This window comes from Hordeum vulgare, chromosome 1H, assembly GCF_904849725.1.
Source record: "Hordeum vulgare subsp. vulgare chromosome 1H, MorexV3_pseudomolecules_assembly, whole genome shotgun sequence".
Classification (NCBI taxonomy): domain Eukaryota; kingdom Viridiplantae; phylum Streptophyta; class Magnoliopsida; order Poales; family Poaceae; genus Hordeum; species Hordeum vulgare.
Genome location: NC_058518.1, coordinates 144,038,785 through 144,110,873, shown reverse-complemented (window position 1 = coordinate 144,110,873; position 72,089 = coordinate 144,038,785).

Genomic DNA, 72,089 nt, shown 5'->3' with positions numbered 1-72,089 from the left:
CCTTTATAAGGAAGGAGTAGATGGTGTTATTAGACGTTGTGTGCCTGAACATGAACAAGGACAGATCTTGCAGAAGTGTCATTCCGAAGCCTACGGAGGACACCACGCTGGAGATAGAACTGCCCATAAGGTACTGCAATCAAGTTTCTATTGGCCCACACTCTTCAAGGATGCCCGTAAGTTTGTCTTGTCCTATAACGAATGCCAAAGAATAGGGAATATCTGTAAGCGTTATGAAACGCCTATGAACTATTCACTTGTCATTGAACCATTCGATGTCTGGGGCTTTGATTATATGGGACCTTTCCCGAGTTCCAATGGGTATACTCACATGTTAGTTGCTCTGGATTATGTCACCAAGTGGGTAGAGGCTATTCCCACTAAAAATCTTGATCACCACACCTCCATTAAGATGCTTAAAGAAGTCATTTTCCCAAGATTTGGAGTCCCTAGATATTTGATGACTGATGGCGGTTCACACTTCATTCATGGTGTTTTCCGCAAGATGCTTGCTAAGTATGATGTCAACCATAGAGTTGCATCTCCTTATCATCCTCAGTCTAGTTGTCAAGTGGAGTTGAGAATAGGGAGATCAAATTGATCCTACAGAAGACCGTCAATAGAACTCGAAAGAATTGGTCTAGTAAACTTGACGATGCACTATGGGCTTATAGGACTGCTTATAAGCATCCCATGGGCATGTCGTCGTATAAAATGGTTTATGGTAAGGCCTATCATTTACCTCTTGAGCTGGAACACAAAGCTTATTGGGCAATCAAAGAGCTCAACTTTGATTTCAAAATTGTCGGTGAGAAGCGGTTGTTCGATATCAGCTCGTTAGATGAATGGAGGGACCAGGCATATGAGAATGCCAAGTTGTTCAAGGAAAAGGTTAAGAGATGGCACGATAAACGAATACAGAAACGAGAGTTAATTGTAGGTGATTATGTCCTGCTATACAATTCTCGTTTGAGATTCTTCGCACGCAAGCTTCTCTCTAAATGGGAAGGTCCTCACATTATCAAGGAAGTATATCATTCCGGTGCCATCAAAATCAATACCACGGAAGGAAATTTTCCTAGAGTGGTAAATGGGCAAAGAATCAAGCATTACATCTCTGATACTCCCATAAATGTTGAGACCAATATCATCAATGTCGTAACTCTAGAGGAGTACATAAGGGATGTTTATCATCCTGTTTCAGACCCTAAAAACAAAGAGGTATCTGTTTCGGTAAGAAATTGGACTCCCACGCTTTTCCAACAGGAAATTTCCTCCATTTTTGAATTTTTGGAAAATTAGAAAAATAAAAAGCAGTCCGGAGAGCGCACGAGGCGGCCACAAGCTTGGAAGCCGCCACCTACCCCCCTGGTGGTGGATGGAGGACTTGTGGTCACCTTGTGTGCCTCCCGGACTCCATTTTCTTGCGGAGCACTCCTTCTGGTCCAGAAAAAAATCTATATATATTCGCCCGAAGGTTTTGACCTCCGTATCACGCAGTTTTCCTCTGCTTTCGTTTCGAGCCTGTTTCTGTCGCAGATTTAGGTCAAGATGTCTTCTCAGGAATCAGAGGGGGAGAGCTATGTGGCTGAGTACCTTGCTAACCCCAAGGTCTATGGGGACTTGGAACCATATGGTTGGACCACTGATGAGGAAGAGGACTATGAGGCCAAGGGGAAGGAACAAACGAGTTCCGATGAAGAGGAGGCTCCTCTACCTCAACCTACAAACACCCATGTGGAGTTCAAGAAGTCAAGCCTCCCCAACTCCACGAAGAAGCCTAAGACCATATTTATCCCCTCTCGTTTCTTGCAGGAGAGTAAGGAGGAGCTTTGCCATAGAGTGTTGAAACTTGAGGAGGAAAATGACGATCTAAGGGAGCAGAACTTTTTGCTCAAGTGGAAATTAGACAAGCTCAAGACTACTTCAACAACTCCAGCACCATCACCCCCAAAGGAAGAAAACTAAGCATTGGTATGGGCAATCCCCTTGGCTTTTGCCAAGCTTGGGGGAGTTTCCCTGGTATCGTATCACCTTTATATCTTTTGCCTTTACCTTTGTTTTAGTTCTTTCATTTTCAGTTTTTATTTCTTCTCTTAGAGGAATATGTCTTTAGTGTTTAGTTTGAGTCTTTTGCTTTTGTCTCTCCCCTGATGTATTCGACCTCATGAGCTATATAATAAAGAATATCTTAGTCAAGGGCTTCGCTTTGTGTCGTGATCAAAAGTATGAAAAGAACGATAGCATGAAAGATCATGAGACAATCTTATGGAAAGTGATAACTTCACATATGACACGTATGATGATTGAAACTTGTTGAGAATAAATCAACATAGACCTCAACCATTGTTGCAATTAATAAGAAGTAATAAGGAAAGAGAGGTTTACATATAAATATATCATCTTAGACACTTTTTACAATTGTGAGCACTAACCAAACTATTACATGCTTAGGAGTAGAGGTTGGACAAGGAAGACAACATAATGAATTGTGTTTGCTTGGTTCCAAACAATGTTATATGATTAGAGATCCCTTAGCTTGTGACGATTGCTTCCACCTCATATTAGCCAAAACTCCCGCACCAAGTAGAGATACTACTTGTGCATCCATAAACCTTCAACCCAGTTTTGCCATGAGAGTCCACCATACCTGCCTATGGATTGAATAAGATCCTTCAAGTAAGTTGTCATCGGTGCAAGCAATAAAAATTGCTCTCTAATATGTATGATCTATTAGTGTGTGGAAAATAAGCTTTGTACGAACCTGTGATGAGGAAGACATAAAAGCGACATACTGCATAATAAAGTTCTTTATCACAGGAGGCAATATAAAGTGACGTTCCTCCGCACTAAGAGGACACACATTCAAACCTCAAAAGCGCATGACAACCTCTTCTTCCCTCTGCGAAGGGCCTATCTTGTACCTTTACTTTTTGCCCTTCTAAGAGTCATGGTGATCTTCACCAATTCCCTATTTTTGCCTTTGTCTTGGCTACCGTCACATGCTTGGGAAAGATCTATATTCATATATCAACTTGGAGTTGAGTACTTATGCTTTATTGTTGTTGACTTTACCCTTGAGGTAAATAGTGAGGAGGCAAAACTATAAGCCCCTATCTTCCTCTATGTCCAGCTGAAACTTTGATACCATGAGTACCACGTGAGTTGTAACCATTGTGGAAACCAAAGAGATGATTGAGTATGTGGGTTTGCCTTACAAGCTCTTATTTGACTCTTTGTGATGTTGTGATAAATTGCAATTGCTTCAATGACTTTGGACTGTCGTTGGTTACTTCTCGGTAAGGTTTTTGCTTCATTCTTTGCTCTGTGAAGGAATTGTTACTTTCCCATAAGAATCTTTATGATGTATTGCTATTATATGTGTGATCATGATGCCCTCATGTTCGTATTATGTTTTATCGACACCTTCATCCCTAAGCATGTGAACATGTTTATGGATCTTGGTTTTCGCTTGAGGACAAGCGAGGTCTAAGCTTGTGGGAGTTGATACGTCCATTTTGCACCATGCTTTCATGTTGATATGTATTGCTTTATGGGCTGTTATATTACTTTGTGGTACCATATTTATGCCTTTTCTCTCTTATTTTGCAAGGTTTATTTGAAGAGGGAGAATTCAGGAAGCTGGAATTCTGGACTGCAAAAGGAGCAAATCTTAGTCCCCTATTCTGCACATCTCCAAATGCCCTAAAAAGTTAAGTGGAATTTTTTGGGATTATATAAAAATTACTGGGCTAAAGAAGTACCAGAGGGGGGCTACCAGGGCGCCACAAGCCGTGCCACCGCCACCCCCTAGTGGCGGTTGGCAAGCTTGTGGGCTTCCCGATGGCCCACTGGCCCCCTCTTTTGCTATATGAAGGCTTTCGTTCCAGAAAAATCAATCGGTAGCTTTTTCGTGGTTTCGTCGCTGCCACGAGGCGGAACTTGAGCAGATCCAATCTAGAGCTCCTGCCGGGGAAACTTCCCTCCCGGAAGGGGAAATCATCATCATCATCATCACCAACACTTCTCTCGTCGGAGGCGAGGCACCTTCATCAACATCTTCATCAGCACCATCTCCTCTCTAATCCCTAGTTCATCTCTTGTAACCAATCTCCGTCTCACGACTCCGATTGGTACTTAGTAAGGTTACTAGTAGTGTTGATTACTCTTTGTAGTTGATGCTAGTTGGATTACTTGGTGGAAGAGTTTATGTTCAGATCCTTGATGCTATTCATTACACCTCTGATCATGATTATGATTATGCTTTGTAAGTAGTTACTTTTGTTCCTGGAGCCATGGGATAAGTCATGCTGATAATAGTCATGTGAATTTGATACTTGTTCGGTATTCTGATATGATGTATGTTGTCTTTTCCTCTAGTGGTGTTATGTGAACGTCGACTACATAACACTTCACCATACTTGGGCCTACAGGATGGCATTGGGGAGTAGTTAGTAGATGATGGGTTGCTGGAGTGACAGAAGCTTAAACCCCAGTCTATGCGTTGCTTCGTAAGGGGCTGATTTGGATCCACTAGTTTAATGCTATGGTTAGACCTCTCTTAATTCTTATTTCGTAGTTGCGGATGCTTGGGAGAGGGGTTAATCATAAGTGGGATGCTTGTCCAAGTAAGGGCAGTACCCAAGCGCCAGTCCACCCACATATCAAACTATCAAACTAACAAACGCGAATCATATGAACATGATGAAACTAGCATGACAGAAATTCTAGTGTGTCCTCGGGAGCGTTTTTCCTCCTATAAGACTTTGTTCAGGCTTGTCCCTTGCTATAAAAGGGATTGGGCCACTTGCTGCACCATTTCTACTACTTGTTACTTGTTACTTTTTGCTTGCTACGTTTCACCTCACTACACCATCACTTGTTACCGCTACTTTCAGTGCTTGCAGTTATTACCTTGCTGAAAACCGTTTATCAGAGCCTTCTGCTCCTCGTTGGGTTTGACACTCTTACTTCTCGAAAGGACTACGATTGATCCCCTATACTTCTGGGTCATCAGCTCCATGTGCCAAGACGCATGCGTGGAGCATATCTTCGAGTATCTGATTCACTCTTTCCGTTTGTCCGCCCGTTTGCGGGTGGAAAACAATGTTGAAAGAGAGCTTGGTTCCGAGGGCTTCTTGGAACTTTCTCCAAAACCTTGAGGAGAACTGCGTGCCTCGGTCAGATACAATCTCCTTGGGAACTCCATGAAGGCTTACAATACGCTCAATGTAGAGACTAGCCAACTTGTTCCCATCATAAGTGGTGTTGAGAGGAATGAAATGGGCCACTTTGGTCAAATGGTCGACAATAACCCTTATAGAGTCATGGCCTCTGCTGGACCTTGGTAAGCCGGTAACAAAGTCCATGCCTATCCTGTCCCACTTCCATTCTGATACCTTGAGAGGTTGTAGCATTCCTGCAGGTCGCTGATGCTCAGCCTTCACTTATTTTCACACGTCGCACTTGGCAACATAAGATGCTATTTCTCTCTTCATGCCATGCCACCAGAATCTTTCTTGGAGGTCTTGATACATCTTGGTACCACCGGGGTGAATAGAGTACGGTGTATCATGTGCTTCCTGTAGGATCATGTCCTTGAGTTTAGCCTTGTTGGGTATGCATAAACGTTTCCCAAACCACACCACTCCTTGTTCATCCACCGAGAATCTTGGGGCCTTGCCTTCTTGAATCTTCTTCCTGATGCCTTCAATGCTCTTATGACCCTTCTGGGCCTCCTTGATGTCGTCCAGCAGCGTTGGTTTGACTTCGAGGTTATCTAGGAATCCTGATTCCACTAGTTCCAACCCGAAGTTCTCCAATTCTTCATATAAGGCGGGTTGCCTTTCCTTGAGCATGACGTTCAAGGTGATGGTCTTCTGGATTAAGGCATCAGCCACTACATTGGCCTTACCCGGGTGATATTGAATGTTCAGGTCATAGTCTTGGATGAACTCCAACCATCTTCGTTGCCTCATATTCAACTCCCTTTGGGTAAAGATATAATTCAGACTTTTGTGGTCAGTGTATATTTCACATCGCTTCCCCACAAGGTAATGTCGCCATGTTTTCAGAGCATGCACTATGGCTGCCAACTCGAGATCATGGGTGGCATAGTTCTCCTCATGCGGGCGCAGTTGCCGTGATAGATACACCATGACTCTTCCATCCTACATTAGAACCCCACCGAGTCCGGTCCTCGAGGCATCACAATATATCACAAACTCCTTGCTGATATCTGGAGTGGCCAATACTGGGGTGGTGGTTAGTCTCTTCTTCAACTCTTGGAAACTTGCTTCACACTCCGGCGTGGATTCGAACTTCTTGCCTTTCTTCAAGAGCTGAGTCATGGGTCGAGCGATGCGGGAGAATCCTTCTACGAACTTGCGGTAATATCTCGCGAGTCCGACGAAGCTCCTGACTTCCTTCACATCAATTGGCGATTCCCAGTTGGTTACCGTAGTAATCTTGGAGGGATGAACTGTTGATCCACTTGTTGTCATGGTATGACCCAAGAATCCAACTTCGTTCAGCAAAAATTGGCATTTGTTGAACTTAGCACAAAGTTGGTGCTCTCGAAGCTTCACCAATACTAACCTCAAGTGTTGCTCATGCTCTTCTTCGAACTTGGAAAATATTAATATGTCATCAATGAATACGACCAAAACTTGTCCAGGTATTCCATGAAGACCTAATTCATGAGGTACATGAAGTAAGCTGGGCATTAGTGAACCCAAAAGACATGACAGTGCATTCATACAGACCGCACCGGGTCACGAACGCAGTCTTGGGTATGTCCTCGGGTCGGATCTTCAGTTAGCAATATCCAAGTCAGAGGTCAATCTTGGAGAATACCTTAGCTCCATTTAGCTGATCGAACAAGTCTTCAATCTTGGGGAGTGGGTACTTGTTCTTGACCGTGACCTCATTGAGAGAACAGTAATCGACGCAGAGTCTGATGGTCCCATCCAATTTGGACAGGAAGAGAACAATTGGTCGCCAAGGTGATGCACTCGAACGAATAAACCCTTTCCTAAGTTGCTCATCCAGTTGCTTGTTCAATTCTGCTAGCTCTTCAGACCCCATCTTATAAGGCTTCTTATAGATAACCCTTGATCCAGGCATGAGCTCAATGATGAACTCGATGTCTCGGTCACGAGGCATCCCTGGTAGCTCATCAGGAAAGACGCTCGGGTATTCACAGACTATTGGCACTCGATCGAGTTCTTCTTCTGACAGGCTGTTAACCCGTGGTACTCGAGCGGATACTGGCTCAGAGACATACTTGACTTTGACCCCTTGGTCACTTGTCATGGTAATGGCCCTGTTGGCACAGTCCAAGATACTTTGTTGCTTAGCCAACCAATCCATGCTGAGAATTACTTCTAGGCCTTGCGACTCAAGCACTATGAGATCCGCTGAGAAGCTCGTCCCATTGATAACTATCCCAACCTTCCTACACCCTAGGTTGGTCCTCAAAACTGCTCCCGCGGTCTGAATTGCCATATGCCCACTAAGCAAGGTAGGTTCTAAACCACATTTTTCCGCAAACTTTTGTGTAACAAAAGAATGCGAAGCACCACAATCAAACAATACTGTTGCTGGGGTAGAGTTGACGAGGAACTTACCCAGAATGCAATCCGGGTCTTCCTGTGCCTCTTCTACGGAAATATGATTAATCCGCCCCTTGTTGTGATACTGCTGATTGCGGGCAGCCTGATTCCTGCCTGGTGCTCCTTGGCCTGGATTTGGCGCATTGGGGCGCGGAGCATCGGGTTTCTTGTTGGGGCACTGCCTAGAATAGTGCCCTGTTTTTTCACATCCGAAACAGGTAACTTGCGCTGGAAGATTGGTCTTGATTCCACCGTTGTTCGGCGGATTGCTTGCGGACTTGGTGTTGATTAGCTGCTGAGGGTGATAGTTCTGGCAAAATGTTGGATACTTGTACTGTTGTTGCTGATTGTTGGGTCTTGCTGGAGCTGTCTGCCATGGTCGTGGCTTCGTGTTACTCGGTCCCCCACTACCCTTTAGCGTGCGGTTACGGGTGTCGTCCATGGCACAACGCTTGTCTTCCAACATAAGGGCCTGATTAACCAGATCGCTGAAGGTCCTACATTCACAAACAACCAGCTGATACTGGAGTGACTGGTGTTGTCCTTCCATAAAGCGTTCCACTTTGGCGGCCTCAGTATTGACGTCTTCAGGCGCGTACCTTGACAGGAGGTTGAACTTCTGCAAATATTCCTTGACGGACCCACTTCCTTGCCTTAAGGCTCGGAATTCCCGCTTCTTAATGATCATCATTCCAGGAGGAATGTGAGCAGCGCGGAATCCATCTTTGAACACAGCCCAAGTGATGACTTGCGCTGCTCGCATGATCTGAAATCCATCCCACCAAGCTCTGGTTGTGCCTCCGAGACAGTAAGAAGCATAGAGAACTTTCTCACGGTCATTAGTGCACTGGACCAGGTCGAGGAGGTCTTTGATAGTAGGGATCCAGTCATCGGCATCCAATGGTTCAGTCGTCTCCGTGAATATGGGTGGCGTAGTTCGCATGAACTCAGGGAGAGTTGAGCGACCATTGCCATTCCCGTTCTGCGGTGGGTTGTTCACCAAGGTTTGAGCCAGCTGCTGAATAGCGGCATTGTTGGCTTGACACTCCTCTCGAAGAGCTTGAAGGAACTGAGCCATGGTCAAGCTTTCAGGAGGAGGCGGTGGCGGTGGAACATCGTCTTGCTGCTCATGGTGATCTCCAGCTTGAGCTTCTCCTCCGGTTCCCTGCTGCTGTCCTGAAGAGGCAGAGCCGGGGTTGTCGAAGGTGCTATTGCGAGTTGCATTCACCATCCTGTCGAGGTAGTAGACATGTCAATTTGCCGAACTGGCTGAAATCATAAGGGATGATGCTCTTAGTAAAGAGGGGGTCTGGTATTGTCCTAGTGTGAAAATTTTAAGCCAATGGTTTTGATAAGAGCTACTGCATTAGATTAAAACAAGCGATGTAGTCGCTCACAAGCTACCTAAGGCAGAATGCGACTTGCATCCAACAGGCTTAAACAACACTCGTGGTTCATACAAACCGATACAAGAACTCCTACAGTCGGGGGTACATCCTAATTGCCTATGCTGCTAAAGCTAAGCGGCCGACTGCACGGTCCCATAAGCGGGTACTGCAGGATCTTCGTCTCCGTCTTCATCTTCATTAGTTCTTCCCTTCTTTGAAGGGGTAGGAGAAGGAAGCGGACCATCACGGCGTCTCTTGGTTGGCGAGGTAGCGAAGAGTTCGGTGTACTCTTCCGCGGTCAAGCGACGACTCTGAAGAGGACTGGCCTGAAGCGGTGGTATTCCTCCTCGGAAAGCAAAACCAGGTGGTCCTACGGGTGCTCCTTCCTTCTTCACCTTGTAGTTCTTCATCTTCTCCTTGCGAAGCAGTTCCTTGACTTGGTGCAGCTCTTGGCAGATCCTAGTTGACTCCTTGATCAAAAGGTGCGTCAAAGTGTCGGAGGAGAGACTGAAGTAGGTCTGAAACCTCAGTGGTGTCCCGTCCTCAGAAGATGGGTTGAGTGTCCAACTCCCGTCTACCCCATCCTTAACAAAAGGTAGGTCACGAGTAGTTGGCTCGTCGGCCATCTTGGGAAGGATGTCGCGGAGTCGCACGAGCGCCTCTCGTGCTGCAGTCCCCAGGGGCAACATCAGATCCTCCATATGTGGTCCTTCAAAGAACCAGCTAGTCGGGGAGTCGTTAGCCTTCACTATCACGTCCACATGATATTCCTTAGTGTCGGTGTTGACCCAGTGCTCGTGGTAGAGGAAGATGGGCGTGCGACGTACTTGACACTTCTTGAGGCTATCACTCAAAAGCAGAGGAAAGCCCGTCTCCAGAAGCATCGCAGGTACGGCGGCCATCTACAAGATGTAGAGGAGAGAGTTAGAAAGTTTTTTTAGTGGGTGCAGAATCTCAGATTAAGGTCTATGCGCACTAGTCGTCTCGGCTATCGTCCATGCAACTTCAGGCTTACTATAGTCAGGATGGATCTGATAACAGCTCTGTGGGGACCCCGACTTATGGGTCAACATCGTCGTGCTGAGTGATCCCAGAGATCAATGCTCACCGAACACAGATACCGAATAAAAGAGTCTTACATCCAAGTACCGATTATTACAACACATGACCAAATGGTCAAGTTCACAAGGCAGGGCCTAAGGCCAAATCACTCTGATACAACTAGTAGCAGAAATCATAGGGGCTAAGCGGGTGCCCATGCCACCTAGCCTACACCGACAGGCATTCTGACTCGGAACCGTCCTAGGTCGAAGGGACGTCTCGGAAGACGTACTCATCTCCAAACTCCGGTCCTTCCATGTCTGGTCAATAACATAACAAGTGGTAAGCCAATGAGTACTTTGAATGTACTTGCAAACAGCCCATGATATGAATAATGAAAGTGAAGGATAACAATATCATGCATCTTTGGTGGAATTCATCGGGGTGGAATGATCATGAATATGCATCAAGTTAAAGAATTACTTTTGAAGAACAGTTTACAGATATCAACATATCTGTCAAGTGCTGAGCCATCTGGCTCACCCTATGTGCCAAGTCACCAAACTTGGTCATATTATTACTTCCATAACAACACCTTTTCATCACCACACACACACTTGGTTTATGCGGAAATAACTGGACGTAGTTTGAGCACGATTACCCAACTGTCCTTGACCGTGGACATGGCTATTCGAATAGTTTTACACTCTGTAGAGGTAGTACGCTGGACCCACGAGATCCGGGAAACTTCCGTGTCATCCACGACTTGCGGTATATAACATACCCGAGGTAAGTACCCAACCAATGCATTTCCTCTGACAATACTAGACAAAGAGGTCCACTCGATTGGTACCCAGCCGACATGTTGTACGTCTTACGAGCACCAACTCTGGACAATATCAACCATAAGGGGACCAACTGTGTGCCTGGAACTCATAATAATGGCATAGTTGTCCTACCTGGCACGACCCCATCACGAGAGTGACCACACATCACTCCCGCCACTAGTAATGTGGCTCTTTGCTAGCACCGACAAGAGTAATTAACATAGCCCCGTCCCATAAGGGGTAACGTGGTCATACTGGTAAGGTTGGGACGGTCGACACATCATAAATCTAATCCCATTTCCAAAAACATACTCACACAAATACCGAGTGCACCAGTTCACCAAAAGTGGCCACCTATCTCATCCTCACCCTCAGGATTAGTGGCACCCGGCGGGGTTTTCATGAACACTTTTTATTTATGTCATCAACATGCTCATGATAATACTACTTCTAACTTTACTTGTCAACATTATATTAGCATGACCCTCAAGGGTTAGGATCAGGCTTAATGCATGTGCTCCGGGGGAGCCATCGGTAAAGTCATATCAAATGATTACTGGCACTTATGATCATATGCAACGGAAATAGTTACTATCTTAACATGCAAAGTAACATATGCTCAGTTATGGTCAAGAGGCTGCTTGCCTTGGTCAGCTGGTATCCACGACCTTCGAGGTCTTCCGCTCTGATTCCCTCGTCACACGGATTTTCTGTCGTCGTTAAAACAATAAATAATAAATAGCTCACATAGAAACAGATCATAAAGTCATTTTAAAAATGTTCTTTATTACTCAAAAATCTAAGTTGTTATTTGACAAAAATTTCCTCAATTTCTCTTGAAGGAACATTTTTAAAATTAACCAAACAGAAGCAAAACTATTCCAATTTAGTCCTTTTTATTATTGTAAAACAGAATAGTTGTAGAAAAATTCATCCAATCATATTATTAAATACTACATATTTTTAGAAGAATAATAGTGGAAAAATTATATTTTTACACTGGTTAAATGTTTTTATAAAAATCTTAAAAATCAGGTTTTAAAAATAAAAGAAAACGGGCTAAAACTCCTTGCCTGGCTCGTCTTGGAACTGGGCTGACTCATGGCCAGCCGACAGCGTGCCCATGCGCGCGCGCCGTCAGGTTTGAACCTGAGGTGTGGGGCCCTACGGTCAGTGGCTGTGGACAGCGCGGGGGAGGAGGTTGGGCCACCGACAGGTGGGGCACATGTGTCGGGGTCGTCTCCTACCTGTGGCCAGAGAGGTGGAGGAGCACGCCGGCGAGGCTGCCGACGCTCTCAAGCCCCAACAAGGACTGGAATGGGTTCGCCATGATGTCGCCTACCTGCTGGTGGTTGGAATAACGGCGGAGAATCAGGGGTTCACCGGCGACGAGGAGGACGTGGCGGAGGAGTTTTGGGAGGTGGCCGAGGAGGTGGCTAGAGACACGGAAATGCTCGGGCGAGTTGGGGGAAAGCTTCCTCGGGTTGAGGGGATCAGTTTGGTGGGTCGAGGGGCGTAGGAGCCGTTGTGTAGCCGGAGATCGACAGGAGCTCCGAGGCGGAGGGGCCTTGGTCGATCTCGAGCACCGGGGCTCTGGTGGTTTGCTGGGGTGCCTAGGGAGGTACTAGTGGTCGTGGTGAAGCTATCTGAGGGGTGTAGGAGTGAGGGGGAGGGCTATTTGTAGGCCCGCGACGGTGAGCCGTTTCGGTAGCGCCGGTGACTCACCATGGCGGACATGGGGGTATAGAGAGGGGTTGGGGTCGAAACCACGGTCTGAGGACATGGCTTTGGACTACAAGAACCATCTGCTGCAAAGGGAGAGAGGGAGAAGTCGAGAATCCATGGCAGCACAACCTTGGACGGTTCTGGTGCGCGCGGGCACGCGACGCACGAGCTCTGGCGCGGGGGAGGAGGGTCCCTGTGGGTTGCTCGACGTAGAGGGGTTGTCGGGGAAGAGGTTGGACACCTCGGGGGAGGCTGGAACTCGCTGAGAGCGTCGCCCCCACCTTGGTGGCTTCCTGTAGCGCACCCAGAGCCCAGTTTTGACATGCCACGCCATGCTGGTGCGCTTTGAGTCACTTTGGACATGTCTAGCATGTCCTGTCACTTGGTGGGAGTACAAGAAATACTGGTGCTGTCATCCTTGAACTGAACCCCAAATTGGAGTTTTTGGCCTATCCACTTTTAACTAGTGAGGGGCGAGTTGACTGGGGTTAGATACAGATATTGGCCACCTAATCTATGAGTTTGGAGCAAAGGGGTTGGGCTTAGCTGTGGCTAAGGTGGCTTTTCGCTATCTGTCAGAAGGTGCTCGACAACGGTTTGAGGGTGTTGCACCCCACCACTGGTGCTGCAACTTAAGAGGTTTGGGTTTGGTGCTAAAACATGGGGTTTCACCAAGTTTGAGATCCGTTGGACAACTTTAGCTTTGTAAACTTGAAAACACTTCAATTTGACCAGATTTGTCCCTTCCAAACAGAGTGTGGGCAAACTAAGTCGCAGAAATCCCATTTTTGGTGTGGAACCCTCATTTCAGGTATTAGGCACTCCTGCAAAGTTTCAGCATCATTGGATAATCTTTGCTATGTAGAATTGCTCTAACTTCAATCTGGACAGAAGGGGGTTTAGGGTTATTTGGGGTCCTTAATCACCTTGGATCAAGGTAAAACTTTATGTGGACACCAAATATGGCTTAGGGATGCTACTGGAATTTTCTAGGATTTTATTGAGAATATTTCCTTTGGAAATATTTCAAAATGTCAAAACAGACAGAAATGGTTTCAGGGTTTTATTCAAATAATTACAATATAAAATAGGTTTAAAATCTTATGTATGGAAAATATATGTCCTTGTGATCATCTCCAAATTTAATCAAATTTTTCTAAAGAAGAAAAGTATTTTTTCCAAGTAGGAATACCAATTCTAGCCTCACAAATGGACATGCAATTTAATTAGGAAAATAATTACAAAAATAATTATCTTTGTTGTTTTGGAATATAAAGATAAGTTAAAATTAGATCACCAACTTTGAGTAGAAACACTGCTTGCTATCAAGGGCATGTAGTGCAACTCAACGTAGGGTTTTACCTTGATCAGAAACAAGTAAAGGTTTTTAGAAATCAATATTGTGAAATAGGGTTTTTTATCATCACATGATCAAGCACACAAGAATACGAAGACAATCATGTCACTCACATCATTAGTTTTGAAAAAGTTTTAACAAGCTCAGATACAGAGAAGTGGTAGTAAAAACAGGGTGTGACATGTAAACGATGATGGTGATATGGACCGGAGTCACATGATGTTCACTACTGATGTCTCACTCCCAAAAGACGATAAAAACTATGCTTGGGGTAAACAAATCACAGTTGGGCAATTGACGGAATTATGAACGCACCGCAATGCTAATTATGCTACTCCATAGTTAGAGGTTCAATAGTAATGGGGAGTACGCCAAGACAAGTAGACCGTTTCTTCATCAGCATGTACTTACTAATAATCCACCTTGAGATACCTATCCAGAACATCTCGCCGGTATTAAGTTGCAAGCCCCACCCAAAGTGTAAACTCAAAGCAACGGACAACTGCATTAACGAACTATGCGTAAGGTAAACAATCCTTGCAACCATGGTCACAAGCGCCATTGTTTTATCCCTGGTGGCAACAACTCATCCCCTAGTCTCATGTTTCTGTCACTCAAGCTAGACATCGAGGGGCATGAACCCACAATCATGCATAACGCTCCCTCTTGGAGTTACAATATACTACTCGGCCGAAGCAATAAATAGCAATGGAGAACATGCATGAATCACTAAGGAACATAATATAAAACGATTATCAAATATATAACTCATAACAATTTTAACATAATCTCATAATCCATCGGATCCCAACAAACCGAGTATAGCTATAACAAGAGAATTACATAGATGCCTTGATCATGTACGGCAGCTCACAAGGACTAACCATTGAAGCACAAGATTGGAGAGAAGACATCACATAGCTACCTGTCATGGACCCATGGTCCAAGGAGGACTACTCACGGCAGGTCCTGGAAGCGTTCATGGCGGTGGAGAAGCTCCCGGAGGTCAATCCTACCTGCGGCAGGGAGCCGGGAAGAGGTCTCCTAACGATCCCGATCTCGGAAGCGCTGCGGCGGCGAAACGATGAAGAAATTCGCAATTGGGAAAGTTGTGGAAGGATTTCCTCTCGGGACTCTAAATATTGGCCAAAGGAGGGCACCAAAGGAGGTGGGCCCCAACCAGGCGGACTCCTCGCGCGGCCTAGGGCCTGGCCGTGCCAGCAAGTCGCCTGGGCAGCCCGTGGCCCCCTCTGGCCCATCTTCGGTGATCTGGAAGTTTTCGTTTCGCTGATTTATATATATTTTTCCTGGAATTTTTGGAGCTTCAGAAAATTGGGTAAAAGCCCCTGCAAATAGACATCAGCAGACAGAAACTGGCACTGGGTGCACTGAGTTAGTAGGTTAGTCCAAATATGTGTAAAATGATATAAAAGTGTAGCAAAATATATAACCATGTCACCCAAAAGATCATGGAACAAGCACAAATTATAGATACGTTTGGGACGTATCACCATCTCATGTGTTGAGATCAAGAGATTACAATCCAGCCATTCGAAGTTTGATCTGTTGCCTCAGAAAATCAATCTCTCCTACCCATGCAAAATTTGTGAGAGAGTGGTTAACTGTTGAGGAGACTATCTTTTGAAGCAGAAGAGCAAAGAGTTCATCGTTCTATCGCATCTATTACCTTTTGGAGGGTCCTGCCTCCTAGATTGATTAGGTGTCGCTTGGGAGCCTCCTACATCATGTTGTGGAGTTGAACCAAGAAGTTTGTACGGGCAAGGATCTCTCCTACATCGTGAAGATCTATTGTGAGTGAGGCTTGTCCTGTGTGGACGTAAGGCATGGTGGAATTCACAAGGCCGCTTCTTCGTGGACCCCTTGTATGTGGATCCCTTCATCAAATCTCGCAGCTGTTACCCTCCGTTGACTCTTGCAGCCATTACCCTTTGTGGGTTGATGTCAACACTAACATGTCAGAACTATGCCAAAAATCGTCGTGTCAACCTTTTACGTCTGAACTTCCTACCTTACCCTCTAAATTACAATTGCATGTCTTTACTTTCCGCTACTATACTCTTAGCTATGCATGTGTAGTGTGAACTTGACTAGTCATATTTGCTAAAACTCGCCCATAACTAATTTGGGAAAAGGCTAAGTTTTTATCTTTTCAAGTGGTCAAATCACCCCCCTCTAGACGTACTTCGGATCCTACACTTCCACATAGGAGGATCCAAGGCATGTACATCCCCAATCTCATTATTACGTGAGAGTGTAACGGTTGGCTATTACAGAGGTGTCGGATACTCCATGCACAAGGCTAAAGAGTTCCTAGTCTCAATCTTCACGTGGGTTGCGCCTCATTATTTGCGCATCAGCGCGCATATGGAACCTATGACATGGCGGCGATATGCGCTAGGTGATCGTCGCGGGGCCGCTTCATGAAGATGTTTGACACCAAGGATCCTAGGAGGTGGCGTATACGGGGGTACGCCCTTGAGACATGTTTGACACCAAGTGAACAATATAAGCTTCGAAGGGAAATAATAGGGTTTACCACACAACCAAAAAGAGGGAATCCCATGAGGGCGCACCCTCACACATGAGGGTAACGCAGCCCGAAGGGTGCCCTCGATCTTGAACGAAACAAAACTTTACCTGGTGATCACGTTGTCATAGGAGTTCGTGGTTGCTTGATGAAGCACTTCGGGAACGTCGGTCCCTCAGGGGTCAGCTGCCTCCCGCAGCCATGGGAGCTCGCGAGGTCTTGGTGCCACGCGAGGTGCAAGTGTGAGCCGTGCCAATCTTTGCAAGGTAGCACCAGTGTTCTCAATGCCGAAGGGTGTGTGAACACGGCCGAGACGGCTCCTTGGCCTAGCCCCATGCGCGAAGGCCAGAAAGACCTTCGGAAGGTGACCCCATTGAGATCGATGATGTTGACGGACATGCGCACCTCACCGGTCCTACCGGGAACGATAATCCTCCTGATGAAGCGCTCACGGTGATGCTCACCGTACATGCCACGCGCCTCCCGCATCTTGTTGATCTCCTGGGCGATGAACTCTTGTGCCCTCGGTGCCCTGCATCATACCCCTTGCTCGGCAAGGGCGTGCGTTGAGGCACGCCTCCACGTGGTTCCCGAGCACCTCTCTCGGTGTAGCGGCCAGGTCAGATGCCTTCCAGGTGAAATCCCCCGAGCCCGACCCTAGGGAGGTATCGGGTGCGCTTTCCTATGTCAGAAGGGGGAAACCACCCGTAGCACGCACGGGGCTTGCGGCCTTGGCCTCAACCGCAGAGCCAGAGGCGGGAAACGACCGCTTCTTCCTCAGGGGTGCGACCTCGCGAGGCACCTCGCCCCCGGCATCGTTGGAGTGCTCTCATGAGGCGGCCGTGTAGGCGCACTCGAGGGAGGAGACTGCATTTTTCCATCACAGGTGACAGTGATGATGCCACTGCAACCCGACATCTTGAGGATGTTGTAGCTGTGGTGGGTTGCCGCCATGAACTTGGCCAGTGTCGGTAGCCCAAGATGGAATTGTACAAGAGGCCAATGTGCGCCACGTCAAAGTCGATGAGCTCGGTTGATAGTTGTGCGCGTGCCGAAGGTGACCGGAAGGCGGACCAGCCCTAGTAGAGTGGTGGAGCCGTCAGTCACCCCGGAGAACGGCCTGGTCGGCATCAGTTGGTCGTACAGCACCTAGAGGATGTAGAAGGTTTTGACAGAGAGCACATTGAGACCGGCGCATCCGTAGATGAGGGTCTTGGTGACTGCAATCTTGCTGATGGTGCGAGTGCACATCATGGGGATTGTGCCCGCAACGGCCGCATACTTGAGGCCATACCTGGTGTCAAAGTTGATGGCGTACTAGGACAACTTGAGGGGCTTTGTAGCTGTTAGTCTCGGGAGGGCGGCGTTCACCTTACAAGAGAGGTGCTTGAACTGGCTGTTCGACGAGGGGGTATGAGCTCGGCCAAGAATGCAAGACACCGCGCGAGGCTCCTGATAGGCCTCGGCCTCCTCGTCGCGTTGCTTGTCATCTTTCCTCTTCAGTGACGACGGCAGCGGAGGAAGCGACACGTTATCCCGAGGGCGCACTTAACGAGGTTGGTCACACCAGCTCTCACCGCGACGCTTCTCGTACCAGCCCCGGTGAGGGTTACCGTTGCGGCTGTCCCACCTGCCGCCACCGCGACCAGCACCGCGGTCGTTGTGTTCCGGGCGCCGGCCAACCGGCTCATCTCGGAGAACCTTCAGATCTTCGGAGTCTTCAGCGTTGTGGGTGTACACGTCGTGGTAGATGTAGAATGGGTGGTATTCCTTCTTGGGCATGCCCTGCTCATGGCCGCGACTCTGCTCGGGTTGAGCCGCAAGCACGGCGGGTCCTTTGCGCTTGACCTCCTTGGCCTTGGCCTTGGCGTCATCAGGTGCGTTGTGAGGGTTGTCATGGGCAAACAAGCGGCCCTCCTCAGCCTTGGTGCACTTGTTGGCAAGGTATAACAACTTCGTGGTCATGCTCAGGTTGTCTTTGATGGCGAGCTTTTCACACATCTTGATGTCCTTGACACCATTGGTGAATGCCATGATGACTTCCTCGTCTGTGGCACACGAGGTCTTGTTGCGCACCTGGCCGAACTGCTGGATGTACTTGCGGAGGGTCTCCCCAGGGCGTTGCTTCACGCAGCGCGGGGTGTTGATCGAGAGGGGATGGTCGTGCGTTCCCTTGAAGTTGGCGATGAATAGCTCGTAGAGACCGCTCCAAGAAGAGACCAAATCCTCGGGCAGGTTCAGGAGCCAGGACCGTGCGTCGTTCTTGAGGGCCATCTGAAGCCAGTTCACCATGACCTTGTCATCACCACTTCCGCTTCGACACCCAGGGCGTAGAGTAGGAGGAACTCTGCAGGGTCGAGGGAGCCATGTAGCGCAGGGGCAGCTCAGGCTTGAACTTGGGCGACCAAACCACCCTGCGTAGCTCATAAGTGAAAGCCCGAAAACCCATGGTGCTTGAGTGGCCGCCACGCGCGAGGACGACTTGGTTCTAACGTGTGGCCGCCACGATATCTTGGACGACTCGGTCCACGTGTTGGCGCTACTGCTCGAGGACCGCGTGCACGTTAAGTGGAGCCTCATGATAGATGATCTGGCAGCTATCTCCTTCTTCTTGGGCATGTGGTGGTGGTTCATGAGGTGGATTACCTCAGTGCACGTCGCGTCGGAGCTCGGCCTGGTCATCACGCGCGGGAGGAGGCGACGGTGCTCCCTAAGCCTCCTCTCCATCGCGGGACGGAGCGGGCGGAGCAAGCGAGAGGGCGTCTGGGCCTCAGTGGCAGTGGTAACGAGCTCGGTGACGCGGCCCAGTCACGTGTCGTAGCCGACATACGCAGGGTGATAGCGAAGCAGCTCACACCCCTGAGGAGCGCCGCATGCGTGTTCAACCGTTCAAGACGGGCGTGGGAGGAGGAAGCCATGGTGGTGCAGCCTTCCCGGTGCACGGAGGAAGCTTGTTGCTCATGGGCGGCGGAGTCAGTGGCCGTGTCCTCGCCTCGGCAAAGTGACGGCAGGCGCCATGGCCCGTATGTGTGGTCACGATGACCCGCGTTGCTCTGCGCTCTGTGCACGCACGGCGAGTGTCGGCCATGGGGTCGGTGAAGCTAGGGCTAAAACTAGAGCAGAAGAACGGTTGTGCTCCCCTACCTAGCGCGCCAAATGTCGAAATCGGGGCTCCGCAGACCCAGAAAGGTTTGAACTTTGGGGTGACTCGCTCTCCTCGCATGTTCTACATCTCAAATTCACGATGACTCTCCGATGGCTTGAGCTAAGGAAGACGAACAAGAACACACGCGTAGTTTACCCAGGTTTAGGCCACCTTGCAGTGTAAAGCCCTACTCCTACTTGTCTGGATTGCTTGAAGTGGAAGACGAGTACAAGGGGCGGGGGGTTCTTGCCCTAGTGGAGTTGGCAGATCCTAGTTGAGTTGATGGATCCCTTGATACGGAGGACGGGCCTCCCTTTTATAGTGGCCTTGGTCCTCTTCCCCCGAAAAACACACTTGGCACGAAGGGTTGCCACAACAGCCATTTTAAAAGGGGACAACACTTCAGCCTCCCATGAAAAAGGTATTCTTTGTGTGCTAAATCTCTTCGCCATGACGCGTTGGTTGGCTCGGGGTGAGTTTCGTCTTACCGAGCCCTAAGCCTTGGATCTCTTGCACATAATAGGACACCTTTGGGGATTGATTTGGGAACCCACGGGCTCGCTCGGCTCCCTCAACATCAAAGGGGAAGCTTCTCTCCAAGCCCGCTGGCACCGACTCTAGCGCCGTCGTGCATGGCTCACATCACCCACGTGAGGAGATATGTCACATCCCTAACCCTTAAGCAAGTTAGTCTTGTGCTCATGTCTTCTTTGCATTTGCATCTAAGAAGTTTCAACAAAAACAACAAAGTGGCAAAGGAAAAACTCAAAACCCTAGCCACTATTTCAATTAAAGGAAACCTCAAACTAGTTCAAATCAATGAACCCAAAATGGCCTCAAGAAATGTTCAAACTTTCTGATAAATCATGATAGTAAATGAGCATTGGAGAAAACTATTTTCTTCACACCTTAAGCATTTTTAAACTAATACAAAAGCCGCTGGTTTCAAACTTTAAATTTGAAATCAGAATCTATAAATTTCCAAAAATGTTGAAAACTTTGGAAATGGTTGGGAATGTTATAACAATATTTCAGGAGGTCTAAAATAGTTTTTACTTTTTGTTTTGGAGCTGAAATAATTAGCAAAACAATAGTTAGCAAAACAAAAAAAACAAAAATAGAAGAAAAAGGGAAAAGAGTTACCTGTCGCCTAGCCTGGCCCGGCCCATCTCCCTCGTTCGTCCCCTCCCTCACGCCAGTAGGCAGCAGGAGGTGGCCGCCGCCTCCTCCGGCGCGGCCACGCAACTGTGCGCCTTCCTGGCCGCCGCCTCGCGCTAGCAAGGCCAGGGATAAGCCCCCTGAGGCCTTCCCTATCCATTCCCCGCTTCGGCTCTCTCCCTCCTCCCGGATCTCTTGCTCCTCCTTGCTGTCGCCATTGGAGCCGAGCTCGAGCTCGAGCAGCAGCACCTCTAGCCATGGGATCCCGCCTCCGAGTAGTCTGTTAGCTCCGCCTCGTTGCCCTGGTCATCTCTGCAGAAGCCGAAGCTTCCCCAAGCTCTGCATCGCCCCCAACGCCGTCGTCTTCCACCTCCGGCCGCAGGACCTCTCCCGTCGATTCGCTCCCTCCGGCGCATCCCCGAGCCCCTCTTCAGCACCATTGGAACCGCCGTGAGCTCGTTGTCGTTTCCCCTCTCGCCCCACACTCTCCCGTGCATCGTAGCCTAGTTCCCCACCAAGGCCGAGAGCTCCTCGCTGCCGGCCATGTCGTCGTCGTCGCTGTGGTGTCCGATCCACACGCTCGAGCTAGGATTCGAGCTCCTGGAGCCTCCAGGAGCGTGTCGAACCCTCCAGCTGCCCTCCCCGTGCCCTAGAGCCGTCTCTCATAGAAGGCCGAGCTTCGGCCGCTGCTCCGGCTCGTCGCCGGCGCCTTTTTCGGCGACCCTAGCCTCCCCTGATGCTCCTGCGAGATCGGCCACTTCGCCAGCGTGCCGTAGCTGCAAACCGCGTGCGTTTTGGTGCTGTGCAGCGCCGTTTAGGTCGCCTCCGACGAGCCCTCCGCCGCGGGCCTGGTCGCCGGCGACCACCCTCCGGTGGGGGTCGACGTGGCAAAGCTAACCCAGCAGCTCAGGACTTAATCACTCGATGACAAGTGGGCCCAAGGCCAAGTCAAACCTCAATTAGGGCTGGTCAGCGCGGGATTAGTCCCAGAGAGGCTGACCAGTGGGCCCCCCCTGTCAGGTTTGACCTGAACAGGTCGGCTGACCTGCTGACGTCAGTCTGCTGCAATAAATAGAATTTCCAGTATAAAACTAATTCAGGAAATTGCAAAAACTTGTAAAAATCATAGAAATTAATCTGTAACTCCAATGAAAATAATTTATATATGAAAAAGTATCAGAAAAATTCAAGGATTCTGATTATGCTATTTTCAACTATGTTTGAAAAAGTTACAGAACCATAAATTGTGGAATAAGGAATAATTCAATTCTTATAATTACTTTTTAAATGGAATTTGGAAAATTATTCAAACTTCATTATGAACACAATGATCACCACTGTCCCAATTACAAATCAGTGCCATAACATGACATTTCATGCATGTTAACATCAAGTTGATCTGAGCATCAGGTCGAATCAATTAAAACGGTATCCGAATACCCCGTTTGGAATTGATATTCGAATGCGATTCAAATCAACTCTAAATCTAATACATGTTGAAAATAATAACTTATCACCTTGCATTCTCATGCCATGCTCATGCATCATTTTGAGTGCATATGATTGTTATTGAATGTTGCCATTTATTTCGGTAGGCTACGCACCCCCGGATTCCACCGAATATCCGTCTGACGGATATCGTTCCTCCTCTGAGCAACAAGGCAAGCAACCCCTTTGATCATCCCGATAACTCCCATGTTCTTGCTCCTGCACCTAATTATTGCATTTAAGATCAAATGCTTCAACTGCTTTTTCCACGATAGTTGAACCCACTTCCTTTGCATGACTTAACATTGTCACAGTAAATAGCCGAACCTTGCAACCTAGCATACCTGGTAGTTGCTTGAGCTATGATGTGCCTTATCCTGCGATGCATGCTATGCTTAGAGTTGTGTATGGTCTGTCATCTGGGAGATGAACAGAATTCTGGAATGTGTTTGGTCAGCAAAGGTTGTGTGTTGAACTTGTTTTGGTAAAGGTACCGGTGAAAGGCTGTGTAGGAGTACATGGCGGGTTGTTTCATTGGAACCGTCCTTAGGAACTGAGTTCCGTGTATGTAATCCAAGACTAGATACTACCACATGTCGGGCCCTGAAATATGACCCCGCTCGGCCTATTAATCGCATAGTACTCGGTCCAGGAGTTGCAAGTAGTTTCTGGTGTTTATAGTAATGCTGGAGGTCGTGCATGGTGCTGACCTGAGAGGTGGGCCGTGAGGCGGTAGGCAGTGGCACGGTGTACCAAGTGGCACCCGGATGGTGGGCTTGGGAACCCTGCACACATCGTTTGAGGCCGTGGCGGAAACCTCGGCCGGACTTCCGTACGGGTTACTCTCAGATAGGCGATAAACCTGGACTAGGTACTAGTGTGGTTAACGGTCGTGGCCGACTCCCTCGCTGGGCTTCCGCTTGAAGGTTGCCGAGGTGCATGACGTGCACATGGCGATAAGTGGCGAGAGCGTGTGTGACGAAGTACACCCCTGCAGGGTTATGATCTATTCGAATAGCCGCGTCCGCGAATATGGACTACTTGGAGACATATGTTGTTCATAGCTAACTTCAATGGCTACTCATAAAATTGCCAAGATAAGCGTGAGTGTCGTGGACGGCATTTCCGTACGGATACGGAATGATTCCACGATAGTGTATTTTTGTGGTGTTAGTGGACTCGTGTGTGAGAAATCAAGTTGCCAAAATTATCTAAAAATGTAAGTGTCTAGCCACGAGTCATATGCTGGCTTCCCGCATGAAACCCCACAATACCTTTTGATACCTTGCATGAGTAGTTAGTTCTCCTAAAGTCTTGCTGAGTACCTTCGTACTCATGTTTACTTAATAAATGTTGCAGAGGTTGCTAATGACCCTAATGGAGGGTTCTTCGTAGACATCGACGACGACGAGTAGCTGGTGTCCCAGCTACGATCTGGCCCTACGTCGGCTCTGTAGTATAGTCAGGCCATGTGCCTGCTAGTTGCCCTGTCTGTACCCAGACAGTTTATAACTCTTCTGCTGGCATGTATTTGTATGACTGCTATTATGGGTCGTGAGATCCTTAATGTGTAATATTATGTGTGTGGCTCTTCCGAGCCTCTTAAATAAAGCTTGTATGTTTATGGTTATGTTGTGATTCCATCGATGTATCTATACATATCGGTATGCCATGCGTACGTGTGTCTTACTTGATATGTATGGGGTTCGAATACCTAGTCGTAAACTTTAGTAGCACTCCTTACAAGGAAATGCCCCTTTGTGATCCAACGAGCCTTGGTAGTTCGCTACTGCTCCAGACTCATTGGTTGACCGGCATGTGTCCTTCTTAGCTGCTGTGTCTGTCCCCTTTGGGGAAATGTCACGCGACGTAATGGAGTCCTTGTAGCTTGCTACGACTCGTCTACGTTCGCTGATGACCGACACCTGCTTTGTTGGGTCATGTATGCCTGTCCTTGTGCGGTACTGCCACTTTGATTTATGACTAGACATGTCGATCCGGGTTCTTTGACATTGGGTTGCTAGCGACACTATCGCATACGTGAGTCAAAAGACGCAAACGGTCCCGGCTAAGGTAAGGATGCAGCCGTGGAGTTAACCGTGCGTGAGACCACAAAGGGATGCGATGTGTTACAAGCTGGATTCCTATGGCTTAGGATCGGGGTCCCGACAAGATAGGACCGTGAGACCCTGGCAGGCCTCCCTTGCTAAGCCCGCCTTCTAGGGGGCGGTGCTAGGAGGCATATTCTTGACGCGGGCCTCAGGGGGGAATAGTCTTGAGGGGGACTTTGTCGGTTCCCGGGAACCTTACATGATAAGCACCTCGCAAGGGTCGGATTCCTGGGCCTTGGCAGGGGCCACTCCCGGGCCCACGACATGCACCTGTGTCGTGGGATGCATGTAGGCGAGCCTCGTTACCCCTAGTTCGAGAGCCCCAACACAGTTCTCGAGAAAATTCTTCACACATTTCATATTGTCTCGACACTTGAGCCTACATAAGAGGTTAGTTCATTTTCTTCACAACACACATCTGGAGGGGCAGGAAAGAGTTCATCATTCTGTGAGATCCAAATAAGAAAGGGGGCATGCAAGCTAGTGCACTTTGTTTCACACGAAGGGGGTTAGAGTACTGATATGAATAAGTAGAGAAATTCTTCGAGTACTTATGAACATAACGATTTGATGAATAATTCACATATTCATGACCCGTACATTTTCCCTACGAAATATAAGCATTAGCGTGAGAATTAGTAGAATTTTGATTATATGAGGAATCTGGTACATGTGAAGACTTTGGTCCATATGAGGAATCTGGTACATGTGAAGACTTTGGTCCATATCTTCATTGGTGACGTCAAAAGGACATTCACCTGAAGGCTTTCGAGCCAACTCTTCGGAACCTAGATTTTTCTCATAGAGGGACCATTCCTGGAGTTAGTTCCAACATAGCTAGTGAATACTTCACCATTCTTATTTTTGGACAATTTGTAGTTGTAGTCAATTGACTCATCAGAGGATAATGAAGTTTCATAGTTAAAGACATGGACCTACAGGAGTACCTTTTGCGGCAATCATGAGGTTTTGGGATACTTCTCACGTTTCCAGTGGGATCCATCAGCATTCAGTTTCCTCTCAAATACAATATCCTCTTTCTCGGGGTTCCTGTTAAGAATCTTCTTTTTCACCACATCGCAAAGGGTTTGATGCCCTTTGAGACTTTTGTACATGCCTGCCACATACAATTCCTTCAACCCTGCATTTTTGTCATGGACACTTTGTGAGGACCCCTATCCTAAGCCATAGGAATCCAGCGTGTAACATATCACATCACTTTGCGGTCTCACGCACGGTTATCCCCACGGCTACCACCTTACCTTGGCCGGGACCATTTGAATCTTTTGACTCACGTATGCAAATGTGTTGCTAGCATTCCAATGTCAAAGAACCCGGTTCAACATAACTACTTATAAACCCAAGTGGCACATCCGTACAGAGACATGCATACATAACCCAACAATGCATGTGTCGGTCATGAGCGTGTGTAGACGAGTCATAGCAAGCTACAAGGAGTCCATTATGTAGTGGGACATTAATGTCATCACTACACATAGACGAGTGGTACGTCTCCAACGTATCTATAATTTTTGTTGGTTCCATGCTATTATCTTGTCAACTTTGGATGTTTTGTATGCATGAATATGCTATTTTATATCTTTTTTGGGACTAACCTATTAACTCAGTGCCAGGTGCCAGTTTTTGTTTTTTCCGTGTTTTTGATCTTTTTCTGAGAAGAATATTAAACGGAGTCCAAACGGAATAAAACCTGCCGGATGATTTTTTTCCATAACAGAAGATACGCAAGGGACTTGAGAACCAAGGAAAAGGACCTCGGGGGAGGTCACAAGCCCCCTAGCCGCGACCTAGGGAGCGTGCCTAGCGGGCTTGTGGGCCTCCCGTGGCTCCTTTACCCTACCTCTTATGGCTATAAATTCTCTAAAAATCCAAAACCACCAGAGAGAGCCACGAAAATACTTTTCCGTCGCCGCAAGCTTCTGTCTCCGCAAGATCCCATCTAGGGACCGTTCTGGTGCCCTGTTGGAGGGGGATTCGGACACGGAGGGCTTCTTCATCAACACCATTGCCTCTTCGATGATGCATGAGTAGTTCACCACAGACCTTCGGGTCCATAGCTAGTAGCTAGATGGCTTCTTCTCTTTCTTGGATCTTCAATACAAAGTTCTCCATGATCTTCATGGAGATCTATCCGATGTAACCTTCTTTTGCGGTGTGTTTGTCGAGATCCGATGAATTGTGGATTTATGATCACAATATCTATGAATATTGAGTCTCTTCTGATCTCTTAGATGCATGATTTCGTATCCTTGTAATTCTATTCGAATTGTGGGTTTCGTTTGGCCAACTTGATATATAATTCTTGCAATGGGAGAAGTGCATGGTTTTGTGTTCATATTGTGCGGTGTCCTCACCTAGTGACAGAAAGGGTAGCGAGGCACGCATCGTGTTGTTGCCATCAAGGGTATGATAGGCATCCAAACACGATATGTTAAAAACTTCCATATTCAAGTGCATTGATTAGTAAGAGAAGTCTGATTCCTCACAATTAGTTTTGAGATATGGATATGGTAACAGTAGAGTTATGTTAGTAGGGTGTTGTGAATCTAGAAATACTTGTGTTGAAGTTAGTGATTCCCGTAGCATGCACGTATGGTGAACCGCTATGTTAGGAAGTCGGAGCATAATTGATTTATTGATTGTCATCCTTTGGGTGGCGGTCGGGATCGCGCGATGGTTAAGACCTACCAACCCTTCCCCTAGGAGTATGCGTTTAGCACTTTGTTTTGATTACTAATAAAACTTTCACAATTAGTGTATGAGTTCTTCATGACTAATGTGAGTCCATGGTATAGATGCACTTTCACCTTCCACTATTGCTAGCCTCTCTAGTGCCGCGCAACTTTCGCCGGTGCACAAACCCACCATATACCTTCCTCAAAACAGCCACCATACCTACCTATTATGGCATTTTCAAAGCCATTCCGAGATATATTGTCATGCAACCCCCCATCGTTCCATCTCATGACATGTGCCGTCATTTTCATATTGCCATTGCATGATCGTAAGATAGCTAGCGAGATGTTTCAACGTTATACGCTAAGCTAGATCGTTGCACATCCCGATACACTGCCGGAGGCATTTCCTATAGAGTCATCATTGTTCTAAGTATTGAGTTGTGAGTAAATAAAAGTGTGATGATCATCATTATTAGAGCATTGTCCCATGTGAGGAAATAAAAAAATAGGCCAAAGATGCCCACCAAAAAAATGAGAAAAAAGAGGTCGAAGAGCCCAAACAAAAAAAATATGAGAGAAAAACAGAGAAGGGACAATGCTACTATCTTTTTCCACACTTGTGCTTCAAAATAGCACCATGTTCTTCATAATAGAGAGTCTCTTGTTTTGTCAGTTTCATATACTAGTGGGAATTTTCATTATATAACTTGGCTTGTATATTCCAATGATGGGCTTCCTCAAAATTTCCCTAGGTCTTCGTGAGCAAGCAAGTTGGGTGCACACCCACTAGTCTTCCTTTTGAACTTTCACACACTTGTAGCTCTAGTGCATCTGTTGCATGACAATCACTACTCATTCACATTGATATCTAATGATGGGCATCTCCATGGCCCGTTGATACGCCGAGTCGATGTGACCATCTCCTCCTTTTTGCCTCACAACCTCCACCACACTCTATTCCACCTATAGTGTTATATCCATGGCTCACACTCATGTATTGCGTGAGAGTTGAAAAAGTTTGAGAAAGTAAGAGTGCAAAAAGAATTACTTGGCCAATACCGGGGTTGTGCTTGATTTAAATTCGTTTAGTGGGGATGATGGAGCATAGCCAGACTATATGATTTTGTAGGTATAACTTTCTTTGGCCTTGTTATTTCAAAACTTCATGATCACTTTTGCTAGTATGCTTGAAGTATTATTGTTTTCATGTCAATAGTAAACTATTGTTTTGATTCTTACGGATCTGAACATTCATGGCACAAGAAATAAGTTACAAAGGACAAATATGTTAGATAGCATTCCACATCAAAAATTCAGTCTTTATCACTTCCCTACTCGAGGACGAGCAGGAGTTAAGCTTGGGGATCCTTGATACGTCTCCAACGTATCTATAATTTTTGTTGGTTCCATGCTATTATCTTGTCAACTTTGGATGTTTTGTATGCATGAATATGTTAGTTTATATCTTTTTGGGACTAACCTATTAACTCAGTGCCAAGTCTCAGTTTCTGTTTTTTCCGTGTTTTTGACCTTTTTCAGAGAAGAATATTAAATGGAGTCCAAACGGAATAAAACCCGCGGGATTATTTTTTCCATAACAGAAGATATGCACGGGACTTGAGAACCAAGGCAAAGGACCTCGGGGGAGGTCACAAGCCCCCTATCCGTGGTCTGGGGGCGCGCCTAGCAGGCTTGTGGGCCCCTCGTGGCTCCTTTTCCCTACCTCTTTCGCCTATAAATTCTATAAAAATCCGGAACCACCAGAGGGAGCCACGAAAATACTTTTCTGCCGCCGCAAGCTTCTCTCTCCGTAAGATCCCATCTGGGGACCGTTCTGGTGCCCTGACGGAGGGGGATTCAGACACAGAGGGCCTCTTCATCAACACCATTGCCTCTCCGATGATGCATGAGTAGTTCACCACAGACCTTCGGGTCCATAGCTAGTAGCTAGATGGCTTATTCTCTCTCTTGGATCTTCAATACAAAGTTCTCCATGATCTTCATGCAGATCTATCCGATGTAACCTTCTTTTGCGGTGTGTTTTTCGAGGTCCGATGAATTGTGGATTTATGATCAGATTATCTAATAATATTATTTGAGTCTCCTCTGATCTCTTATATGCATGATTTCGTATCCATGTAATTCTCTTTGAGTTGTGGTTTTTGTTTGGCCAACTTGATGTATAATTCTTGCAATGGGAGAAGTGCTTGGTTTGGGTTCATACCGTGTGGTATCCTCACCTAGTGACAGAAGGGGTAGCGAGGCACGCATCGTGTTTTTGCCATCAAGGGTAAAAAGATGGGTTTTATATCATATTGCATGAATCTATCCCTCTACATCATGTCATCTTGCTTAAGTCGTTACTCTGTTTGTTATGAACTCAATACACTAGATGCATGCTGGATAGCGGTCAACGTGTGGAGTAATAGTAGTAGATGCAGAAAGTATCGGTCTACTTGTCTCGGACGTGATGCCTATATGTATGATCATTGCCTTAGATATCGTCTTGACTTTGCGCGATTCTATCAATTGCTCGGCAGTAATTCGTTCACCCATCGTAATACTTGCTATCATGAGAGAAGCCTCTAGTGAACACTATGGCCCCCGGGTCTACTTCACATAATATTTTCAGATCTACACAATTACTTTGTTGCACTTTTCACCTTGAGATCTCACCTTGCAAATAATCGTGAAGGGATTGACAACCCCTTTATAGCGTTGGGTGCAAAGCTGTTTGTTTTGCGCAGGAACATTGGTGCCTCATCTTGATACTCCTACTGGATTGATACCTTGGTTCTCAAACTGAGGGATATACTTACTGCTACTGTGCTACATCACCCTTTCCTCTTCAAGGGAAAAACCAACGCAATCTCAAGAGGTAGCAACGAGCCGTAGCAGGCTATAGGGACTCCATTACACTTCAAGACATTTCCCCAAATGAACAGATGCAATAGCAAAGAAGGATACATGCCCGTCAACCAATGTGTCCAAAGCAGTAGCAAGCTACCAAGGCTCGGTGGAACCACAAAGGGGCATTTCCCTATAAAGAGTACTACTAAAGGCACACAACTACGTGTCGAACCCCATACATATTGCAACATATCACACGTACAGATGACATACTCAATATGCATAGATACAACAATGGCATCACAACATAAAAATACAAGATCACAACATTTATTTAGAAGGCTCAGAAGAGCCCTGCATAATATGTTCATACAGGTAGGGATCACATGACCCGACACTCAAGTCATACACACAAAGTCATACAAGCCATGCAGAAGCATTAGAGTTGTGTGGGTACAGACAGATGAAGGATAAAAGGCATAATGCGTGACTATCAAGAGTGCCCTTCCGAAGGGGCGAGGACCTAGCTGGGACACCAGCTACTCGACGTCATGAACGTCGAGGTAGAACCCACCTGATGGTTCGTGGGTGTCTTCTGCAACAGATATTAAGCAAACATGAGTACGAAAGTACTCATCAAGACTTTAAGTCAGATCTATCTACTCATCCACATGTTCAACAAGGGGGTTCTGGGGTTTCATGCAGCAAGCCATCTTTGACTCTTGGCTAAACTCTAACACAACTACGAGTCCTTTTGAACAAGTTTGGGAATTCGTACATGAGTCCACTATCTCCACAACATTGTACCACCATGGATCCTTTCTCGTCTCCCCATGAGAATGTCATCCATGGTACTCACGCTTGTCTCGATACTTTTATGAGTAGCCACTAAAGATATCTTTGAACAACATATGTTTCCAACTAGTCCATATCCAAGGACGCGGCTATTCGAATAGATCATAACCATGCATGCATGTACTTCTTCACACATGCTCTTGCCATATACCACCATGTGCACTTCACGCACCTCGGCAACCTTCAAGCGGAATCACAGCGAGGGAGTCGGCCACGACCATTAACCACACTAACACCTAGTCCAGGTTTATCGCCTATTTGAGACTCAACCCGCACGGAAGTCCGGCCGAAGTATCCTCTACAGCCTCAAACGATGTGTGCAGGGTTCCCAAGACCACCATCCGGATGCCACTTGGTACACCGTGCCACTTCCTACCGCATCATAGCCTACCTCTAAGGTCAGCGCTATGCACGGCCCCCAGCATATGCTACAAACACCGGAAACTACTTGCAACTCTTGGACCGAGTACTAAGTAATTAATAAGCGAGCCGGGTCAAATTTCAGGGCCCAGCACGTGGTAGTATCTAGTCTTGGATCACATATACGGAACTCAGTTCCTTAGAACGGTTCCAATGAGATAACCCGCCATGTACTCCTACACAGCCTATCATTGGTACCTTTACCAAATCAGGTTCAACACTTAAGTTTTGTCACAAGAGCACATTCATTCACTCCAGTTCATCCTTGAGATGAAACAGTCCTAACCCAAGTCTAAGCATAACAAGGTAAGGCACATCATGGCTCCAGCAACCACAAGGTAAGATAGGTTGGAGGGTTTAGCTATTTACTGTGACAATGACAGATCATGCAGAGGAATCGGTTCAACGACCAAAGCAAGTAGCATTTGAATCGTTGTGTCCTAATGCAATAAATGAGAGAACGAGCTAGAACATGGGATTTTATCGGGATGCTCAAAAGGGGTGCTTTCCTTGTGGATCAACAGTGGGATACACTCCTTTAGTTGGATACTCCTGAGTATCCTGCGGAGCGAAGCCTACCTCAATGCAAACACGTAACAATCAATACACGACAAGTGCAATAATACGATGCATGATCATGACATGACAAGAATATGTTGGATGAGCTAATGCACCTATTAAAAATTGGTTGAAGCTGGTTTGAATCAAAGATTCAAATTCCACTTCAAATAAGGTATTTTCAAATACCCTTTAATTGATTTAACCTCATGAGTAGGCATAATTTGTTCTATAATGCATGGTAATAGCACCAATGTATCCCTTGAATTTTTTTGATAATTTTCATATATAAATTATTTCAATCTGAGTTACAAATTATTTTTTATGATTTTTAGAAGTTTTAAACTATTCCTAGAATTAAATTAAACTCGAAAGGTATTTACTACATCAGCAGTGCTTCAGCATGACACGAGCTGGTCAACTCACCGTTGCAGGTCAAACCCGACCAGTCGGGCCCACTAGTAAGTGAAACATGTTTTAAGTGAGATTAAGATTAATCATTAAACCTAATTAGTGAAACTGGGCCACTATTAGTGAGTGATTAAGTTAGTTAATTTAGTTAGTTGAATTTGTAATAATATGAAATTATTCAGGGGCTAGGCCCCACCTGTGAGGGAGCCATGGGGTCAAGCCTGGTGGTCAAAGGGGTTGGACTCACCGGCGTTTAGCCGCCGGTGGAACTAAATACGGCGCAGGGGTCGTGTTTCACCCTCCGGCGACCAAAACAACGATGGAGAGGCTCTTTCCAACGGCCACTCATTGGCGATTCGAACGGGGCAAAACCCAGGGCCTTAGATGGCCTAAAGAGTCGTCGGCAACGAGCTTGGCAGTTGCCGGAGCTCGGGCAAGCTCGCGGCCAATGCCACAAGGGGTGGAATCCCCACGTGGGGCCAGCTACCTGCTCTACGTGAGAACCCGATCCTAACGGCGACACTGTCTCGACCTAAGGGGCACCGGAGTGTCGCCGACGTGGCGGAGCTCTTCAGGCTCCAGTGCAATCGAGGGCTATAGCGCTCAATCGATTAGGGGGAGAGGGGGAATGGGTTCTTTACCTCATAGTGGATCTGCAGCCCTCGAAAGCGGGCTTGGGGATGGCGTGACGACGAAGAATCGACGGGGGAGGCTTTGGTGGCCGGAGATTGAATACAACAGCGGCCTTGGCGTTCTGTGATGTTTGGCAAGGTGTGGCTCGATGAGGAGTAGCAGCAAGTCACGGCGGAGCTGATGAGCTGCTCGTGGGCGAGAGAGAGTGGCAGGGCTGCGCTAGCGATGACGGCGAGCTTCGGCTGAGACAACCAGAAGACACAGAGGAGAGGTGAGATTGGAGGTGGCGAATGGGGAGTGGGCTAGGTCCACGCGGCTATCCTCCTCGCTAGCGTGATGGAGGAGGCAGCCAGACAGCCAGCTGCGTGTCAATGACACAGCGAGCGGCGGCCAGCTCCTCCTATGCCTAGTCGCACACGTAGAAGACATGTTGGTGGTGGGCTGGGCCACCACTTCGAGGTAAGTGGCCGAGGTAAATTCCCTTGTTTATTTATTTCTGTTTTGTTATAATATTTCTGACATTTGTTTTTATTTTATTTCGCCAAAGATAATTAGCCCAAAATGTGTAAAACATTTTATAATATATAGTTTGAATATTTTCAAACTTCCACAAAAGTTTCAGCAATTTTGGAGTAACTAAATAATTATAGTGCATTAATTGCTATTTTCAGAGGCTTTGTTACATTAATTTAAATGCCAAAAGCGATATGTAAAATAAAACACACCTCTAAAATATTGTTGCCCATATTTATCATAGAAGATGAACATTTTTAAGGCCATTTTGGTTTCATTGAAATTCACACCTTTTTGAATTGTTTTAATTCGATGAGGTGCTAGGGTTTATTATTCCCCATTTCAAAATTTGCAAGTATTAAACATGATGCACACTCTAGCTAGCACGATGCAAGTGAAAACTAGGGATGTGACAACTCACCCCTACTCAAAAGAATCTCGTCCCGAGATTTAGGAGTCATCGGGAAGAGTGCAGGGTACTATAGTCGGAGACGGTCCTCCCTTTCCCATGTTGCTTCTTTTTCAGAATGATTTGACCACTGAATCTTCAGAAACTTGATGTTTCGACATCTAGTGGTACGTTCAGCTTGATCAAGAATACGAACAGAGTATTCTTGATATGAAAGATTTTCCTGGAGATTAATCGTTTCGCGGTCCACTTTACTGATAGGATCCGAGAATCAATGTGTGAGTTGCGAGATGTGGAAAACATCATGGACCTTGTAAAGGTGCCGAGGAAATTCCAATTGGTAGGTAACCTCTCCACATTTTGCAAGAATGTGAAAGGGGCCAATGTAACGAGGAGCCAATTTACCCTTGATACCGAATCGATGGGTTCCCTTCAGAGGTGTAACCCGAAGGTAAGCCTTCTCGTCAACTTCAAAGGTCACAGACTTGTGATGACGATCATATTGTCTCTTTTGACGAGTTTCAACTGTTTTTAACTTTTCACGAATAATGCGAACTTGCTCTTCTGCCTCCTGAATCATATCCGGACCAAAGAGTTGCCTATCTCCGGTTTCTGACTAGTTAACAGGTGTTCGACACCTTCGTCCATAGAGAACTTCAAAATGAGCTTTGGCCAAGCCTGATTGATAACTATTGTTATAAGAAAATTCAGCGAATGGAAGGCATTTCTCATAATTCATGCCGAAATATATAACACAAGCTCTAAGCATATATTCCAAGATTTGATTGACTCGTTCTACTTGACAACTTTATTGAGGATGGAAGGTAGTACTAAAGGAGAGTTGAGTCCCCATGGCATTTTGGAAGCTTTCCGAGAAAAAAGAAGTAAAAATACTTCGACGATCTGAGTTAATATCCAAAGGAACACCATGAAGAGACACTATTTGAGAAATATATAACTCCGCTAGTTGCCTAACTGTTATACTCTCTCAAACAGGAAGAAAATGAGCCACTTTGGAAAGACGGTCAATGACCACAAAGATAGCATTATACCCTTTCTTGGTCCTGGGAAATCAGGTGATGAAATCCATACCAACTTTATCCCACTTCCATTCATGAATAGCTAAAGGTGGAAGGGTGCCAGCACGCCTTTGATGTTCTAATTTAACATGACGACAAACATCGTAGTTTGCAACAAATTTAACAATTTCTCTCTTCATCCTAGTCCACCAGAACCTCTGACGTAGGTCCTCATACATCTTGGTACTACCAGGATTAATTGTGAGAGGAGATTCACAAGCCTCCTTCAGGATCAAGTCCCGCAGATATTGGCTCTTAGGAACCACCAAACGGTTCTAAAAGAACACAACACCTTGATCATCCATGGAGAAATCTTTAGCGTTTCCGCTAGCAATATTCTCCTTGATCGTAGATATACCCTTATCATGCTTTTGTCCAGCTATGATTTGATACCTAAGAGTAGGTTTCGCCACCAAGGTGGAATGGAATCCTTGAGGAACAATGTGAATGTTTAGCTTCCGAAATTCCTCATGGAGAAGTGGTTGACTTTGTTGTAACATCAGATTGTTACAATAAGACTTACGACTTACTGCATCACCCATGACATTGGCTTTCCCCGGGGTGTAAGTTATCCCCAAGTCATAATATGTGATGAACTCGACCCACCTTCTATGCATGAGATTCAAATCTGGTTGGGTGAAGATGTATTTCACACTTTGGTGATTAGTGTAAATTTTGCAACGATTACCCAGAAGGTAACGTCGCTTGGTTTTGAGTCCATGTACTACAGCTGCAAGTTCTGGATCATGTGTTGGATAATTATCCTCATGTGGATGCAACTTTGAGATGCGTATGCAATCACATGACGATCCTACACGAGAATGTGACCTAATCCTTGTCGTGAGGCATCGCAATAGATAACAAAGTCCTTAGAAAATTTGGTGGTACCAACACGGGTGTAGAAGTCAGGCGTCTTTTTAGTTCTTGAAAAGTGTGCTCGCATTGTGGGGTCCAATTGAACTTTTTATATTTCTTGAGGAGTTCAGTTGGACGCTTTGCAACCATGGAGAAATTCTTGACAAAGAAGCGACAATAGATCGCTAGACTAGGAAAACTCCTAACTTGCCTAAACGATTCAGGTTGAGTCCAACCAAGGACTACTTGAACTCTTCGTGATTGAAAACAATACCCCTAGCAGAGATTATGTGGCCTACATAGGTCACTTGCGGCAACCAAAATTCACATTTAGGGAACTTGGCATAAAGGTGATGCTCTCGAAGTTTCATCAATACCAGCCTTAGATGCTCAGCATGTTCTTGTTCATTCTTCGAGTAAATGAGTATATTATTGAGGTAAACCACGACGAATTTATCCAAATACTCCACGAAGATCAAATTCATGAGGTGAGAGAAAGTGGATGGAGCATTGGTTATACCGAAGGACATGGCGATGTACTCGTATTGGCCATAACGAGTGACAAAGGCCGTTTTCGGAATGTCCCCATTCCTGATTTTGATTCGATGGTAGCCCAACCTCAAATCCATTTTGGAGAAGACTGGGGATCCAGGAAGCTGATCATATAGGTAGTTGATCCTAGGGAGCGGATACTTGTTCTTTATAGTAACCAGATTAACGAGCCGATAATCTACAACCATCTGATCTGTTTCATCCTTCTTCTTGACGAAGAGGACATGACAAGTCTATGGAGAAGAACTAGGACGAACGAAACCTTTATTCAAGGCCTCATTGAGTTCTTTCTTAAGTTCGGGTAGCTATAAGGGTGCCATCTTATAGGGTCTTCTGGCTATTGGGGCAGTTCCTGAGAAAAGATCTATCACAAACTCTACATCCGTGTCAGGTGGAATGCGTGGCAGTTCTTCTGGAAAGACATCCAGGAAGTCACGGACTACCGGAATATCTTCTAGCTCTCAAGAGGGCTAGCATTTAGAGAATATAGTTGGTGCTTGGCAACTGGAGTTGAGACATTAACTATCTCGCCCGATGGATGTGTAAGCTGAGCATTCCTAGTATGATTTTCAATCTTGGCATAATGAACTGACATCCAATACATAACAAGACGGTATATCTCAGGATTTAAGATCTATCAAGCATGCTAGGAAGACTAGCCTGTCCACAAAAATTTCATAGTCATGGCTTACTCTAGAAGTTTGCCATTTAGTACTAGGAGTGTCAACCAATAATTCAGTGGGCATATCAGAAAATGTCATGTTATGCAATTGTGCATAACTTTCAGAAATGAATGAATGAGATGCCCCAGTATCAAAAAGAACAGACGCCGGATGGCGGTTGACAAAAACATACCCAAAATGATGTCGGGACCTTCAGAAGCTTCTTTACCTCAGACATAATTCACACGTCCACGTGCAGGGGTTGGCTTCACATAATATATTTTGCCTGGCTTGCCATGCCCAACAGATATTCCAGGTTGGTTTGCAGCATTGTTCTGAGGAGACTCAAGCGAATAGTGACAAGGTTCTCCACATTTGTAACACACCACTAGGTTGGTGTGTGGGGCAGCATTGGCAGCTGGACAACCATATGTCTTGGCTGGAGGGTTTGTCTGATTAGCATGAGGCGCCTCATAGGATGGCCTCACACTGTACCTTGAAATCAGAGAGCTATTTGGGACCCACACCCAGTGCTTCTGAAATACTGAGCTGGATGAGGAACCACAATCACGGGAGCGCTTCTTGGTTGCTTCATAATTAGTTTGTCTGTTTCAGCACTCATAGCCTTGTTAACCAGAACTTGGAAGCTCGTACAATAATGTAGGCGCAGTTCATGACGAAGTTCACGTCTCAGTCCCTTGCGGAACCTTATCTACTTCCTGGGGTGAGTCGACAACTCTTTAGTCGCATAGCGGGCGAGTTTTCCAAACTCGCGTCTATAAGCATCAACAGTTAGCTTGCCTTGAGTGAAAGCACAAAACTCTTCTCTTTTGCGGTCCATTAGACCTTCTGGGATATGGTGCAATTGGAAAGCTACACTGAAGTCAGCCTAGGTGGCTGCTGGATCAGCAGGGCGCATAGCCTCATAATTTTGCCACCACAGGTTGGCGGGGACTTCCAGGAAGTAGGCAGCAAATCTCACCTTACCATCTTTAGCGACGTTGGCAGAACGGATCTTGCGTGTCATGCTAGTCAGCCAATCATTTGCTTCGAGGGGGTCGACAAAGTGGTGAAACTTCGGTGGATTGGGCATCACGAAATCATTGAGGGTCACAAAGTCATTGCACTGTTGGTGAGCCGTATTCTACTCAATATGCTCCAACACACGATTGATTTCTCTTTTGTTCCTTTCTGCCTCAAGCATAAACTCCGCCTAAGATGGCGGGTGAGGCAGGTTCTCCTGAGTTGCTTGACTGCTCTCACCCTACTCATGAGCAGGAGCATGGTTGAGCCTAGTGAACACCATCCTGACAAACAAAACTCACAACTTAGACAAATACGACATCAACTCTAACAAGAGAGTTAAGGAATGCACTGAGCAATATGGAATGCGGAAATAAACATCTAACATCATGGTAATAAGCAAACTTCCATATATACACCATGGTTCATAGACACCATAATATAATTCAGTACCAGCCCAAGCTGAAGAACGAACTACTGAAAATATGGGACCACTCATTGAGGCATTGCTAGCTTCCTATACATTATTTATCTAAGCCCTAGAATTCAACTCACACCTCAGTCATATTCCACAAGAAGCGCATGGCTGTGGCAATACAATTTCTACAAGACTACTACAACCACTCACGTACTCAAGCATTTGCTTAGACCATCCCATACAGGTTTCCCCCATGACCTGGGAGCTGAACCTGAGGGTCACGAAAAACCCTAGCCTGAGACCCCTAGGAGCCATAAGGACACAGATGTGGCCTAGGTCCCTTGGTTTGCGGCAACAAAGGTGCACGAAGAGGGGTGACACCTCCAATAGCGGGCCAATCTATGTGAGCTGACAAATGAGTCCATATCGGGTTCAACATCTACATGTCTCCATAACCTGTCAGTACGACAGGTGCTAGTTGCGTCAAAGTTGTCCACAGATGGGCACGAGTAGCATAAAGCTCCATGCGAAGAGCACGTACATCTCGATCCCTTTTCTCTAGCATCAGAGTGGTAACTTGCAGCAACGGTCCTCCAAATAAGAATCATAGTAAGCTCCACTAAGATTACCTTCTTCTCCTAGCTGAGAGGCTGGGATATGGCAAAAATTTGTGTTCTGCAGAAATGCATAATTTTCTCTCACAATGGTCAACATTGAGTAGGCCGCATCCTGGAACGCCATATCAGCGGTAACCCCCAATCAATTAGACCAAAGGATTGTCTCCACAACTCTAAGCTATTCTGGCTACACCCTAACAGTACATAGATACTGGCTCTGGTTAAAGTCCTGGTACTGCTCCTCCACTGTATACTCTAGGTACTAGCGGTAACCGGTTACAAACATCACTCTAACCAACATGGCCATGTGACCTAGTCAATCGGACCAACTGACGAGAAGGACGAGGAGGCATCTGAAATAGAGAATAATGCAAAGGCATTAGAGCTCTTCGCAAAAATCGGCCAGCATAATGGCTGAAAATGCTCAATTTTTTCAGACATCTTGCAAAAGATTGGATAGCATAACCACTAAACTTTCAAGCTCATGTTCCGTGGTCAATAATTGTACTCACAAAAGAAAACTTCAAAATTGGAGTTGACTCTCAAGCAATTTCCCTACAAGTCTACAGAGTAGTATCACGTGATCGTGAGAGATAGATAAGAAGCCCAGTTCTTAATCCCCGTAGAAAAGATGAGGGTGACTCAGAATAGAATGACTTGTGAAGAGAAGCAAAAAGAGCCTTACGTTCCCTTCCACAATCAATTCCCTTATATAACTATCGCATATCTAGACTCAACTTAGACCAGTTTGGCTTGGTAATCCTATAGTAAGTCAGGCTCTGATACAAATATTGTCAGGACCCCGATCCTAAGCCATAGGAATCCAGCGTGTAAACATCACATCACATTACGGTGTCTTACACGGTTATCCCCGCGTTTGCCACCTTACCTTGGCCACGACCATTTGCATCTTTTGACTCACGTATGCAAATCTGTCGCTAGCATTCCAATGTTAAAGAACCCGGGTCTACATAACTAGTTATAAATCCAAGTGCCACATCCTAGAGAGATAGCCATACATAACCTAACAATGCATGTGTCAATCATCAAAGTGTGTGGATGAGTCATAGCAAACTACAAGGATTCCGTTACGTCGTGGGACATTAATGTCATCACTTCACGTAGATGAGTCGTAGCAGGCTACACGGACTCCATTACATTGCAAGACATTTCCCGAAAAGGACAGACACATCAACAAACAAGGCACACAACTAGGTGTTGAACCCCATACATATCCCTGCACATCAGATGTATGCATGACATACTCAATATGCATAGATACAACAATGGCATCACAACATAACCATACAACATCACAACATTTATTTAGAAGGCTTAGAGTAGCCCCACATAATATGTTCATACAGGTAGGGGTCACATGACGCGATACTCAAGTCATACAAACAAAGTCATAGAAGCCATGCGAAAGCATTAAAGTTGTCTGGGTACAAACCGATGAAAGGTAAAAGGCATAAAGGCTGACTATCTAGAATTCCCTTCCGAAGGGGCAAGGTCGTAGCTCGGACACCACCTATTCGACGGCGTCAACTTCTAGGTAGAACCCACCTGATGGTTCATGGGTGTCTTCTACAACAGTTATTAAGCAAACATGAGTATGAAAGTACTCCGCAAGACTTTAAATCAGATCTATCTACTAATGCACATGTTTCAACAAGGGGGTTCGCGGGTTTCATGCAGCAAGCCAGCTTTGACTCTTGGCTAACCTGTACTACGACTATGAGTACTTTTGAACAAGTTTGAGAAATTGTACATGAGTCTACTATCTCCACAACAATACACTACCGTGAATCCTTTCTTGTCTCCCTACGAGAATGCCATCCATGGTACTCACGCTTGTCTTGATACTTTTATGAGTAGCTATTAAAGTTATCTATGAACAACATATGTTTCCATGTAGTCCATATCCGAGGACGCCGCTATTCAAATAGATCATGTGCATTTCCTACACACTCTCACCACTTATCTCCATGTGCATTTCACGCACCTCGACAACCTTCAAGTGCAAGCCCAACGACGGAGTCGTCCTCGACCGTTAACCACACTAACACCTAGTCCAGGTTTATCGCCTATTTGATACTGAACCTGCACAGAAGTCCGGCTGAAGTTTCCGCTATGCCTCAAATAATGTGTGCATGGTTTCCAAGCCCACCATCCATTTGCCAGTTGGTACACCATGCCACTTCCTACCGCGTCACAGCCCACCTCTAAGTTCAGCGCTATGCACGGCCCCCAACATATGCTACAAACACCAGAAAGTACTTGCAACTCCTGGACCGAGTACTAGGTGATTAAAAAGTCGAGCAGGGTCATATTTTAGGGCCCAACATGTGGTAGTAGCTAGTCTTGGATCACATACATGGAACTCATTTCCTAATAACGGTTCAAATGAGACAACCCGCCATGTACTCCTACACAGCCTCTCATCGGTACCTTTACCAAATCGGGTTCAACACTTAACTTTTGTCAACAGAACACATTCATTCACTCCAGTTCATCATCTAGATAGAACAAGCCTGACACTACTCTAAGCATAGCAAGCATAGCAAGGTAAGGCACATCATGGCGCAAGCAACCACAAGGTATGCTAGGTTGCAGGGTTTAGCTATTTAATGTGACAATGATAGGTCATGCAAAGGAATCAGTTGAACTACCGAAGCAAGTAGCATTTGAATCGATGTGTCCTAATGCAATAAATGAGAGCAGGAGCGAGAGCATGGGATTTTATCAGAATGCTCAAAAGGGGTGCTTGCCTTGTGGATCAACGGAGGGATACACTCCTTCAGCTGGATACTCTTGAGTATCCTGCGGAGTGAAGCCTACCATAATACAAACAGGTAACAATCAATACATGACAAGTGCAACAATATGATGCATGATCATGACATGACAAGAATATGTTGGATGAGCTAATGCACCTATTAACAATTTAGTTGAAGCTAGTTTGAATCAAAGATTCAAATTCCATTTCAAGTATGGTATTTTCAAAGACCCTATAATTGATTTGACCTGATGAGTGGTTAGACTTTGTTCTATCATGCATGATAATAGCACCAATGGATTCCTTGGATATTTCTGATAATTTTCCATATATAAATTATTTCAATCTGAGTTACATATTATTTTCTATGATTTTTGTAACTTTGAAACTATTCTTGGAATTAAGTTAAACTAGAAAGGTATTTAATCCGTCACCACTGCATCAGCATGACACGTGTTGGTCAAATGATCGTTGCAATTCAAACCTGACTAGTGGGGCCCACTAGTCAGCGACACAGATTTTAACTGAGATTAAGATTAATCATAAAACCTAATTAGTGAAACTGGGGCCACTATCACTAAGTGATTAAGTTAATTAATTTAATTATTTAAATTTGTAGTAATCTGAAATTACTCAAGGGCTAGGCCCCACCTGCCAGTGACCCACGGGGTCAACAATGATGGTCAAAGGGGTCGGACTCACTGGCGTTTAGCCACCGGTGGCACCAGAGATGGCGGAAGTGGTCGGGTTTCGCCTTCCAACAACCAAAACAATGGTGGAGAGGTTCTTTCGAACGGACACTCATTGACGCGTCCAATGGGGCAAACCCCACGGACTGAGATGGCCCACAGAATTGTCGGCGATGAGCTTGGCGGCTTCCGGAGCTCGGGCGAGCTCGGGGCCGTCTCCACAGGGGATGCAATCCCCACGCGAGGCCACCTACATGCTCTACACGAGCACCCGATCCTAACGGCAGCACTAGCTCGACCTGAGGGGCATCGGAGTGTCACCGGCGTCGAGCTTGCACGACGAAGCTCTTCGAGATCCGATGCAATTAGGGGCTACAACGCTCAATCGATCAAGCGAAGAGGGGGAATTGTTCTTCATGTCACAGTGGACCTGTAGCCGATGAAAGCTGGCGCAGGGACGGCTTGACAATGGCGAATCCACGACGACGGCTTCGGTGGTCGGAGGTTAAATACGACGATGGCCCTAGCGTTCTGCAACGTCTGGCAAGGCGTGGCTCGACGAGGAGCAGCAACAGGTCACAACGGAGCTGATGTGATGCTCGAGGGCGAGAGAGAGCGGAGGGCTGTGCTAGCGATGGCGGCGAGCTTCGGCTACGGCGGCCATGGCTGTAGACAGGAGAGGAGAGAGTAGATGGTGTGAATGGGGAGAAGGCTGGGTCCAGGCATCTCCTGTGGAGGTTATCCTCCTCACCAACGTGACGGAGGAGGCAGCCACGTAGCCAGCTGCATGCCGACGGCATAGCAAGCGGAGACCAGCTCCTCCTGTGCCTACTGGTAGAGCTAGAAGAGAGGCTGGTGGTGGGCATGGCCACCACTTCCACATAAGTGGCCCACGTAAGTTTGCTTTTTTGTTTATTTCTATTTTATTCTCTTTTATTATTTCTGACATTTGTTTTTATTTTATTTGGCTAAAGATAATTAGCCTAAAATGTGTGAAACATTTTATCTAATATATTTTGAATATCTTCAAACTCTCACAAAAGTGTCCAATATATATAGTGCATTAATTTTATTTTATATAATATATTTTGAATATTTTTGGAGCAACTAAATAATTATAGTGCATTAATTGCTATCTTGAGAGGCTTTGTTAGATTAATTTAAATGCCAAAAAATATGTAAAATAAAATCCACGCCTGAAATATTGTTGCCAATATTTATCAGAAAATATGAACTATTTTTAAGTCCATTTTTGGTTCATTGAGAATCACACCTTTTTGAATCGTCTTAATTATATGAGGTGTTTTAGTGCACTAAAGACCGAGGTCTCGAGTGCCCCGGACTAGTGCGCAGACATCGACCACCCCCTACATAGCGGCAAGGCGCGTCATTGGAGCATAAGGCGGAAGCAAGGCTCGGAAGCCCGCCAAGTGTAAACTGCAAGCCCCTCGACAAGCGTCTGCTTGTTGGGAATGAAGAAGAGACCCCGGCAGGAGCTCCCCACCGGGTAGATAGACACTGCCCAGGCGAGACCCTCCCGCCAAGGAAGAAGGACTGAGCCCCGGCAAGCCATCCTTGTCAGGAAGATTGGCAAGGCCTCGGCAAGGTAACCGTGCCAGGGAGGAACAAGAAGGCCCGAAGAGAGGCGTGGGCCCAGGGCACCTTCGTGTCCTGTGAACGCCTCCCCCCACAAACACGCCACCGCCGATGCATGGACCATGCGTCCGCCCAAACGCCATCACAATACCCCAAAGTTGCCACGTGTGGGTACGTGTCCAACCCCCCCCCCCCTAACGAGGCCAGGAAGTTTGTTGAAGCATTTAATGCACTGCAGTAACACTATGGCGGGCGGTCGGCACTGCTCCACTCGTGAACCCACCGTTCACCCGTTGAGCCACTGTGGTGACCCCTTTTCCTATAAAAGGAGGCCCGAGACTTAGTAGAAAGGACTTTTGGGCTTTTTGACCAATCGAAAGGTTGTAAGAGGGACAGATCTACAGTAAACTAAAACAAATAACCAAACACATGTAGGAGTAGGGTTTAACGCACAACGCGGCCTGAACCTGGGTAAAAATGACCTTGTCGGGCCCTCACTTTTGGCTCTGCTCTTGCCGCGACCCCTCTCCCCGCCAAACCAGCAAACCGTTGAGGCCCCATAGGTGTCGATCCTTTCACCGATATCTTTGGCGCGCCAGGTAGGGGGATTGTCAGAAGAAAGCCGGCGTCAGCACCGTTCCGATCCGATGAGCCGTTCGACGGCTCCACGGGTCTCAGTTCGCCGCAGCATCCTCCCGAAGCGGGAGGAGGCAGTGGCTGCTCTGCCCCCGCGCGAGAGCACATAGCACCTCCATAGGTGCTATGCAAGCGCGGGTGGAAGGAGCGGAAGCCCCGAGCTCTATATTGCCTGGCCAACAACCTCCTTTGAACGCCTGCGCTGCTGTCGAGGGCGTGACAGGGGGGCTTCGACGAGGCCTCTAACGCTTACTCCGGCCATCGCACATGTCCGGAGTGATGAATGGTCGTCAAGGATGCGTCCGAGGCCCCGAACAGCCCCTTTACGCGCCCATTGGCTCGCATTTCTCCTTGGAGTGTTGTGACGCCAGAAAGATTTGCTCGGGGCACCGCCAGCAAATCTCTTGCAAAGGAGATGAGAAAGTGTTGCACCCCATCGTGCCTCTTTCCTTTAGTGTTGCCAAAAGCCACCGGCGAGAACCTCGTCGGCAAGGAGGCCGCTGTGGGAACGGCAGCTTGCCGGGGGTGCAAGATATTCCTCCCCGGCAGCACCTCCAGATGTTGCGGCTAAGAATGACATGACACACAAGATAAGTATAGAGGCAAACCTCTTGCCAAACTCTTGGTAGACTAGTTGTATCCGTTTGAAGCATCGGCTGTTGTATGAAAATCTCGCGTGCAGATGGACCTTGCTAGGATCAGTGCACTCCGACTTTGTTTTGAGCCTGTACAACGACTTGAGCGGCCACAGAGCACCCTTATCTCGTTTAGAACTTGTTCGACGTTTCAGACGGCTACGTAGCACCGTATTTTGCCTCGAGCCGCGCTCGACAATTTACATGGTTGCACCAAGTGCATCAAGGAGTCTTGCTGGTGACGACCTCCTCTGTTGAGTTTTCTCAGCATCTGCTCCCTAAGTACCCGCGGGAGGATAAGTCTAGCCAGCAAGCATCCGGAAAGTGCAAGGGAATAATCATACAAGACGGGAGTCGAATAAAGGATGCATCTATTCATTCATTTGTCTGGATACATTTGATTCCACTTACAAAGCATTCTCGTCCTAACCTAAAGACTCTTCCTTTTGTCGCGGATCGACCTACGCGAAGGAGTGAAGTTCAAGAAGAAAAAAAGGCGGAGCCCGCGGCGTGGCTAGGGCTGGCTCACCAGGACGAGCACTCTGTGAACGAGAAGGGCACAGGAAGGGGCGAAGGATCCGGAGTCCGCGAGCGCTCCTCCAGCTGGGGCCATGGGGCCAACACCCGCTCCGGTGAGGTGGCCAAAGCAGAGGGCATGGGGAAGTCAGAGCTTGCGGAGGTGCCTCCCTCGCGAACACGAGGCACCGATGCCAGCTCCGGCAAGGTGCCCCCGCTAGGTGGGGGCATGGCTTGAGCGTGCCTCGGCGGTAGGGCCAGCAATCATTCGGAGCTAGGGCAGTCGTACTCCGACTTAACCCCTGGAATCCTGACCTGCCAAGAGCGCTCCTGCCACCGCTGTCCTCCTCGTCGCTATTGCTCGAGGAGGGACACTAGGCGCCGCTCGAGCCCTCTTCGCAGCAGCCGAGACGCACACATGTGCACCCGTAAAACTGGACGAATATCGTATTAACTTCCGCTAATTTCAAGCGGAGGATATGCCCATCCTCGAGGCTATGGGCACGGGCGAAGGCTTTCCAGCCCCGCCCAAGCAGCATGGAGTGGCGCTTAGGATACTCCACGTGCACCTGCATGGCATCATGGGAGCAGTCGTGCGCCCGCAACCACAAGACCGGGGGCTTGGCGCCCTCCATCTCCCTAGAGGAAGGGCGGGGGAGGTGCAGATGACCCCACGGAGCGTCGTGCAGCTCCACGACGAACTCCAGCGCCGATCCGTTCGACTGCCCGACAAGCCCACGGGAAGGCGGAGACGCTGGAGTACCACTCCGCCTCCCTCGACCACGTCCCCGGCGTCCTCGGCCCCTCGAGCCTCTCTTGCCACGATCGACGGGGCTGTCGCTTGCTGCGGCCCCAGAATCTATGGCATGATCCGAGCGGGGTCCCCTTGTCTCCCTGGCGACCAACGGAGGCCGGCCCCGTCCCCTAACCATGGTTAGGGACGGGTGCCTACGGCAAAGCTGAAAAGAAGCAAGAAAGACAGGGCGACTGGTGCTGAAGGCTTTGAGAGTGAAATGGATGGGCAAAAGCTCTGCGCAAACACCCGAATTTATAGGGCAAAGCTCAGAGGCCACCCTCCTCGCTCCAGAAGCCGCCGCCCCTCTCGCCCAATTGACCTCAAGTCACGAACAGAACATGGAACCACCCTGATGCGCCAATGCTCGACCGCCGCTGCGCATGCCCTATGCGTGCTAGAAGCGTTTTCACGGAATAAAGGGGCCATCACGCGCATGCCGCGCACCCTCCCACTTTGCGCGTTCAATATGCGACGTGGGGAAAGAAAGCCTGCAACGGCTCGATTCCGATAAGCCCGATGCCTGTGAGTCCGCTCACCGCTTTGGGCCTGGCCCAACAACGCCTCGCATTCGTGTGTGGCCCAGGCCCGGGGGCTCCTGTAGGTGCACTAAAGACCGGGGTCTCCAGTGCCCCAGACTAGTGCACGGGCACCGACAGCCCCCTACACAACGGCAAGACGCGTCGCTGGAGCATAGGGCCGAAGCAAGGCTCGGAAGCCCACCAAGTGCAGACTGCAAGCGCCCGCTTGTTGGGAATGAAGAAGAGAACCCGGCAGGAGCCCCTCGCTTGGAAGATAGACACTGCCAAGGCGAGACTCTCCCGCCAAGGAAGAAGGACAGAGCCCCGGCAAGCCATCCTTGCCGGGAAGATTGAGAAGGCCTCGGCAGGCCATCACCTCCCTGCCGAGAGGAACAAGAAGAGCCCCCAGCAAGGTAACCTTGTCGGGGAGGAAAATAAGGCCCGAAGAGAGGCGTGGGCCCAGGGCACCTTTGCGCCCTGTGAACGCCTCCATCGACGAACACGCCACCACCAATGCATGGACCACGCGTCCGCCCACACGCCAGCGCAACACCCCGAAGTTGCCACATGTGGGTACGTGTCCAACCCCCCTTGACGAGGTCAGGAAGTCTGTTGAAGCATTTAATGCGACGCAGTAACACTGTGGCGGGCGGTCGGTGCTGTTCCACTCGTGAACCCACCGTTCACCCGCTGAGCCACTATGGTGACCCCTTCGCCTATAAAAGTAGGCTCGAGGCTCAGTAGAAAGGACCTTTGGGCTTTTTGACCAATCGAAAGGCTGTAAGAGGAACATATCTACAGTAAACTAAAACAAATAACCAAACACATGCAGGAGTAGGGTTTTACGCACAACGGGGCCCGAACCTGGGTAAAAACGACCTTGCCGGGCCCTGACTTTTGGTTGTGCTCTTTCCGTGACCCCTCTCCCCTCCAAACCAGCAAAAGGGGACCGTTGAGGCCCCCATAGGTGTTGATCCTTTCACCGACAAGGTGCTAGGGTTTATTATTACGCATTTCACAATTTGCAAAAATTAAACATGATGCACACTCTAGCTAGCACAATGCAAGTGAAAATAAGGGCATGTGACACACTTGTGGTATCCTTAGATGAGGAATTTCTGACCACGAAGATAGTTGAATAATTTGCACCAATAGAAGCATTTGAACTTTCAGATGAAAAATTAGGAGTTTCATGTTTGATGCATCTCAAGCAAGGTGCAATGAATTCTTCCTGAACGGAACTCATTTGTTGAGCAAGCGACAAATCATTTTCCCTTTGAAGATCATCATGATACAACCTTAGTTTCTCAAGATCTTGCTTTCTTTAAAGAAATTCATAAGAAAGATTGTCATGATTGACTAAGAGAGTTTCGTGATGACTTTGAAGGTCATCACACTTAGACTGAAGACTTTGAAGGTCATTAATTAGAGTTTGAGTTTGATCCATTTCCTCATTCAGCAGGTCATCGCTTTTTTCTAGCAGTTTATGAATCCTTTCCATAGCATTTTGTTGTTTAGTGGAAATATTAGCAAGTTTGGAATAGTTAGGTTTCATATTTTCATCAGATTCACCTCAACTAGATTCAAAGCAGGAAGTATATTTGAGTACCTTGCCACCTTTTGCCATGAAGCACTAGGTGGGAGCAAAGTCATCGTCGATGACGTTAGTTTCATTGGCGTTGCCATTTTATTCAATGTTGAAGATGGACTTCCTGGCTAAAGTGGTAGCAATGTCTAGCCTCACCACACTAGAGCCTGACTCCACCTCTGATTCTTCCTCTTCCTCATATTCTTTAGATTCAACTTCAGAATCCATTTCCTTGCCAATAAGTGCCCGATCCTTTCTGAAACTGCTCTTCTTGTGAGATGAGGACTTTGAAGACGTCTTCTTCTTGTCTTCTGAATTGTCATCCTTGTACTTCTTCTTCTTTGATTCTTTTTCCCATAGAGTACAATCAACAATCTAGTGACCAGACTTCTTACATTTGTGGAAAGTCCTTTTATTGTGGTAGCGGGATGAAGAATCTTATCTCTTTCCATCACCTCTTGAATATTTTCCAAATCGGCCTCTTCTTGAGAACTTATGTACTTCCCTCACAAGCATTGCTAGATCCTAACTCAGTTCCTCAAGATCACCAAACTTACCATCAGAGTCTTCTCCCTTAGATGAGGAAATTGCCTTTGTCTTCAAGGCACGATATCTTCCATAGCTTGGTCCATAGAGGTCTCTCTTTTCAGCTTGTTGGAGTTCATAAGTATTGAATCTCTCAATAATATGAGCAAGATATAGTGACTTGTAGTCTCCACACTCTTGAATTATCAAATCTAGTGTATGAAATGAGGAACGAAGAGCTCTCAACAGTTTCTTCACCACCTCATGGTCGGTGATGTCAGTGGCACCAAGAGCCTGGAGCTCATTGGATATATGAGTGATGCAATTGAAGGCTTGATGAACATTTTTGTTGCTGAGTCTTTTGAAGAGGTTGAAGAGATTGCGAAGAACATCAACTCGAGAGTCACATCGAGTTAAGACTCCTTCATTGACTTTGGGAAACCTGTCCCACATGAGCTACACAAATTCTAAAGCACTCACTCTGCCATGCTGACCTTTGCTCAGATGGCCAGATATGATAGTCTTATCATGCGAATCAAGTTCACATCAGCAATGTTAATAGAGGGAGTGACGGAGGGAACACCATTTTACACAACATACCAGAGATCGTTGTCAATTGCTTCAAGATGCATGCACATCTTGTTCTTCCAGTAGCGGTACTCGATCCCATCGAAGGTAGGGCACCCAGTAGAGACCTTGATCATACCTGCAGCCGACATAACTAAAACTCTAGGTGGTTAAACCAAAATCACATAGAACAAGGGAGTACCTTCCCGTGGTACCAATTGGAAGTGCGTTATATCGACCAGAGGGCTGTGAATAGGAGATTTTACAAATTCTTCACTAAGGAATAACTACTTGAGGAATTTGCTAAGTGATGAAATACAAGAAGCGGATAACATAACACTAGCATAGTCATCATGATTAAATGAAGCATACAAAGAAAATGAGTAGCATGTAAACAAGATAAGCAGGCGGAAGACAATTTCAGGAAATTGAGAAAGTGTTCAATCAAAGTCTTCAAATAGTAACGACCAATTTCATAAATATGTAAATGACGAAATGAAAACTCGAGTAAATAGTACCAGTAGCTCGGTGAAGACAAAGATTTGGTCTAGCAGTTCCAACTACTGTGAAAGTCGCATGTGTGCTTTGGAGCGGCTTGGTATTGAAACCAAAGGACACACAATCCTTACCGTATTATCCTTGAGCTAAGGTCACATAGACCTCGCCCAATGACTCATGGTAAGTCTTCAAGGTAGACTTCCAAACCTTCACAAACTCAATCACCCGATAATCCACAATTTCCTCTTCGATGCTCTAGACCATGTCGCCTAACCATCTGGAAGATACACAATCTTGAAAGGTAACAAGCGTCAGTTCCACAGAAGAACAATCTCTTAAGTGATGCTCAATCACTTTGGATTTTAGGTGTTTCGGTTTTGGGTTTTTCCTCACCGATGATTTTCTTTCACAGTCCTTGGAGGATGGGTTGCTCTCAAAGGACACTTGTCAATTTGTGTAGGAGCAGACAACCAGCAAGTGGTTGTGGGGACAGCTATTTATAGCCCGGGTGCAACCCGGTATGGTAAGACATAAATTCCTCTAATGATATGAACTTTGCAAGGATAAGATGCTTTGGGACAGCTAGCGCTAAGCACAACAATAGTCGGAATTCAAACTCTCAAATTCCTCATGGTTGTCACATTCCTCACGATAACCAATTCACACTGGCAAAATCCTAACCCCTCAGTCAGACCAATTTCCTCAAATACGAGAAGAAATTCGTCTCTGTCGCTGAATAATTTGACTTAGCTGTAAGAGATTTCCAAAGTCTTCACTCGAAGGATTGGGTATGTGTAGGTTTTAAGATGAGCATCACTTGGGAATTTTTTTCTTAGTATAACCTCGACCCTCTTTAACAGTATGGTGTTTCTTATGACTCGAAAGGAGGAAATGAAACTAAGAAAACAAAGCCTTCAAGATTCATAGTCCTCACATCAATATCTTCAAGGTATCACCAATTTCTTCATTTCAAAGCCTTCAAGAAAGCATCAAATTCTTCAGTTGAAGACATTCATTTTTAAGGGTCGACATTCATCGTGTTGGAAATATGCCCTAGAGGCAACAATAAACAGATTATTATCGTATTTCCTTGTTCATGATAATCATTTATTATCCATTCCATAATTGTATTGATTCGAAACTCAGATACATGTGTGGATACATAGACAACACAGAGTCCCTAGTAAGCCTCTACTATAGTAGCTCGTTGATCAAAGATGGTTAAGGTTTCCTAACCATAGAAATGATTTGTCATTTGATAACAGGATCACATCATTACGAGAATGATGTGATGGAGAATACCCAACTGTAAGCATAGCATTCGATCGTATCATAAAGTTTATTGTTATTGCTTTCTACTTGTCAAGTATGTGTTCCTAACACCATGAGATCATGCAACTGCCTGGAATCGGTGGAATTAGTTCTATGATGTATCAAACATCACAACGTAACTGGGTGATAATAGATATGCTCTACAGGTATCTCCGAGGGTGTCTGTTGGGTTGGCATGGATCGAAACTGAGATTTGTCACTCCATATGACGAAGAGGTATTTCTGGGCCCTCTTGGTAATACACCATCACAAGAAGCTTGCAAGAAATGTTACTAAGGAGTTAGTCATGGGATCTTGTATAAAAGAATGAGTAAAGAGACTTGTCAGTAACAAGATTGAACTAGGTACGGAGATACCGACGATCGAAACTCGAGCAAGTAACATGCCGATAGACAAAGGAAATTGCATACATGATTGATTGAATACTTGGCATCGTGGTATGAACAATGAAGATCTTCATGGAATATGTAGAAACTAATATGGGCATCTAGGTCCCACTATTTGTTATTGGCCAGAGAAGTGTCTTGGTCATGTCTACATGATTCTCGAACCCGTTGGGTCCGCACGCTTAAAATTCGGTAATGCTAGAGTAGTATTGGGATATGTACGTTGGTGAACGATTGTTGTTCTGAGTCCCATATGAGATCCCGGATGTCATGACTAGGTATGGAATGGTCCGAAGGTAAATATTTATATATGGTAAGTCCTTTTTTGCCTACCGGAAAAGTTTCGAGCATTACCGATAGTGTACCGGGGTTCAAAAAGGGTTCCAGGGGTCCACCTGCCCCGTGGGCCACATAGGTTGTAGGGATGGCGCCCTAGCCACCCTAGGCCTGGGGAACCATCCCCTAGAGGACAATTGTGCTTGGGGGCAAGAGTCCCAAAGGGACAAGGCACCCTAGAGGTGCCTTGGAGGAGGGACACTCCTCCCTTCCTTGTGGAGGGAGGACTCCACCCTAGCTGCCGACCCTCATTGGAGGAGGGGCCAAGGTCTGCGACATAACCCCGCCCCTTGACTCCTATATATAGTAGAGGAGAGGGGTAGGCTCGACACAACAATCCCACGCCCCAGCGGCAACCCTCTCCCTCCCGTTACCCCGTTCCTTCGTAGATCTGTTTTTCAGTAGTGCTTGGCAAAGCACTACTCGAATCAGCACCACCACCATCTCCAGCACGATGTCGTGCTGGTTGAGATCCCATCTACTTATCCTCCCTTGCTTGGTGGATCAATAAGGAGGAGATGTCATGAAGCCGCATGTGTGCGGAACGCAAAGGTGTCGTCCGTTTGGTGCTGGATCGGTTTGGATAGCGATTGGATCGTGAAGAGTACAACTACATCAACCGTGTTACATACGGTTCCGCTATGTGATCTTCAAGGACATGTAGATACACTCCCTCTCTCGTAGTTATGCGCCTCCATAAATAGACCTTGGGTGTTCGTAGGAATTTTTTTGCCATGCAACGTTCCCCAACACATCGGATATATCAAACTCCTCAGTGACGTATAGAACGTGTGTACACTCACAAACACATTAGTCCCTTAACCTATAAGTATTCAATACACCAAAATAACTAAGGGGTGTTAGATGCACTTAAATTGTCCTTCTCGTGCGGGCCTGGTTGGGCATTATGTAGGCAACCAAACATGCCCCTAGTGGAGGTGTTCGAGATTGACAAAATAGTGGATGAGTACGAGTTTAATCTGATCCCTATGTGGATCTGTGTGTTTGGTTAACTTCTGGGACTGGTGAATAGAGCGACAAGAGAGCTGATTGGGAAAGATTTCCATGAGCTTATGGATGTCGATGTTGGACATGATGTCAAGGCTGTGGGGAAGTATCTAAGAATTAAAGTTTAACTAGACATCAAACAACCGCTGATGAGGGGCTTCCTACTGGATAGGGAAAAAGTGAAATAAAAAGAGGTTATGTAAGATGATGGAGGTGATAGGAAGAAGAAAGTTCTTTGGTGCATATTTGAGTATGAATACATGTCGATCTTCTGTTACATGTGTGGGATAGTAGGAAACGATGAAAATGAGTGCAATATCAAACAAGTGAATTGGGAAGCACCCTTGACCTTACCATGAATGAGAGTCGAGGAATTCAATAGGAGGACAAATGAAGAAGGAAGAGTGAGAGGAGGCGATACCAGGGACGGTAGTGGTAGCAGGAGCTTGAGTGGGGGAAGAGGACGTGGTGGGGCTTATGATGCTCAGGACTGGAGGAGATACTATGTGGGAAAGGGATGAGGATCCTGAGTTATTGATAGTCCGAATTAGAGAAAGGAGGGAATAGTATCAAATTCTTGTGCCGGGAAGGAAGTAGAGAATGGGACAGAAGTTACAATCCCTCTCAAGATGGAGAATGGTGTTCATAAGAAGAACAAAGGTTCTCACGGGAAAGAACTAAGATTTGTAGGTTTACCCTACAATGACTTGGGGAAGGGGTAAGAAGCGAGTGACATGGATGTAGATGAACAAACTAACCCAACTCATATGAAGGGCAAACAAGCCAGCAAGAGGGATAGAAGAGTTAATGGGTCAAACAACCAGGGGAGTGGGAGGGAGAAAGGTGGCAAGTTGTTTAGGAGGAAGCACCGCACTACTGAAGGGGTGAGGGATGATGCGAAATTACAATCAAGTAGGAAGAGAGGACGAGATGATATGGAAATAGATGGCACAAGCACGATGAAGAAGGGGAGAGTTGAATAGCCACTGGACAAGGAAAACATCATGGCAAAACTACAAAATGAATCGGTTCCTCTGGATGTCGGGGAGGGAGAGAAGTTGTATGATAGTAGCAGAAATGAGAACAATGTTAGCATATGGTTCGGGCTACAGGAGCATCCCTCCCAGGAGCAATGAAAATAATCAACTAGAATTGTCCATAGATATCCTTGTATTTGTTCCTTGTGCTTGAGATTAACCCATGTTGGTGAGAAGAGTAAGAAACATAGTGGATTGCTCCCAACTCAAGATGATGTTCATCAACAACGAGCATCCACCACTACTACACCTACATGAAGTCTTCTACGAAAAAAACCGAGGTTAGTTTATCCCTCTTAGGGGGGTGTCACATTAATGGGGAGCTTTACTCTAAGACATGAGTATAAGCATATGTTAAGATGTAAACACATTGAAAGCTTTATGTAAAAGTGGTAACCCCACTTGTTCTTAAACGATGAGTATGACCTATGATCAAGTATTCTTTCTTGGATCCTATATCAATATATTCATATATGGATGACTTCTTCCTTGCCAAAGAGCTTGGTAGATACTAGAGTGATTATGCATGATTCACCATGTTTTGTTTGACATCTTGTTGTGTGAGCATGTTGGTATGAATATCTTTCCTCATTCTAGGATGTCCAATTGTTGTTATTTGGTATTTCACTTTTTCTTTGGCCAATTGGATATACAAGAATGCCTAAGTACCTCTCTCTAGATATCTATGCTTTATTGTCTCAAATTCTATTCATGCTACATCACAAAATTTGAGAAAACACTTTAGGGACACTCTGTGTGAGGAGCACTAGGAGATCCGTCTCAATAAGGGCTAACATCCAAAACCTCCCAAGTGCACTTTGGTGTGACCAACTTTAAAATCTCGGTCCCACCGATGTCTAGGGTTGATCCGGTTTTTCCATCTCGGTACCACCAATAGGAAGTTTACGGCCTCACCAAGTTTCAATGTCACCTCACAGATATGGAGATCGGTGGCACCAAAAAATCCAACTCGGTGTCACCGACAACTAGGGACTATATAATCCACGGACCCGGTGTTTGAAATTATTCCTCAAACCTCCCCTCCCCGCACCTCCTCGTTGTCGTGCTCGCGCCCCATGATATCGCCATTTTCTCTAGCGCGCCCTCGCCGTAGGAGTCCTTGCTGCCAATGGGAATCTCATTCGCCGTCATCCCCGTAGCGAGACCTTCACCAACTTAGGGTAAGATTTTGGCCCACTCTACGCTCCCTATATCCAAATCTTGCCCAATTAGGTTTACTCCATCTTCAGACCACGATTGCAATGTTCCTATCGCGAAGAAGTCTCGATTAGATTAGAGAGCGAAGAAAATTTTAGGGTTAACCATCCATGAAACCGAATCTTGGTGTCACAAAGTCAAAATAATCGGTCTGACCGTTTTTAGTTTTGGGCTTCTAAGAACAATCTCGGTCAAACCGAGCTACTCTTTTCGTTGAGACCGAAAAGTGTGCCAAGTTTCTGTTAATGAGATTATTTGTCTCGGTGGGTCCAAAATATTTGAATCAATGGAACTGAAATCCCTTTGTGCAGAAAATTAAACTTAAGATTTTTTGAATTCAATTTTTTAAAAACATTTGTGTTTTGTAATGCTCATCCACTCCTGCTCTTCAACTTCCATTTATAGGGTCAGCTTGATTGCTTGGTTGCTTGTCAGTATGCCAGGTTTAGAGGATAGCCAGAATGTCTCCAGAGAGCCCAGTGTTGAAATGGACTCATGCACTAGTCATAAGAGGACTGCTTCTAAACCAGGTACTTCAAGTTCCCATGATATGACCAAGGCTGCTACGAGGTCCCAAAAGAGGCTTAACTCAAATGAGGAGGATGCTGACTTCATACCATAAGAAAGCATTCTCCAAAAGCAAAAGGAGAAGATCACACTCAACAAAATTATGAGAAAGGAGTATGCAAGACCTAATTCTACGAGGGATCGAGAGACTCCTTAGAAAGGGATGAAGCTCACCCTTGAGAACCCCTCTTCAAAGCAGTCTAAGAAGCCGGGGCAGAAGAGACCCATGAAGAGAGTGGTGCATATTGTTGGAAGACCAACATTTCTGTATGACTATCCAGCACATGTTGTTGTGGAAGAGGAAGAAGAGGTTGCTCCTAATGCAACTCCTTCCAAGAAGAACAAGCTCATGGCAGATGTTATGCCAAGCAAGTCTGCACCGAAGAGAAAACATTATGCTCCTAAGCCTAAGAGGCTAGTATCTCCTAAGAAGGGTACTAGGGGTATACCTGTAGCAGATAAGAACAAGGGCTCTGCATCCATAGGTCCTGCTGCAGTGGAGGAAGAAGACACTTTTGTGATGAGGAAATTGAGAGCTCACTTGCCATTGCACAATGATGCTCATCCAATTGATGAGGATATAAAGAAGGGAAGGCATCAAGGACTGAGACAGTGGAGAACTGCAGATCCATATGCTCTTAGGATGAGAACTGTTGTTGATCCTTGTTTTCACACCTTGGAGAAACAAGATTCCTATTAGACAGTGTCGTTGGACAAGAGTCATGAAGTGAGTGACAAGAGATATGTAGACTGGGAATACATCAAGGAACATGAGGATTTCTTCCCTCATGTGAGAGAAAAATTCAGGGATACTGTCACACCTTGTGTTTGTACCACTTGGCCACATTATGTTTCTCTAAAAATTGGAGCCAATTAAAACTTTTTGCATGGTTGTGATGGTTGATCTGGTTGTTACTTGCTTGTGTGTTTGATTGTGATTTGAACCACCTATGATTACTCTCTTCTCAAGAACTCATCTCCTTGGCCCCAAACCTTTGCCCAATGATCATGCCATGTGTATAGGACTAGAAACTATTTTTGTAAATTATTATTTCAACAAAAAGGCATTTATCTATTTTAAGCTTTCTAAAACCCTTGAGTTGAGATTTGCACTACAAGCCCTTAATTTAGGAGAGATGCTTTACCCCAATAATTTTATTTGGATCCTATTCTCAAAAAGATTTCCCAAAACTATAAATAATTATTTTAAAAGTTATTTTCCTATTTTATTTTAAATACTTCTTTTCTTAGGCTAGAAATGGTATTTCATAGGAAAAATATATTTTATTACTTCAAAAATATTTGAGAAAATTTAGGGTAACTAAGTGGACATATATTTGCCATATATAAGAGTTTCAACATGCGGTCATGTTTAAAATATTGGACAAAACCCTTTCTGCCTATTTCAAGATTTTGAAATATTTCCATAGGAAATATTCTCAATAAATTATAGGAAACGTATAGAAAGTCACACATGCTATATGTGGTGATCTGGCAAAGTTTCATCCCAATCCAAGTTGTTTTGGTCCACCAAAATATTCCAAAACTCTCTTTGTCCAGAACCAAGCTTGAGCAACTTTACATTGCCAAGTTTATCCAATTAGTCTCAAACTTTGCAGGAGTGATCTAGACCCCAAATAAGGATGCTACACCAAGTTCTGCATTTGTGGGAATAGATTAGCCTAGCTTAGCCTTCAGAAATCTGATTCTGCCCATTTCTAGGATTTTTCAAGTTTGCATTGGCAACTTTGCTAAAATGAGCTCAAATTTGGTGGTCCCTCTTGTTTTTAGCTAGCATCCAGTCATGTTAAGTCTCACAGTAATTGGATAAAGTTTACTGGCTCAAAACAACATAAAAAACTTTCAGGTAGTTTGGTAAAAGTTGCACATTTCCCCCTTCCACAATTCTCGTTCACTCCAAGTTTCTATCAAAGCTACTCTGAGACCCCAACCACCCCAGGAGCCACCCCAATGTCTAGATGCATGGTTACACGGGTGGAAACCCCCATTTCCCTCTCTTGATAACATCTTTTCCTCCTATCTCTCACTTCCTCTCTGTTGGCCAGTGTCTCGAGCATCCAATGATTCGTGCCCCTTTATTTAAACCTCTGCAGCCGGTTGACACAAGTGGTCGCGCACAGCGTGATAGTGGAATCATCTTGTCGGCCATACGCGCGCTCTAGAGCACACTGCAGGACAACGGCGACGCTCCACAGGTTTGACCTTGCGCGACTGCCCTCCTCGAGCCCCTCCCATGCGCAAGGAGCAGGGCCCCGACGTCCGCAAGACGCCACGGCAATGGCCTCCTCCTTTCTGCCTCTCAGGCTACCCCCTCCCGCGTGAGCGCACTGCCACCCAAGCCCCCAACCGGTGAGATCAAACGCGCGGTACCACACGGCCTTCCCCTTTGTCCTCTCCCGTCTAGCGCTTCTGTGCAGACCCATTGAACTCGCCCCCACCTCTGGTTCGAGCTACCGCAGTCTGAGTGCTGGACCCCGCGCTCCCCACGCGCCTGACACCCTGTCCCCTATGGGGTCCTATAAACAGGCCTCGCCGAGTCCCTCTCTCCTGTTCGGACCCTCTCTTCCACTCCCAATCGATCCACATAACTACCCCCTCCTCCCATCGAGCCCCATTTGCTCGGGATCGACCGAAGCTCCATCGCGTCAGACCCCCATCGATCTTGGGGTACATCCACTCCCCGTCCCCCTTTCTTGTACATTTGGATATCCCATGCCATCCTAATGGCTTCGCCTCTCGACCCCATACATTTTGCATTCATGAATGCCGACTCTGACTTGCTCCCGAAGCTCCTCCATCGTGGGACCTCATCGTCGGCGACTCCCTACACTCTGCCGGTTCCCTCGACCACCAGTTGGACGGCAACTCCCTCATGGCTCCATTACCGTCGTCATCTTCCCTCGTCGTGCCTTCCTCTAGCACTACTGAGCACAATGCCCTCTCTGCTAGAGGTTGACGACAACCCTGACAAGGGGGGCCCACCCGTTAGCCTCCACCACGCCCTACGCGCTCCCTCTTCTATCACTCGCCGCTGGGCCCTGTGCTTCAGGTTTAAACGTGATGAAGCGCACATGGCCAGCTCGCATGGGCCTGCCTAGCCGGCTGGGCCTGACTAGGCAGGTTGGTTCTAGCCCACTCACATAGTAGCTTTTTCCTTTTTCTTTTTGACCCTATTTCCAAAAATTCTCGTGGCTAAACTATTAATCCCAATTCAGTGATTCAAAATTCTAAAAATGTAATATTACAACCTATTTGAATATGCCACTTGTCCAATTTTTGGAATAGATTTCAGACACTGTTTTATTTTAAAACCTTGTTTAACGCATTTTAACCTTCTGTTAAAATGATTATCACAACATTTTACACTTCAAAAATAAAACTTAGTAATTTCTACAGTACCTATACTCACCCTAGTATTTTACGAAAATAGGTTGACATTTTTCTGAGTGTGTTATTTTTCTTGTGTTTGTTGTGGTCTTAATATTTCCGTTATATTCGCCATGATAGATTGCGTTGTTGACGAAGGGCTTGGAACAGAAGACTTTGAAGACCCCGGAGACTTTGTTGAGCCACGCAAGCATCCCTTTGACCATGTGTGAGAAACTATTTTTATGCTTGTCATATAGCACTCCCTTCTGATGTATTGAATCATGTTGTATAGATGAGCACCTTGGTGGATTGTCTCCAAAGAACTCCTTGTTTATACTTGCACTTGGGCATGACCCTACCTTCCTATGACGGTTGTGCGGGTGAGAAGTAGTTAGGTTGCTAGTAGATGCTACGCAAATGGGATGGCAATATGCATGGCGATGATGAACGAAAAGGTTTCAAAGATTTTTTTTTTGAAAACCACATTGGATGCCACTAATGCCCGACGAAGATGGTGTGAGCTAGGTAACCTAGTGAGAAAGAAGTGGTGTACCGAGGCAAGTTGTGTGTGTGGTTTCGAAAACAGAAGAGATTTAAGATTTGCTAACCATCCCGGCCTTACATGTGCGACCATGATAACCATAAGTATATGGGATCGCGATAGTTTTCAAGGGTAGAGTATTCAACCCAGATTTATAGATTCGACACAAGGGGAGCCAAAGAATATTTGCAGGTATTAGCAACTGAGTTGTCAATTCAACCACACTTGGAGATTTAGTATATGCAAAACAATGATCAATAGCCTAGTAGTATGCTAGTTTTGATAAAAGTGGTAACGGTAGCAGTAGTAACGATAAAAGTAGCAACAGTAACGATAATAGTGATACTCGTTTTGTAGTAGTTGTAACAATAGTAGCAAAAGTAGTAACTTAGCAGGCACAATATGTGGAAAACTCGTAGGCACTGGATCGGTGATACTGCCGGATGATATTCATCATATAACAGTAGCAACATAGGGCAACATAGGACTAGCTCCCATTCATCGATATAATGTAGGCATGTATTCTGTAAATAGTCATACATGCTTATGGAATAGAACTTGCATGGCATATTTTCTCCTACCCTCCCATGGCAGTGGTATCCATAAGGAAACTAAGGAATATTAAGGCCTCCTTTTAATAGAAAACCAAAACAAATCATTAACACATAGTGAATAAATGAACTCCTCATACTATGGTAATCACCGGAAAGAATCCCAATTGTTGTCACTTTGGGGTATGCAGATCCTAACACATAGTAGGTGCAAACATCTTGCAAGATCAGATCAGGAACATAGATATAACGGTGAAAACACAAACTGTTCAGATCTGAAATCATGGCACTCGGGCCCTAGTGACAAGCATTAAGCATAGCAAAGTCATAGCAACATCTATCTTCGAATATAGTAGATACTAGGGATCAAGCCCTAACAAAACTAACTCGATTACATGATGAATTTCATCCAGCTCTTCACTCACCAGCAAGCCTATGAAGGAATTACTCGCTCTCGATGGAGAGCGTCATGGAATTGGCGATGAGGGAGGGTTTGTGATGATGAAGACCGAAGATTCCCCTCTCCGGAGCCCCAGGCGGGCTCCAGATTAGGCGTGCTGATGAAGAACAGGAGGTGGCGACGGCTCCATACCGTGAAACGCGGTGAAACTTCCTTTCCATTTTTTCTATGAAAATAGGTTTTTATAGCGCCGGAATTAGGGTCAGGTGAGCCCCGTGGGCCCCACTAGACACCAGGCCATGCTAGGGGGCCTAGCGCGCCCTAATGTCCACTGGTCGCATATGGCCTCCCCTTTGGTGGGTCTTCTTCCTGTATTTTTCATTTATTCTAGAAAAAAATCTCCAAAAAGTTTCGTTCCATTCCGAGAACTTTTATTTTTGCACAAAAACAACATCATGGTAGTTTTCCTGAAAATAGCGTTAGTTTGGGTTAGTTTCATTCAAGTCATGCAAATTAGATTCCAAAAGAAGAGCAAAAGCGTTAGGAAAAGTAGATACGATGGACACGTATCAACTCCCCAAGCTTAACCAATTGCTTGTCCTCAAGCAATTCAGTTGACAAACTGAAAGTGAAAAAGAAGAACTTTCACGAACTCTTTTGTTCTTGTTTACATATACATGCTTAGAGAGCACTCAAGTTTTCAGCATAAATCATGACTAATCATATCGACAATAACCCTTAGAAACTATATTAGCTCATATCAATGTCATAATCAACTAGCCAGGAATAATAAGAAAACTCAAATGCCAATACTTGGTCAAAAAATTCATGATATAATATGACAATAATAGTATCTCGCTAGCCCTTTCTGAGACCGCAAAACAAAAATGCAGAGCACCTCCAAAGTTCAAACAATGACTAGACATTGTAATTCATGGTAAAAGAGATCCAGACATGCTACAAACAACAACTAACTAGACACAAAACATGAGGATGACATGAGTGCTCTCATGTCTACTGCTTATTTGAGAAGGTCTTGTCTCAAAGTAAAAATAAAATAACATGAAAGTAAAAATAAGGTCCCTTTGCACAGGGAAGCACGGATTTGCAATGGTGCCAAAGCTCATAGAGAGAATAGGAGATAATTTATTTTGGTAGGTGCGCCCTTCCTGTGAACGTTACGACCAAGAATTATCGGTATCTTCCATGCTAACAAATTAGCACCGGTTCCCAGGCGGTAAAAGTAAATGTTTACTCCCCCTTCACCAACAGACACACCCCACGGCTAGCCAAATCCACAAGTGTAGTCCATACCAACAATAATCCAATGTGATTTTTGATTAAAAATTTACGATTTAGGAATTCAGGATTGGGGATCCCTTTTTACCAGCCCCTCTCGTGCAAGGACGAGTGAATAAACACTCATCATGAGAATACCTACTTAGCATGGCATATACTGACTGCCCCTCTCGCTCCATGAGCGGTCTAGGCACACAAAATAGAAGTTCATTTGAAATATTAGAGGTGGCACATGCAAATTTACTTGGAACGGCAGGGTAATATCGCATATAAGTAGATATAGTGGAGTCATCTAGAATAACTTCGTTTCAAGGATTTTGATGCACAAACAGTATTCCCGCTTAGTACTTGCGATGGCTAGCAATTAGGTTGGGAAGAGACCAGCTAGAGAGCAAAGACGGTCATGAACATGCTTTATGAATAAATATTGTGGCATACTAGCATGAGTAGGATATAAACACCATGAACATAAATACCATGGAGGCATCTTGGTTTTCATTCAACTACATGTGTGAACATGTGACTAGTCAAGCCACTCGAACATTAAGAGGAGGATACCATATCATCATACTACATCACAACTACTTTAATGCATATTGACATCCAACATAAATCATTATCCACTCCTAGCTACTTAAGCAATAGAAGAACAACTATAATCTCTAATTGTTGTTGGAAACACGGTTGGTCATAATATGTTGAATAATGGATACTAGTCTAAACATACTTACAAAAAAACAAGTTGAGTTCATACACGCTTCTCACTTCCACAGTCACTTCATCAAATATCGAAACTATTGCCTTTCACATGCACGACCGAATGATATCAAAATAATAATAGTGCAAGAGTGTCGTGGACTAAGCTGGAATCTACAACGTTTTATTCAAAAGGAGAAGGCGAAGTAATATGGGTTCTTTATTAGATCAATAACAATGCATATGAGAGCCACTCAATATTTTCATCGTGGTCTTCCCCTTGGGTATAACTCAAAGAAGGGAAACGGAATTTAGAGAAACACACTAAAATATTATTGGAGTTTTTAGTTTTTCAAGAAGGAAGCAAATTAAAGAAGGAAGAACTAAAACGAGGAAAGCTCCCAACAAGTAAAAGAAGAAAAGAGAAATCTTTTTGGATTTTCTTCAAGTTTTTTAAAATCACAACAAGAAAGCAAGAAAACTATATCTAGCAAATATTATACAATGCAAGAGTGTGATTACCGACTACTACAATATGTAAGCATGAATGTAAAGTTGGTGGAAACACGTACTCCCCTAAGCTTAGTCTGTTGGCCTAGCTTGGTAATCACCACTGGTAGTGGCTTGGGTAGCGGGGAGTATGGTAACTCATGGAAGCCCTTGATGCAGCCTCCATTGTCGCGTTGTATTCCTACGTTTCCATCTCATAGACATAATATGTTCATTTTTCGCGATAATCAAAGAGGACAGGTGCAGGCAAAATAACAGGCACAAAAGATTTCTTATTAAACATTAGTTTGTAGCTATAATCAGTAGCGGTGCCCTTTATGAACTTGTGGCGCTTTATGGCCTAGATATCTAAATACTGAGTATTAACAATAGGGTCACTAGACCGCGTTGACACGCCACACTTCTTGGCTAAATGGGAGGCATAAATTCCGCCATAAAAATTAACACTATGAGAATTGCATTGCAATCTGCGTGCTACGAGTGCTCCAAAATAATAGCATTTAGTTCCAGTTAACGCAATATGTAGGAGACTAAAGTCTGGGGCGCATATGGTACTACAATCTTGCTTGCCCACTATGCATTTTCCATTAAAGAGTGCTAGGTAACGAATTGAAGGAAAATGCATACTATTTATTCTTCCTCGAGTAACTCCCCCATATTCGCCAAAGCAAAGACTAGTTAAAAATGCCTCATATTCAGATTTTGGTGGTTCATCTAGCGAACCCCAACATGGAATTTTACATGCACCAGAGAAATCATCTAGAGACATAGTGAATGCATTTTCATAGAGGTTAAAGGAGACTTTGAATTCTCGAGGATAAAATTTAAATCCCTTTGTGAAAGTTTTAGTAAGATGATAATGTGGTGTGCACTTATCTGTAATGAAGGGTGCGAGCTCAATATTATTAATGAATCATTCAAATTCTTCCTTAATGCCTGCACCCGACAAGAAGACATCACTTGACCATAGGCACGATTTAGCGTAGGCTTCTCGCACCGAACGTTCACTTGGCTCGGCATAAGTCTGTCGTATCGAAGTCTCACTCAATGATGCCTCTGAGGACTTCCTCCTCGAAGAATTCCTCTCGATTCAGCTCATTATTCCTACATATAAATTTCTGAAATGTTTTGGCTCAAAAATTAAAGTTAACAAAACTTCACAAGAATAAGAGCAACTACTCATAGGAGTGCCTAGAGGCCCAAACAAGCATTCAAACTACTTGTAAATTCAAGAATTCAATATGCAAGATCATATACATCAACACCTAGAGTAGCTAATTACTTCTAAGATGAACCACTAAAGCAAAAACAAATTGGAGGAGTGGGGGAGTTACATACCAAGGAGCAATCCCCTAAAACAGTTTGAGAAACGGAGGTTCGAGCAAAGAGATCAAAATACATGGGTTTGAGAGCAAGAACATGGGAGAGAGAGGTACATGGATTTTTTTCTAGAGGTAGCCGATGAAGTGAGTTGAAGGAATAAGTGAGGGGACTCCCGAGGGGGGCACTAGACACCTGGCCGCGCCAGGGGGCTGGCACGCCATGGTGTCTAGGGGCCACCTGGGACACCCCCTTGCAGTGTTCTCAATGCGAGATATTCTCAAATATTTCAGGTCATTTGGAGAACTTTTATTTTTGTGCACTTTTCCATTGCGCAGAAAAATCAGAAAACACGATAATCATGACTTTTTATTGTACTAAAATAAAAATAACATGAAAATTAAAATGGACACGCAGAGTTGTACGTACTGAATTCATCAACCTCATGCCTCTTGAAAATTATTCATTAACAAGCTTCACTAAGTCTTATTAACAACCACTTCCAATTAGCATGATCTCGAAGAGTTTTCGTAAAACACTATGTTACCTCAATGAGGATGCGCATATTCCCAACAATAAGTATCTCGTATTTATTTTTGGCAGTAAGTAGAGGTAGTTGAAAACTTTCATTAGTGGTAGTCAGAGATTTTTCAATAACATTCACTTGAAATTGCTCCTCGAAAAATGCATCGTATGTTCTTTACCATTGACTTGAAAAGTGACCATGCTTTTGTTGCAATCAATAATAGCCCCTGCAGTATTTCAGAAAGGTCTACCAAGGATAATCGAGATGTTGTCGCCCTCGGGCATATCAAGTATAACAAAGTTTGTCAATATAGTAACATTTGCAACAACAACAACGGGTACATCCTCACAAATACCAATAGGTATGGCAGTTGATTTGTCAGCTATTTGCAATGAAATTTCAGCAGGTGTGAGTTTATTCAAATCAAGTCTTTTGTATAAAGATAAAGGAATAACACTAACACCAGCCCCAAAATCACATGAAGAAGTTTTCACATAGTTACTTTTGATGGAACATGGTATAGTTGGTATTCCTGGATCTCCTAGTTCTTTAGGTACTCCATTCTTAAAAGAATAATTAGCAAGCATGGTACAGATTTCAGCTTCACGTATTTTTCTTTTATTAGTGATGACGACTTTCATGTACTTATCATAAGAGGCCATCTTTAATAGATTAGTTAAACGAGTACGCAAAAATACCGGCCTAAGCATTTTAGCAAACGTTCAAATTATTCATCATCTTTTTTCTTAGTTGGTTTGGGTGGATAAGGCATGGGTTTTTGAACCCAGGGCTCTCTTTCCTTACCACCATTTCTAGCAACAAAATCAATTTTATCATAATGTTTATACTTAGGTTGTGTGTTATCAAGACCAACAACAGGTTCTATGTCAACATCATTATCTGGCTCATTATCATTGTCCCGTTGAGCATCTACATGAGCATCATCATTATCATTTTCATTATCACTAGGTGAATGCTCACTACGAGATTGAGATCAACATCAGAGATAGAGATGTCATTAGCACTATCAGAAGGTTTCTTTAATTCACGTTCAATAGAAGAATGCAAGGTCCTATCATTTTTCCTTTTCTTTTTCTTCCTAGAAGGACTAGGTGCATCGACATTAGTTCTTTGTGAATCTTGTTTAGTTCTTTTAGGATGACCTTCTAGATATAGTGGATCTTGAGTCATTGTTCCTCTTCTAGTCATTACTCTAACATCATGATCATTCATATTATTAGTCATTTTATGAAGTAGCTAACTTTGAAATTTAACAACTTGTTCTCGATGGGTTTGAACCATAGAAGCATGTTTTCATACACCTCTTACATCATTGGTGATTCTAAATAACAAGTCACTTAAGCGAGGAATCATATCAGAGTTTTGTTTCAATTGTTTCATGACATAGAAGTTGAAAGGATATTACTTTATAATATAATTATAAAAGTCTTATAAGCATTGACTAGGATGTTTATAGTAAGGGTTGCCACCTTCATCGAACTTTAAAATAGAATTTACCTCCACCACCTGCGGTGGTGTTTTGAGACCATGGATTTCTTCAATAGGTGGTAAATTATTAACATCTCCAACTTTAATGTCCTTTTCCTTCATACATTTCTTTGCCTCTTGCATAGTTTGAGGATTCAGGAATAAGATACCGCTCTTCTTTGGAGTTGGTTTAGGTGGTGGTTCTGGAAGTGTCCATTCATCATAATTCTTCAATATATTATTCAATAACTTCTCAGCTTGTTTGACAGTTCATTCCCCGAAAACACAACCAGCACAACTACCTAGATGGTACCTAGAAGCATCGGTTAGTCCATTATAAAATATATCAAGTATCTCATTTTTCTTAAGAGGATGATGATGCAAAGCATTAAGTAATTGGAGAAGCCTCCCCCAACCTTGTGGGAGACTCTCTTCTTCAATTTGCACAAAGTTAAATATTTCTTGTAAGGAAGCTTGTTTCTTATGACTAGGAAAATATTTTTCAGAGAAGTAACAAATCATATCCTAGAGACTACGCACACAACTAGCAGCAAGAGTATTGTACCAAATCTTAGCATCACCCTTTAATGGGAATGGAAATAATTTGACGATATAGTAGTAGTGATTTTTCCAATACTTGGTAAATAGGATGGCTATATCATTTAGCTTAGTGAGATGTGCCACAATAGTTTCATTTTCATAGCCATGAAAAGGATCAGATTTGACCAATGTAATTATCTATAGGTCGACAGATAATTCATAGTCCTGATCGATAACAAAGATAGGTGAAGTAGCAAACTTAGGATCATATTTCATTCTAGCATTCAAGGATTTTTCTTTCAACTTGCATAGTAGTTTCTTAGGATCTTCTCTATCCTCACAAGCAAGAAAGTCTCTAGTAATTTCGTGGGCACCCCGACTTACGAGTCGAGATCGCCGAATGAATGTGCTCAGTGATCCCAGAGAACAATGCTCATCGCACACAGACATACTAAATAATAAGAGTCTTACATCCAAGTACCGAATTATTACATCACGTGACCGAATGGTCAAGTTCACAAGGTAGGGCCTAAGGCCAAATCATACTGATACAACTAATAGCGGAAATCGTAGGGCTAAGCGGTGCCCATGCCATCAAGCCTACATCGACATGCATTCTGACTGGGAAGCGTCCTAGTTTGCAGGGGCGTCTCCGAAGACGTACTCATCTCCAAACTCCGGTCCTTCCATGTCTGGTCAATAATATGACCAGTGGCAAGCCAATGAGTACTTTTGAATGTACTCGCAAACAGCCCATGATAAGAACAACGGAAGTGAAGGATAACAATATCATGCATCTTTGGTGGAACTCTTCTTGGTGGTAAATGATCATGAATATGCATCAAGTTAAAGAATTACTTTTGAAGAACAGGTTACAGATATCAATATATCTGTCACGGGCTGAACCTTCCGGGTTCACTCAATATGCCAAGTCACCGAACTTGGTCATGTCATTTCTTCCATAATAACACCATGTAACACATACACACACACTTGGTTTATGCGGAAACAACAGGACATAGTTTAAGCAGGATTACCCAACTGTCCTTGACCGTGGACATAGCTATTCGAATAGTTTTACACTCTGGAGAGGTAGTACGCTGGACCCACGAGATCCGGGAAAGTTCCGTGTCATCCACGACTCGTGGTATATAACATACCCGAGGTAAGTACCCGATCAATGCCTTTCCCCTAACGATACTAGACAAAGAGGTCCACTCGATTGGTACCCAGCCCACATGTTGTATGTCTTACGAGCACCGACTCTGGACAGTATCAACCATGCAGGGACCAACGGTGTGCCTGGAACACGTAAAAATGGCATAGTCGCCCTACCTGGCACGACCCATCACGAGAGTGATCATAAATCACTCCCGCCACTAGTAATGTGGCTCTTTGCTAGCACCGACCAGAGTAATCAACATAGCTCCGTCCCATAAGGGGTAATGTGGTCGTACATGTAGGGTTGGGACGGTCGATACATCATAAATCTAATCCCATTTCTGAAACCATACTCACACAAATACCCGGTGCACTACTTCACCAAAAGTGGCCACCTAACTCATCATCACCCTCGGGCATTAGTGACACCCGACGGGGATTTCATAAATCCTTGATTTATAGCAACAACATGCTCATTCTATTGTTACTCTAGATTTACATGTCAAAATGATACTAGCATGACCCTCATAGGTGGTAAGATCAAGCTTAATGCATGTGCTCCGGAGGAGCCATCGGTAACATCACCTTAGTGATTTACCGTCACTTATGATCATATGCAACGGAAATACTTGCTATTTTAACATGCAATATAACATATGCTCAGTCATGGTCAAAGGGCTGCTTGCCTTGGTCAGCTAGGTATCCGGGGTCTTCGAGGTCTTCCGCTCCGATTCCCTCATCACACGGATTTCCTATCGTCGTCAAAAGAATAAATAAGAAATAGCTCACTCAAAAACATATCACAAAGTCATTTTAAAAATGTTGGTTATTTCTGATAAATCTAGGTTGTTATTTTAAAAATATTTGCCTCTGATTCCAATGAAGGAATATTTTTAAAATCAACCAAACAGAAGCAAAACTATTCCAATTTAATCCTTTTTATTATTATAAAACAAAATAGTTGCTGCAAAAATTCAACCAATGGTTCTATTAAATACTACATATTTTTAGAAGAATAACAGTGGAAAAATTATATTTTTACACTGGTTAAATCTTTTTATAAAAATCTTTGAAAATCCAATTTAAAAACAAAAGAAAAATGGGCTATAGCCCCTGGCGTGGCTTGGCCTGGGACTAGACCGGCCCAAAGGCCAGCCAACAGCCTGCTCAGGTGCGCGCGGCGTCAGGTTTGAACCTAACGTGCGGGGCCTTGTGGTCAGCGGTTGCGGACAGCGAGGGAGAGGGGGTTGGGCCACCGATAGGTGGGACACACGTGTCGGGTCGTCTCCTACCTCTAGCCAGAGAGGAGGAGGAGCACGCTGATATGTCTCCGTCGTATCTATAATTTTTGATTGTTTCATGCCAATATTCTACAACTTTCATATACTTTTGGCAACTTTTTATACTATTTTTGGGACGAACATATTGAACCAGTGCCCAGTGCCAGTTCTTGTTTGTTGCATGTTTTTTATTTCACAAATTATCCATACCAAACGAAGTCCAATCACAATCAAAAATCTACGGGGATTATTTTTGGAATATTTATGATTTTTGGGAAGAAGAATCTACGCGAAACGATGCCCGAGGAGGTCACAAGCCCAGGAGGCGCGGCCCCCCTAGGGCGCGGCTAGCAGGCTTGTGACAAATCCCTAAGGCGGTTGGTGCCCTTCTTTCGCCACAAGAAAGATAATATCCGGAATAAAATCGTGTTAAAATGTCAGCCCAATCGGAGTTACAGATCTCCGGTAATTTAAGAAACGGTGAAAGGCAGAATCCGGGAGCGCAGAAACAGAAGGACACAGAGAGAGAGATCCAATCTCGGAGGGGCTCTTGAAAGGATCGATATGATTGACTAGAGGGGGGTGAATAGGCAACGACCACTTTTTAATTAATCTTAGCAAGTTAGGGTAAGCAACATACGGGTTCACAAAAATAGCAACAACGGGGTGAACCTATATGAAGCTAACAACATGAACTACTAAGACAAGTAAGAGATAGACAACAACATAAGCATACACGAAGTAAAGGTTAGAGATAACCACAAGTGGAACCAATGAAGATGAGAATGTGTTACCGAAGTTCCTTCCCTTTGACAGGAAGTACGTCTCTGTTGGAGCTGTGTGGAGGCACAATGCTCCCCAATAAGCCACTAGGGCCACCGTATTCTCCTCATGCCCTCACACGATGCAAGGTACCGTGATTTCACTATAGGTGCCCTTGAAGGCGGCAACCGAACCTTTACAAACAAGGTTGGGGCAAACTCCACACAAAGCTTGGAGGCTCCCAACAAGACCACGAAGCTTCACCACAATGGAATGTGGCTCCGAGGTGACCTCAACCATCTAGGATGCTCAAACACCCAAGAGTAACAAGATCCGCAAGGGATTGGTGGGGGAATCAACTTTTCTCTTGGTGGAAGTGTAGATCTAGGCCTTCTCAACCAATCCAACCATTTTCCCACTCACAGCCTGAGCCTAGCGGTACTACCACTCGCTGCAGCGGTACTACTGCTAGCACTCCAGCGATACTACCGTTGGCTGCAGCGGTACTACCGCTGGCACTCCAGCGGTACTACCGCTGGGCCCATGGTAGTGCATAAGCACTACCGGGCCAGCCACCGCCAAGAAAGTCTTTGCAAAAAGGTCCGTCGAAGTACAACCGTTAGGAAGGCGGTACTAAGCTCCTGGAGCGGTACTACCGCTGACCAGGAGCGGTACTACCGCCAGCACAGCGGTACTACCGCTAGGGCGAGCGGTAGTACCGCTAGGCACAGCGGTACTACCGCTAAGGGACCATTTGCTAAGAGAGATAAACAGAGAGGTGGGAACCACTCCAAAGTTGCAGGTAAGGGGAAAGGGGATAAAGTGTGTGCGTGCAAAATTGATTCCACCCAAACCTTTCCACTACGGGTCCCCTCTTAATAGTACGGCGTTCCTATGACTCAAAGAAAGAGAATCATAGAGTACCGTGCTTCTGTTCCATGGAAAGAGGGGGCGAGTCGTCTTGTGCCGTTGACAAGTGTTATCTGAAATCTTAACACACATGATTAGTCCTTTGCGGTACTGTCATCAATCACCAAAATTACTTAGGCATAAACTATGCCCTAACAATCTCCCCCTTTTTGGTGGATTGATGACAATACCGGATTTGCAGAGTGAGTAGCATGTGAACATAAAGATAGTGGTATATAAAAATAAGGAGCATATGACTCATAGCATATGATAGAAATAAATCTCACACTAGTTCAAGTCTCACATCACACAAAGCAAAGATAGCAAATAAAATCAAACCAAGTTCAAAGCAAACACGATAAGATAAGCAAAGCTAAGCAAAGTTCAAATCTCAAATCCAGCTCCTAGACTCTCACCCCCTTTGGCACAAGACACCAAAAAGGGGCACACCTAATGACACAGGTGGTCACTCCTCATCCTCATCAGCCCCAGACCCGTCCATGGCATCCGGATCGTCCTGCTCCTCCTCATTGT